This window comes from Apium graveolens, chromosome 5, assembly GCF_009905375.1.
Source record: "Apium graveolens cultivar Ventura chromosome 5, ASM990537v1, whole genome shotgun sequence".
NCBI classification, from domain to species: Eukaryota; Viridiplantae; Streptophyta; class Magnoliopsida; order Apiales; family Apiaceae; genus Apium; species Apium graveolens.
Window position 1 is genome coordinate 17,643,953 of NC_133651.1, and position 72,089 is coordinate 17,716,041.

General features: G+C 36.4%; 5 protein-coding genes, 2 non-coding genes and 1 pseudogene across 9 annotated transcripts; 7 read left to right on the forward strand and 1 right to left on the reverse strand.

Moving 5' to 3' along the window:
• Window positions 1–2,193: 2,193 nt before the first annotated feature.
• LOC141659867 (AAA-ATPase At5g17760-like) lies at window positions 2,194–9,971 on the forward strand (annotated as a pseudogene).
• Window positions 9,972–11,955: 1,984 nt separating this feature from the next.
• On the forward strand, window positions 11,956–12,027 carry TRNAH-GUG (transfer RNA histidin (anticodon GUG)). The gene has a single exon. It is a non-coding gene; the product is annotated as a tRNA-His (tRNA).
• Window positions 12,028–12,529: 502 nt separating this feature from the next.
• On the forward strand, window positions 12,530–14,519 carry LOC141723542 (uncharacterized). The gene is made up of 3 exons (XM_074525372.1): window positions 12,530–12,658; window positions 12,958–13,190; window positions 14,126–14,519. The coding sequence occupies exons 2-3, from the start codon at window positions 13,023–13,025 to the stop codon at window positions 14,318–14,320; spliced, it is 363 nt and encodes a 120-aa protein (XP_074381473.1). The 5' UTR covers window positions 12,530–12,658; window positions 12,958–13,022; the 3' UTR covers window positions 14,321–14,519.
• A 1,483-nt stretch (window positions 14,520–16,002) lies between these two features.
• Window positions 16,003–16,419, forward strand: LOC141659868 (protein FAR1-RELATED SEQUENCE 5-like). Its single transcript, XM_074466794.1, has 2 exons — window positions 16,003–16,097; window positions 16,179–16,419. Exons 1-2 carry the CDS (start codon window positions 16,003–16,005, stop codon window positions 16,417–16,419), a joined length of 336 nt encoding a protein of 111 aa, XP_074322895.1.
• A 57-nt stretch (window positions 16,420–16,476) lies between these two features.
• Window positions 16,477–17,754, forward strand: LOC141659869 (protein FAR1-RELATED SEQUENCE 5-like). Its single transcript, XM_074466795.1, has one exon. It carries the CDS (start codon window positions 16,477–16,479, stop codon window positions 17,752–17,754), a length of 1,278 nt encoding a protein of 425 aa, XP_074322896.1.
• Window positions 17,755–25,066: 7,312 nt separating this feature from the next.
• LOC141723539 (uncharacterized) lies at window positions 25,067–33,099 on the forward strand. 2 transcript variants are annotated; one of them, XM_074525368.1, is made up of 17 exons: window positions 25,067–25,209; window positions 25,318–25,409; window positions 25,507–25,545; window positions 26,219–26,272; window positions 26,900–26,974; window positions 27,306–27,371; window positions 27,509–27,551; window positions 28,270–28,315; window positions 29,054–29,147; window positions 29,238–29,290; window positions 30,073–30,157; window positions 30,237–30,339; window positions 30,449–30,541; window positions 31,216–31,282; window positions 31,877–31,943; window positions 32,029–32,082; window positions 32,588–33,099. In XM_074525368.1, the coding sequence occupies exons 1-17, from the start codon at window positions 25,176–25,178 to the stop codon at window positions 32,720–32,722; spliced, it is 1,200 nt and encodes a 399-aa protein (XP_074381469.1). In that variant the 5' UTR covers window positions 25,067–25,175; the 3' UTR covers window positions 32,723–33,099. The 2 variants fall into 2 exon arrangements, with proteins under 2 accessions (XP_074381469.1, XP_074381470.1); XM_074525369.1 differs by lacking the exon at window positions 25,067–25,209 and having other exon boundaries at window positions 26,878–26,974.
• A 74-nt stretch (window positions 33,100–33,173) lies between these two features.
• LOC141723540 (peroxidase 72-like) lies at window positions 33,174–35,323 on the forward strand. 2 transcript variants are annotated; one of them, XM_074525371.1, is made up of 5 exons: window positions 33,174–33,469; window positions 33,924–34,025; window positions 34,117–34,308; window positions 34,507–34,672; window positions 34,760–35,323. In XM_074525371.1, exons 1-5 carry the CDS (start codon window positions 33,458–33,460, stop codon window positions 35,170–35,172), a joined length of 885 nt encoding a protein of 294 aa, XP_074381472.1. In that variant the 5' UTR covers window positions 33,174–33,457; the 3' UTR covers window positions 35,173–35,323. The 2 variants fall into 2 exon arrangements, with proteins under 2 accessions (XP_074381472.1, XP_074381471.1); XM_074525370.1 differs by having other exon boundaries at window positions 33,234–34,025.
• Window positions 35,324–42,121: 6,798 nt separating this feature from the next.
• Window positions 42,122–42,228, reverse strand: LOC141662234 (small nucleolar RNA R71). The gene has a single exon (XR_012550357.1). It is a non-coding gene; the product is annotated as a small nucleolar RNA R71 (small nucleolar RNA).
• Window positions 42,229–72,089: the final 29,861 nt, after the last annotated feature.

Below are 72,089 nucleotides of genomic sequence, written 5' to 3' on the forward strand. Positions count from 1 at the left end.
GTATTTTGTTGGCATTAGTTGCACAATTTGATCTGGAATTAGCTCAACTAGATGTCAAAACAGCATTTCTTCATGGTACTTTAAACGAAGAGATCTACATGACTCAACCAGATGGTTTTAAAGTTCCGGTTTGTAAGAAATGGGCTTGTAAGCTGAGTAAGTCATTGTATGGTTTGAAACAGTCACCACGACAATGGTATAAGCATTTTGACAGCTTCATTCGAGAGCATAAGTATAATCGCAGCCAATATGATCATTGTGTATATTTCCGGAAACTCCAAGATGGTACTTTTATTTATTTGCTCTTATATGTTGATGATATGTTAATTGCATCTAAAGGTGTGGTGGAGATTGCCAAGCTGAAGATCTTGTTAAATTCTGAATTCGAAATAAAAGACCTTGGAGAAGCTAAGAAAATTCTGGGAATGGAGATCACAAGAGATAGGGGTGCAGGCTCTGTGTGTTTATCACAAACACAATATCTAAAGAAGATACTGGAAAGGTTTGGTATGAACGAAAAAACCCAATCAGTTAATACACCGCTTGCTCCTCATTTTTAGTTAAGTACGAAGATGTGTCCCACAACCAATGATGATAAAAAGAAAATGGAGTGCATTCCTTATGCAAATGCTATCGGCGCGCTGATGTATGTAATGGTATGTACCAGGCCTGATATTTCTCATACTGTTAGTATGGTCAGTCGTTATATGCATAATCCCGGAAAAGAACATTGGCAAGCGGTAAAGTGGATTTTACGGTACATTTATGGTACTATAGGTGCTGGTTTAAAATTTGAAAGAAACAAGGCTGATGTCAATCACTTAGTTGGATATGTGGATTCTGACTTCGCTGGAGATCTGGATAAACGTCGATCAACAACAGGTTATGTTTTTACTATGGCGGGAGGACCAATTTGCTGGAGATCGACATTACAATAAACTGTAGCTTTGTCTACTACGCAGGCATAATACATGACTGTAACTGAAGCATTTAAAGAAGCTATTTGGCTTCTCGGATTGACCAAAGATTTAGGAATTGTTCAGAAAAATGTGAAGGTTTTTTTTTGACAGCCAGAGTGCCATTTGTTTGGAAAAGAACCAGGTTCATCATGGTCGCACTAAGCACATCAATGTTCGTTATCATTTTGTTCGTAAAATTATTGAGGATGGAAGTGTACTACTTCAGAAGGTAAGCACTGCAAATAACCCTGCAGACATGCTAACAAAAGTAGTTTCAGGGTTCAAGTTTAAACACTGTTTAAACTTGATCAACATCTCTCGAAATTAGAGCGCCTAGGGCGTTTTGGAGGCCGCGTTGAGTGAAGTTTCGCCAAGGTGAAGATTGTTGTTTTCTGGCTCATCCTTCATCCTAAGTCAACAAGAGTTTTTTGTCTTGTTAGGAAATTGATTGTCTTGGTAATGATGGGACTGATATTTCAACCTAAAAGTATGAAATGAAGAAATTGCAGGCACAAGTTAGTTGGCTGTTGATTTATGGTTCTTGTTTGTAATGGAGACAAGTATTATAAATTCAGTACTCTTCCATCTTTATAGATATCAATTTAGAAATCAGAAGATAGAGCAAAACTTAGGATGTTAGTTTATGTATGTAAGTTTCTACAACTCTGGGAAACACCTGTGAAACACTTGGGATATTATTACTGAGGGAATTAGTTCTTCCCTGTAATTTCCTCACTCTGTTTAATAATATCAGTAGTCTCGGTGGATGTAGGCACTTTGCCGAACCACTTAAATTTGTGTGTTTTTAGTATACTGTGGTTTGATATATTTATTGCTGCTATTTGTTTCTCTGTGCACTACACAAACAACTACAACTACAAGAGCAATTAATCAAGGTTCAAATTTATTCAGAACATATATGCAAAGAAATAGTAAAATTTGAACATTTTGCCAAATCTTTTAGATATTAGCGATGAAAGTGAAAATAAAAAGTGTATAAAAAGAGATAATCCCAAGACTTGGTGTCCAAGCGGAAATTTGATTAACCAGAGTCATCATAAATCATCTTACCATTACTGTAATGATTTTTGCTTGCATGCTACGATCTTTTATCCTATATATACCCTAACTCCTACTAATTATTCTAAACATTCATCGAAAATTATTCTTAGCTAGCTTAGCCTGGTGAAATTTAATCTTACACTCAGAAAATTATTTCTGCAACATGTCGACGATGAGTATGAATGCTATGCCTTCACCAGCAGCAGTTTATGTTGCATAAGCATCACTTTCATCCTCAGTCATGCTTCTGAGGACCACTTTTCACCAAATAGTTCCTCGTCAGGTTCAAGAATATGTTATCTCTGTCGTATCTCGCTTCTTCAAGAGCCGCATCCCTAATAAAGAAAATTCGGTGCTCACTCTGATAGTCGAAAAGTCTGGAATATTCTTATAGTAACTATCTATTTCAATCATTTCAAACTTACATGTCCACCAAAGCCTCTCCCATAACTAATCGTCTCAAGATTAACAAGCTAAGCCAGAAAAGCGACAGAATTACTGCCAAACTAGCCAAGGAAGAAACTATAACTGAAGTCTACCGAGGTGTTGAGATTACATGGGCATACCTTAACCAACATCCAAATGAAAAATCCGAGAAGTACAAGCAAAATTGGTATGAGCTTCGTTTCGAGAAAATACACTAGGATCTTGTCATGAATTCGTACATACCGTTTGTCCTGGAAGAAGCAAAAAATATGCAACATGCAAGTACTGATATAAAACTTCACACTTACCGGATCAGGGTCTTGGTCATCTGTCACTTTCGTAAATGAAACTCCATTAATGGAGTTTAAGATGTAGAAATGAAACATACATTAATCATGAAGAAGAAGAAGATATTATTTAGTAATGAACAAGTTTACTTTTACAACGCTTATCTTTCTCTCTCTCTCTAACTGACTTATATATCTGACACAAGTCTCATTGTGAGCCACTAATCTGTAACTAACTTTTGCTGAGCTGTGTTGTGCTGGACCTGAGCTGTCATGTGCTGGACCTGAGCTGGCATATCAGACTTTAGCATATCAGACTTTACCATATCAGACTTTAGCATATCAGAATTTATTTCTTTTGCTGAGTCTGGCTGCAACTTTGGCTCTTGCTCTTTGTCTATATGATTAACATCCCCCCTCAAGTTAGGAGGAGAAAACAGATTACAAACTCCTAACTTAGAGTTAAAGAAAAGCAGCTAAGCAAAAGATAATGCCTTTGTAAAAATATTTGCAGGTTGTAAAGAAGTGCTGATGTAGGTTGGTTGGATCATGCCCAATTGTAACTTCTCTCTAACCAAATGACAATCTAACTCAATGTGTTTTATTCTTTCATGAAAAACTGAGTTGGAAGCAATATAAATGGTTGACTTATTGTCACAATAAAGAGTAACAGGAGTAAGAGACTGGATTTGGAAAGTTTTAAACAAATTCAACAACCAAGTCAGTTCACAGCAAGTATCAGCCATACTTCTGTACTCAGCTTCAGCTGATGACCTGGAAATAGTGTGTTATTTCTTGTACTTCCAGGAAATTAAAGAATTGCCGAACTTAACACAGTAGCCAGTAAGAGAATGTCTAGAAGTTTTATCACCTGCCCAATCTGAATCACGGTAAGCAGATAGAGACATTGGATTATGAGAAGACATTAAAATACCATGGCCAGGAGCATTTTTGAGATATCTAACAACCTTATGAGCAGCTCGTAAATGATCAGACCTAGGAGTTGCTATAAATTGTGATAACACTTGGACAGAGTAACAGATATCAAGCCTGGTGACTATAAGATATAGTAATCTTCCCACAATTCTTCTATAGGAAGAGGCACTGGAATCAGGTAAAAGAGGACTGACATTATCTTGGAGATTATAATTTTGCTCAATAGGAATCTTGGATGGTTTAGCAGCTAGTAAGCCTGTATCCTTGAGTATGTCAAGAGTATACTTACTTTGATGTAAGTAGATTCCAGCTGAAGTCCTGGAAACCTCAATGCCAAGGAAGTATTTAAGGGATCCCAAATCTTTAACTTTGAACTTTGTAGCCAAAAATTCAATAACTTGCTACATAAGAGACTTGGAAGAGCCTGTTATCAGGATGTCATCCACATAGACTAAGACTGCCACAAATTGATTGTTGGATGTCAATGTGAACAAGTTGTTGTCAGAATGTGACTGACTACAGCCATACTCTATTAAAGCCTTGGAGAATTTAGTGAACAAACATCTTGGAGCTTGTTTAAGACCATACAAAGACTTTTTGAGTTTGCAAACAACATTAGAAGGATTTGTGATGCTAGTAAGATCAACACAGGTGGACAATTGAAGATATCCAGGTGGAAGTCTCATATATACAGTTTCATTCAAATCACCTTGTAAGAAGGCATTTGTAATATCGAATTGAGAAATTGGTCAATCTTTAGTAGCTGCAACAGCAATAAGTAATCTGACAGTAGTCATTTTAGCAACTGGTGCATAAGTTTCAAAATAATCCAATCCATAAGTCTGAGTGAAGTCTTTGGCCACTAATCTTGCTTTGTACCTTTCAATACTCCCATCTGGCTTGTATTTGATTTTGAACAACCATTTGCAATCTACTATATGTTGATTCTGTGGTTTAGGAACAATTTCCTATGTGTTGTTACTCTTTAGTGCATTCAGCTCAATTTTCATAGTTTGCAACCAGTTGTGATCAGTAGAAGCTTGCTTATAGGTGTATGGTATAGATGACTGAACAGTAGCAGCTAAAAATTTGGAGTATGATGATGACACATTGTCATAAGATATGTAGTTTTGAATTGGATAAGAACAAGAAACATTGTTTACCTGATCAGTTATAGAAGTTGCAGAGTGGGGAATTAGATGCCTTGGCAGACCTGTAAAATCTCTTAGTTTGACAGGAAGAGTTTTGTTTCTTACTGGTCGAATGACAGAAGTAGTTGTACTGTTAGTATCATAATTAGTAGCATGATCAGGAAAATGAACAACAGAATTATCAGTGTCATGTTGTAAAGGAGATGCTGGAAACATCAAGTTATCAGGAGATGTATCAGGAATAGGAGGAGATTTGTCTTTAAATGGATAAATATCCTCTTTAAAGACTATATCTCTGGTAACATAGCATTTCTTAGTATCAAGATCAACCACCTTATATCCTTTTTTATTGAAAGGGTAACCAAAAAATAGGCATTTGAGTGCTTTGGGAGCAAACTTATCACCATCAGTATGGAAATTACTGATGTAACACAAACATCCAAAGTTATTGAGACTTGAATAGTCTGTTTTTTTTAAAATAGAATTTCATATGGGGATTTGTTATTCAAATGAATAGTAGGAAGAAGATTTATAAGATGAGCAGTTGTCAAGACACAATCCCCCCACATGGTAATAGGAACATTTGATTGAAATTTAAGAGATCTAGCAACATTGAGCAAGTGCTGATGTTTTCTCTCAGCAATACCATTTTGCTGAGGACTGTAAACACAAGTAGTTTGATGAATGATACCCAACTCTTGCATTTTTGTTGTAAGAATGGAATTAACAAATTCTGTACCATTTTCAGTTCTTATTGTCTTAATAGTCTTTTTGAACTGATTTGATACATAAGACATAAAAGACAGAAGCAAAGAAGTCACTTGAGATTTATCAGACAAAAGATATAGCCAAGTACACCTTGAGAATTCATCTACAATAGTGAGAAAAGAATTACATTTGCCATGAGTGTTATATCTGTATGGCCCCCAAACATCACAGTGAACAATATCAAAGCACTCACTAACAGAAGACTGTTTATCTGAAAAAGGAATTCTAGTTTGTTTTGAGAATTGACAAACATCACAACAATCAGCATTATCATGAACTCCTAATTCTGGGATTTTTTTAAGAACATACAATGAAGGATGCCCTAATCTTGTGTGCCACTGATTACTTGAGATACTACACACATTAGCATAAGAAATGAGATGATTTGTATGAAGTTTGTACAGGCATGCATCTAATTCACCAATCTCTGTCTTCTTCTGAACAGTAGGGTCCTGAAACAGATATTTTGAAGAAAAAAAAGAAATAATGCAAGCATTATCTGCCGTGAGTTTAGGTATAGATAACAAATTATATTGAAATCTGGAACATATAATACTTCTTTCAGAGTAATTTCTGAATTAAGAATTACATGTCCAGTTTGAGTAACACAAGATCTGTGACCATTTGGAAGAAGCAATTCAGACTCAACATGTTGTATATTGACTAATAGATTTTTATGAGGAGTTATATGGTGTGTAGCACCAGAGTCTAGAATCCAAGTATGTGCAAAAATATTAAACTGAACACTATTGGCTTGACAAACAGGAACAATGCATTGAAGTGTACCTGCACAGTTTGGTTCAGACTTAGCAGTAGTCATCCATGTAGCATTAGAGATAGCAGGTGTTTTGCCCTGAGTCTGTTGAAGTAGATTCAGAAGTTGCTGGTATTGACTTTCAGTGAACATTGAAATAGACTCCTTGTTTGTACCAGTAACAGCAGCAGTTTCAGATTGTTCAACATCAGCAGTTGTGACAGCATTAGCATTAAACTTTTTTGTGCTGATTTGACCTTTGGTTTTGGCTGACCATACAATCTATGCCAATCAGGATATCCATGAAGTGTAAAACACTTATCCTTCACATGACCTTGCATCTTACAGTAGTCACACATCACACTTGGATCTGTGAATTTCTTGAATTACTTTGGCTTAAAGCTAGTGTGCAGTTTTGCATTCATAGCAATGTTTTCAGGAACAACAATCACAATACTAGAGTAGTCTCTCTGATTTTCCTCTTGCAGCAACATTGAATAAGCTTGACTAATATCAGGTAGTGGATTCATGAGCAGAATCTGACCTCTAACAGATGTGAACTGCTCACTTAATCCCATCAGAAACTGACTAAACTTAGTTAATTTCTCATACTCAAACATTTTTTGAGCATTTCCACAAGCACAATTAGTAGCAGTACAAACACACTTAGGTATTGGTGATAGATTGTCAAGTTCATCAATCATGCTTCGAAATGTAGTAAAATAGGTAGTTATTGATTTCGTACCTTGACTTAGAGATGCTAGATCTTTTCGAAGTTGAAACAGACGAGTAACATTACTCTGAGAGTACCTTGCAGAGAGATCATCCCAGATCTGCTTTGCAGTGGTGAGATAAACAACACTTTTACGAATTTCTAATGAAATGGAATTGAGAAGCCAGGATATAACCAGATCATTGCTTCTCGTCCACAAACTCAACTGAGGAGAGTTATTTGCAGGTTTTGGTCGTGTTCCATCGATGAATCCAAGCTTTAATTTTGCAGATAGTGCGATCGTAACCGAACGGCTCCAGTGGTGATAGTTTTGGTTGTTTAACAACTCTGTAACTAGTGATAAGCCTGGATGATCAGATGAACTGAGATAATACGGATGATTTATATCAATGACTGTATTATTCGCCATTGTAGATGTTCGATTACTTTGATTTGATGAGTTTGATCGAAGAGCAGATGCGTATGAGTACATATATATGTATTTATCTAGCTGATGATATTATATAACTAGCTCTAATACCATGTCACTTTCGTAAATGAAACTCCATTAATGGAGTTTAAGATGTAGAAATGAAACATACAGCAATCATGAAGAAGAAGATATTATTTAATAGTGAACAAGTTTACTTTTACAACGCTTATCTTTCTCTCTCTCTTTGACTGACTTATATATCTGACACAAGACTCATTATAAGCCACTAATCTGTAACTAACTTTTACTGAGTTGTGTTGTGCTGGTCCTTCCTGAGCTGTCATGTGCTGGACCTGAGCCGGCATATCAGACTTTAGCATATCAGACTTTAGCATATCAGAATTTATTTCTTTTGCTGTGTCTGGCTGCAACTTTGGCTCTTGCTCTTAATCTATATGATTAACATCATCCTTTAATCTGGATCATTCATCGACATTCGAGACATTGGAAATGGAGCCTAGTGAGAAGAAAGCTCTCAAGGATGACCTGGATTTGTTTTTGAAGCGGAGAGAATATTTTAAGAGGGTAGGAAGGGCTTGGAAGAGAGGATACTTGTTGTACGGGCCACCAGGGACAGGCAAATCAAGTTTGGTAGCAGCTATGGCCAATTATCTAAAATTTGATATCTATGATTTGCAGCTTACAAATGTAGGCAGCGACGATGTGTTCAGGAAATTGTTGCAGGGGATTGTAAACAGATCCATTCTTGTGATTGAAGATATTGATTATAGCGTTGATTTGCCTGATCGAACGACTCAAAGCAAAAAAGCCTAAATCTAAGTCTCTAAAGGTGACTTTCTAATTTTAAATATGTGCTTGTTAATTAATTAAAAGAAGTTTTCTATTTGTTCATAATAATTTTGAGTATCTACACTTTTTATTTGTGGTATCCTCAGTTTTCATTATCAGGACTCTTGAATTTCATAGACGGGATATGGTCAAGCTGTGGAGATGAGAGGATTATAATCTTCAAAACCAATCACAAGGACAGACTTGATCCTGCATTGTTGTGTCCTGGACGAATGGACATGCACATTCACATGTCATATCTTACTATGAATGGCTTCAAGTGTTTAGCTTCCACCTATCTGATACCATGTCACTTTCGTAAATGAAACTCCATTAATGGAGTTTAAGATGTAGAAATGAAACATACAGCAATCATGAAGAAGAAGATTTTATTTAATAGTGAACAAGTTTATTTTTACAACGCTTATCTTTCTCTCTCTCTGGCTGACTTATATATCTGACACAAGACTCATTGTGTGCTGGAGCTGAGCTGTCATGTGCTGGACCTGAGCTGGCATATCAGACTTTAGCATATCAGCCTTTAGCATATCAGAATTTATTTCTTTTGCTGAGTCTGGCTGCAACTTTGGCTCTTGCTCTTAATCTATATGATTAACATCATCCTTTAATCTGGATCATTCATCGACATTCGAGACATTGGCAATGGAGCCTAGTGAGAAGAAAGCTCTCAGGATGACCTGGATTTGTTTTTGAAGCGGAGAGAATATTTTAAGAGGGTAGGAAGGGCTTGCAAGAGAGGATACTTGTTGTACGGGCCACCAGGGACAGGCAAATCAAGTTTGGTAGCAGCTATGGCCAATTATCTAAAATTTGATATCTATGATTTGCAGCTTACAAATGTAGGCAGCGACGATGTGTTCAGGAATTTGTTGCAGGGGATTGTAAACAGATCCATTCTTGTGATTGAAGATATTGATTGTAGCGTTGATTTGCCTGATCGAACGACTCAAAGCAAAAAAGCCTAAATCTAAGTCTCTAAAGGTGACTTTCTAATTTTAAATCTGTGCTTGTTAATTAATTAAAAGAAGTTTTCTATTTGTTCATAATAATTTTGAGTATCTACACTTTTTATTTGTGGTATCCTCAGTTTTCATTATCAGTTTTCATTATCAGGACTCTTGAATTTCATAGACGGGATATGGTCAAGCTGTGGAGATGAGAGGATTATAATCTTCACAACCAATCACAAGGACAGACTTGATCCTGCATTGTTGCGTCCTGGACGAATGGACATGCACATTCACATGTCTTATCTTGCCATCAATGGTTTCAAGACTTTAGCTTCCACCTATCTGGATGTCAAACATGAGCATTGGCGATTCAAGGAGATAGAAGAGCTATTAGGAATCGTGGAAGTCACCCCTGCTGAAGTTGCTGAAGAACTTATGAGGATATGTGATGCTGATGTTTGTCTTGAAGCACTTGTTAGTTTTCTTAAAGAAGAGAAGAAGAAAAGGACTGGTGATGAGCCACTGAAGTAGATAGCAATATTGACTAGTGTGAGTCTAGGACTATAAAAATTACATAGTAGTATTTTTCACACATTTCATTTAACTTAGCCCGGCAGTTCTCTTTTCTATTTATTCTATGTGCCAGTGATATTTTTGTACTGTATTTACTACTACATTGCGTTTGTTTTATCTTTGTTGTCGTTTACATGGTCTTTTAGGAATCTGTTTGGTCATCTACCAGCATTATTCTCTATTTTTTTGAATTTTATTAGCACGGCTCGCATTTTATTCCCTAACCATGATTAAGTGAGTCGTTGATCAACTATGAAAATATTCTCTGTACTAATTCTTCTAGCATATCTTTAGCGTGGAGCTGCTTGTAATGCGCCTGTCCTCCATATTAGTAAACATTATTCAGTCCCCTCTCTGTAAACTTAATCAAGAGGTTTTACTACATGCCTGTACAAAGCCATTGCATATTTTCCACGTGCCATGGCAGAGTGGTTTATGGGTTTGTGGTGAAAACGAAGGTTGATTTGCCTTAATGTTTGGTGGGATTTCAATTCTTGTTACTTTCTCAGAACTTGGCGTTACTAAAGAGGCGAAGAATCTCTCTATTTAAAATTCAGATGTGGAGCACTCCTGCGTTTTTATATCAGGTGTTACTATTAAATATTATCTAAACCGAATATAAAAGCAGCAAAATTGCATCCTTCACAAGTATACTCAACGAGAAGAAAGAAGACAATAACAATGTTAATGAAAAAAACAGACGCAAAACAGTGAGAACCTCCGCATATATCCTGATTCTGATTGAGATTTGGGCTACCTAAATGCCATAAAGTTCATCTCTGTTAAACTAATGTAGCAGTTCTTGAAATTTATTTTCTAATATGCTTCCTGCCATCTACCACAAGTTCCCTCTGACAACCAAAGTAAGAATGATATAGTAGAAATAGCGTGACAATGAACCATCTAGCATTTACTTGAAGTTTTATCAGCAGCTAATGCAGAATCTTAGGAAATAGCCACTGTTTCTAGTCAACATACTAGCTGTCTGCATTATTGAGGATGAACTTTTCAGATGTACTTATTGAATAGAAGTTTTTGTATCAATATTTGAAATTTTTTTATCTCTTGAATTTATCAGAACCAAGTTAATGCAGTTATATTCAAGGGGAGGGGCCGAGGGGGGAAAATATAAATTATGGTGTTGCAATTCGATTAAATTTATCATGCACAAGGCAATTTCATTGCCTGGAATGATGTTCTTAACTCAAGGGCTTAGAGCCAAAGATTGTGTGATTAACCTGCTGGTTGATTCAACTTCACGCTTAAATGAAATCTTGTGATGACTGTCCAAATCCAAGTTACAGCAGGGTGCAAGTGGCCAGTTCCTATTGAATGACAGTAATGCCATGTTGAGGGCACTTGCAAAAGACTAGTCTGTTAGGATCTTTCTACTGATCTTATCCGCAAGCCAAATGTCCCTAAAACACTAGTTACAAAATCTCTCAGAGTGAACTAGGGTCAACAATATGAGTTGAAAATATTTGCTTTAGTTAAGGTGTATCATTGACAATAAAGGACAGAGGGTTGACATACCAGTGCAACTTGGATGGCCGTTGTGCTATATAAAAGAATGATGATGCTGGAATATGTTCCTACTATCTACTAGGAACCATGCATGCACATGAAGGGGGAGGAAAAGGAAAGTTGACTTGAAATGGAATCACAAAAATTCTAGCTTTATTGTGCAAGTTCGCTATAAATTCAGTATCGGGGGAACCAGATGTATCGGAGCACAGGGATGCATAAAAATAAAATGAACATAGAAAGGAGGTCTTACATGAAGGAGAGAGTCTGTTTGGAAGCCAAGGATGATTGCCTGCTTAGCTACTTCCCATCCAAGGGGGTAACTTATCGGCTTTATATATTGCTTATTTGTTGCCACAGCCCTTTGGCCTTTGGCATGAGTTGTTTAGCAGGCAGTTGACTTGGCTACTTTGACAGCTTCCACCCTCTCATGCTAGGCCTTCTCTTCTACCCCTCGCTCATCAGCTAAGGGTAATGTTCCTGTCACAAATCTTCAAAAAAAACAGGAAAACGTTGATTATATGTTAACGTTGCGAAAAATTGTCATCATGTGGCTGTAGTTTAGTGGTTAGAATTCCACGTTGTGGCCGTGGAGACCTGGGCTCGAATCCCAGCAGCCACACCTTTTTTTAGAATTGGCTTCTCAACTGAACCTCCTCCTATCTTTGCTTGATACAAGCTGGTAGATGTAATCTTCATACCATTTGTTTTCACGATCTTTTTAACTCTTGCAACAACTTGTTATCTTCAACAATATGGCATGTTCCACCAGAAGCGTGTATGCTAGGATGCAAGAGAACAGAACTTATAATAGCAATAGGTAGGTTCAAAGCTCAATGAAGTTTGCATAAGCTAAATGACTCATTCCAAGCGTCCACCCCCATCATGAAGAGATCAAACAGTCCAGATTCTTTGGCAACTTTCCGATCCCAAATTGCATAGTCACGAGCAGCCTATTGTTCACATGCAACACTAACCCCGACTAATCCATCAAACAGCTGACAAATCACATTCCGAAAATAATAATCACAATAAATTTGGACACACGCATTAACTATGGTATTCTCATCAAGCAAATCACAATCAATGCCTATGTACAAGGAATTATTAAAAAAAGAAAGATTAGAAAATCATGCAAAAAGCAGTAATGCTGAGGGTAAAATAGTAATTTCATATAATCTTGAGGTCTGAAATAATAAAATCAACAAATTCAGTTGCTAGTAATATTTGGGGTTTTGAGTGTTGGTTTGAAGGTACTCGCTAAACCCTAATTCCTAATTTTTTTTCCATGCTTATCAAATTATACATACATGTACATATATGAATTTTATTTTATTGTTTGCACCACTCTAAAATTGTATGCACAACTCAATTATTCAAGTTGTATATGATTGAATTGGTTAACTCTATATTGAAATTCAAATATATTTGAACTGATTCGAGATGCTAGACTATGTAATTTTGATTTTTCAGATTATGCGTTGAACTTTTTGCTATTCATAATCGTATGTATAGAGAAATGAAACTGAAATTCTTTGTTCAATTATTGTAGAACTGTGAAATTTGAAAGCCTTATAAGTTGGACTGTAAGCGACTGATATAATATTGTGAGCTGTGATGTTTGCGACTATCGTTCGATATGTTGGGAAGAAACCGAAGCCAAAGATGAAGCCGATTGAGCTTAAAACGCCACCGGAGCAGACACAGACAATTACCAGGGTTATATTTGATATTGTTAAAGAGCATGGTCCGCTCACCATTGCAGATACTTGGGAGCGTGTCAAGGTAACTGCTTGCTGCTTTCTCATTATTTCTTCCTTTGTCGAGTATATGACTCTATGTGTAGTTTCAATAAGAAGTGGAATTAAAAAAATATCTTGTTTGAATTTTGCTTACGAATACATCTTAAATTGGCAGCATATAATTGATGTAGGCTTCAGTTTTTTCCTCGTTAGAATGTAGTTGCCACAAATTAAGAGATTTTTACATTTGAGAATTATCACTTTCCTGTAGTATATTAATATATATACACGCTAAATTATAAGGTGAAACAACTTTGATAGCAAGACATAGGAGTTTCTAATCTGATTTTTCTGTTGTTCTTTTATTTCATTTTTTTGTTTGTGTTAAGTACGAGCCTTATTTTGGGCTTTTTTTCCCCTCGAAAGGTGATTAGCATGCTGATTCTGGCAGTTCATGAACTTGAATGTTAAACCAACAGCGGTTTATAAACATTTTTTAGTCTCATTTTAAAAGCTTTGTTATATGCGGTGCTTCTTCAATTGATAATCCTTTTGTGGAGTAGTGTGTTAACATAATACGTAATTTCCTTACTGCCTTTTTGTTTAAACTGTAGTGACTTAAGTTGTCATGTCATCTTCACTTTTAAAGAATTATAGTATGATGTTATTCTTTCTATATCATGGTTCGAGCAATAGAAATGTCTCTTTTACACTATGATGTGCATCCTTGTAGCCTTTGCCTGAAAGAATGAAGTAAACATCTTTGGATCCCGAAATTCATGATCATGCTTTTCAGTCTGTCATGTGTGTTTCGCCTTTTTACCTAAGGATGAATACGAATAGAGTGCCAAAAATAGGATTACTTTGTTAGAAGTGTTAATTCTCACTCTCTTACACGTTATGAATAAATTATGTGATCTTTAGAACATGAATATCACATTCATCCTTTTTATCTCTCTTCTTCATGATTATCATCAGGAAGTTGGTGTGAGAGGACTGACAAGCAAGAGACACATGAAAATTGTTTTGAGGTGGATGAGGGAGAGGCAGAAGCTTAGGCAGATATGTAATCACGTGGGACCACAGAAACAGTTTCTTTACACAACCTGGTTCACAAAACCAAATATCATGCAGAAAAATGCTGGCAATGCTTCTCCACGACCAAAACCATAAATCTACATTAGTGTGTCGGTGAACATCTCCTGATATGTAAGCTTGTCAATGTCACCCTGGATTAGGGAGTGGCTCTTGTAATTATTCTTTTGCTGTTACATTGAAGTTTGTGCTAGGAACTAGGGAAGTTATTATATGTTAGTTTTTGTAATTTGTCTCTCAAACTTAAACGATAATAATAAATTCCATTGTTTTGATGTGTGAGATACTTTACAAACTACTATAATACCTTCCAGAAACATATAGTTACTTAGAAAATTATATTCCCTTTATCTTGGCCAATATTACAATTTAAGCCGGGTGATTTAGAAGATGAAGAAGATACAAGATTTCAAAGAGGAAAAAGGACTTATATGTGCATCCCTGGACATGTTCTCTATCCCAATTCAGCAGAGCCTTACTGATTGAAACGTAAAGTAATGATGTTAGCTTAACATATCTTTCTTCCGGTAAGCCAAATTGCTTAACATATCTTTCTTCCAGTAAGCCAAACTTGAATTCCACGAGCTCTTGAGATTTCTGTACTGTTTTGCCTTTTGCAAGACCTTTTAAACAGCTGCCATTCTCTGTGTTTTGTGTCCCTCTTGAGGTTTTTTCTTAGGGCACGGGTCTACAACAACTGTACAACAGTTGTTGTAGACCTGAATTTAACAAACACTTTTGCAGCCGTTGATCTGGGATTGGAGGGCTGGATCATTGGGGGGACCGCGGAAATTTTCAGCGGTCGGTCAGGACGGACCGCGAAAAAATTTCTGCGGTTGGTACTGCTCCCTTATCCCCAACTGCTCCCTTATCCCCAACATTCCAGCAGATCCTCATTTCACCACACAAAAACATCAAAATTTCAAAAAAAAATCTACTCTCCAAGTTTACATTTTAGGCGATTTTGGGACATTTTCATCAAGAAATTCAAGGTATATTTCTTGTCTTAAATTTCACATTTTCATGGCGGATAAATTATTTGCTCGTATGTTTCGTCATAAACGTCAAAATGAAAAAAAAGAGGCTATTGATTGTAGTTTACATCTTGATAGTTTAAATAGTAGTAAAGAACCTAAAACCCCTGTATATGTTGAAGATGTATATGTTGAAGATGATGATTTTGTAGATAAAAATGAAGAATTTATTAATTTAGATGACGATTTGGTTGATGTTGAAGATGAAAGTGATGGAAATGAGGTTGAAAATGATAGTGATAATGTTGAGGGTGAGGATGAAGATGATAATGTAGAGGATGCAAATTTGTATGAAAATGTTGATGGGGGGAGTTCTATATTTGAATCAAATTTTTCAATGTGTGGATGAGGCCGGTCATTTTTTTAGGGCTTATGCTTTACGAAATGGATTTGCTATTAAAATTCAAGCTAGCCATCGTAATAAAGACAACGAGATATATGGTCGTTTATATGTTTGTAGGCTTTATGGAAAAAGTGTCGTCGCCGAGAGTAATCAAAATAAACGGCGTAGAGAGGTTCTTCCTAAAAGCGAGTGCAAGGTGAGGATGTATGTCAATTATCAAAAGAAAAAACGTCACTGGGAGGTAACTAGCCTTGAATTGGTACACAACCACGGTTTTGTTTCCCCTAGTAAGATGAATGGTACAACGAGAAAGACATGTCAACACCGCGACCCGTAGTTTGATTAAAACGCTTTATGGTTCGGGGGTTCGTAATTATCAAGTGATGAATGTGATTGGTAACATTCATGGAGGTAATGACAAAGTTGGTTTCAATGTTCAACATGTTAGGAATGTGTTAAGAGACGAGAGGAAGAAAAGGTTTGAGATTAGTGACGCCCAAGCGGGGTAGGACTTGTTGCATAGGTTGAATGAAGAAAGTGGTTCTAAATATTTTATTAGGACCGAAGTCGATGAAGAGAATCGCTTGAAGTGTCTAGTATGGATTGATCCGAGATGTATAATGGCTTACCAAAATTTTGGCGATGTTATGACTTTTGATACCACTTATCGGACAAATAGGTATGCAATGCCATTTGTCCCATTTACCGGAGTCAATCATCATTATCAATCGGTAATTTTCGGGTTTGCATTGATGCGGGATGAACACGCGTCGACTTTTGAGTGGATTCTTTGTACTTGACTTGAAGGTGTGGGGAATAATCCTCCATTGACTATAATCACGGATCAAGATCAAGCCATGGCAAGCGCTATTGCGGTTGTACTCCCGAATACTACCCATTTATTGTGTTCTTGGCACATTAGTCAAAAATTCCCGGAGAAATTAGCTCATTATTATTCGGCTTTTCCGGAATTCAAGACGGACTTCAACAATTGCATTTATAAATCTCTCACCGAATGTGTTTTTGAAGCTAGATGGGCGTCGTTTGTGGAAAAGTATCACTTGCAAGATCATAAATGGTTAAAGGGGTTATATGAGTTGAAGCACAAGTGGATTCATGCATATACTAGAAACAAATTTTCGGCGTTTCAAAATAGTACATCGAGGAGTGAGGGGATGAATTCTTTCTTTGATAAGTATGTGAGTTCGGCAACGGGTTTGAAGGAATTCATTGAAAATGCCCAAAAAGCATTGGCAAGGCAATTCATGAGGGAGAAGGAAGAAGATTATGTCACCATTAATCTAAAACGTCCCATGAAATTGCATACCACATTAGAGTATCATGCTTCTTGTATCTACACTAAGGAAATGTTTAGAAGATTTCAAGATGAATTGGTTGAGTCTTCAAAATACTTTGTTAAAAAAGACCGACGAGCTAGTGAAGAAGGGGAGAGAATGGGGGATGTTTATACGTACTATAGTTGTTATAGGCCCATGTCCGAGCCTACGAGAAGAAATGTTTATTTTGTGGCATTCGAGAAAGCAAGCTCTTTGGGAATGTGTACATGTAGAATGCTTGAACATTCGGGGCTACCTTGTAGACACCTATTGGCGGTCTTCACTAAGAAACGGGTTTCGGAAATTCCCCCGTATTACATAAACCGGAGGTGGACAATGCATGCCAATAGAGTTGATGGTATGTTGCCTTACAATTTGGATGTTGGACAAAGTCATGAGATGACCTCAACCGATCGATTTAATAGCATGACAATGTTAACCATGAGTTTTTGTCAAAGTAGCATTGCATCCAAGGAACGGTATGATTATGCCGTTGGAGTGATGAATCGAGAAATACCAATTCTCGAAAAAATGAGCGTTGATGGAATTAAATCTTACGAAAGCAATTCGCAAGCTCCAAATGCAAGTGCTCATGAAGAAACAATTTTTGACCCTATTATGTCCCAAACTAAAGGGGGGAAGAAGGACGTTCGTTTCAAAAGTCCAATAGAATCGATTGGTAAAAAGGAGAAGCCGCCAAGAAGGTGCACTTATTGTCAAATGGAAGACCATGATAAAAGGAAGTGTGCTAGTAGACTAGAAGATCTTAAAAATGTTCAAGAATCGCAATATAATTAGTGGTGTACCATTTTGTAACCGAATGTTGTAATCTTTAAATGGATTTGAATTTTAAGTGTTTAACATTGCTTTCTTTTTTGTTATGTTTTATTGTCATATAATTGCCAATTATTATCATATAATTGTGTTTTATTGTGATAGGTAACATGACTAGCGAGTATAGTGGTGAGAACAACTCTGATCATAGTTGTGATTCAGTTTCCCACGTTAGCAACACATTCTCGGACTCCCTACCAAGCGACTCGTGGTATGAGGACAATGACGAGGAAGATGTGGTCTCACCAACCTTTAGTGAGATGGAAGATGCATGTGCCGAGTTGATGCCCCTTGTGGACAATGACGAGCCGCCCCATGTGGAGGAAGAGGAAACGGACTTGTACCCACCCGATGAGGAGGCTTATAGGGCCAAAAATTGGATCGAGGCATGCAATTGGATGGAGGGTACTGAACCGTGGAGATTGGTGAACTCTCATCCGGATCCGTACTTCCTTCCGATCTTGAATTTGGGCAACAACACGCCCGATGGAAAATGGAAAAAATCCGGATGGAATGGCGGTAAGCTTGTTAAATGTGATCGGATTGCCGATATTGTAAACTTGAGGCCTCGTGAGGGTTGTAATATGGACCAAATACGCATCGAATATGTGAAGGGTTGGGTTTCACACCTAACGGGAGGGACGGAGAGGGAACGCGGGACATGTTTTGCAAGATTTCGTCTCTACGATGGCTCGAATACGATTCCCGTTACCATTTGGAACGACTCCAACCCTTACCCTTGGAAACTTACGGAAGGCCATATCCGTGATGGTTGTGTACTTGTTCTCTACCATATTGCATGCTTAGTGGATACTACGCAAGGAGTTGCTCAACACCGGTTATCCGGTGGTCTTTCTAATATACTAGGTATTTTTTGTTAGGACCAATATATTTCATAAAATTTAGTGGATTGTATTGATCGTGTAATTTTCATTCGAATCTATGTATTTTCATTGAATTTTATATGAATTTAAATGAATCTTCTATGAATTAAAGTATGAAATTTGAGATTGAAAGTGTACCTAAAAATTTGAGATTGAAAAGTAAAATTTACAAGTCGAACTATACATTACAAATTGTTATGAAATGTATTGAAAAGTTTTTTTCAATATTTGGACAAGCGTTGACTTTCGTTGACTTTTTTAAGGAATTTTCAATTTAACGTAAAAAATAAAAAAAATAATTTTTTTTGAAAATCACTCATTACCATATTTTAAGACTTTTGAGAGTAGTTTGGATTAATGGAAGTTAGTTTAGGACTAACTTCCAAAAATTAAGCAATTTCAACAGAAGATTAATTTGCACATACTCTGTTTCCCCTGTCTTTTGCTCTGTTTTCAGGGGCAAAAAACAAAACTGATGGACCGCGGAAATTTTCCGCGGTGGGGCTGTAGACGGACCGCGGAAATTTTTCGCGGTTGGGGCCATTAAATTGTTTATTTGCAGATTGAAAACAGAGCAGTCAGGAAATTCACAACCAAATTCACAACCAAATCCACAACCAAATTCCACCAAAATCCCAACACCTACAACACCAAAATCCACCAAATTCCACCAAAATCTACCAAATTCCACCAAAATCCACAACAACCCAAAATGCTCAAAAATAACAAAAATCCAACAAAATTAAACAACGTCAAACCAAACAAACTAAATAAACCAAATAAAATCCGACAACATAAAATGAAATCCAACTACATAATTCAACAACCTAAAATCAAATGAAATCCAACTACATAATCCGACAACCTAAAATGAAATGCAATCCAACTACATAATCCGACAAACTAAAACACTATGAAATTCAACTACGAAGCCTCGTGACGCCTACGTATACGAATCCCGGGAATCCCCCTTACCTTCCCTAACTGAAGCTCCATGGCTATCCGATACCTAAAGGTATCCACCTCCTCCTACGACCAATTTGGTACCTGAGCTAAGTCATATCCTTGTGTGAAGTAGTCCATGTACTTCATCACATAAACACCACAATCATTAGAGTTTCGTTGCTTTGGCCTGGACGGTAGAGCTAGGACCTCGGCTGAAGTAGGGTCAAGCCCCTCGACTGGGTGTACCATATGCAATAGCCTCGGCAACAACCATGACTGCAATGAAATTATGATCCGAGAATGAATATAATATACAATTGGTAAGGACTATATAGAAGACAGTAATAGTAGAGGAACATACCACCACTCGTATATCCTCACGATAATCCGGCTCGTCATTCATTGAATCTATGATAAGACCTTCAAATCGTCTAGTACCGAACATGAACAAAACCCAATGCACATCTCCGACACAACATGGGATGAATATGTAGTCCGCCTCGAGAACGGAAGGACCAACAGTAGCATTGGAAAACCCGGTAAAGCTACGTAATGCTTTATTCCATGCCCTCTGCAATGTATCTCCACCGACCCTCGATGCTTTTCTGATTTTCTTCACATGTCCTTTCCCAAGAACCATGAAGTAGGGATCCATGAAATAATAGACGGGTTTCCTCTCCCATATACCTCCAGTGTGAATCTCCTCCTCCCGAGTCCTTAGCAATCCCTGCAAGTATATATGAATGCAACAAGTAAAATAAATGCAACAAGTAAAATAAATGCAAAAACTAAAATATATTAGACAACGAACAATACCATATAAGTGTATATGATCCTGTCATCAACCCATGTTCCTGGAGCCAGACTCTGCATAGCTGATGCATGGACGTGATAGTCCTGAACACTAAGACCACCGGGATTCCTCGGCGCCATCCCAAAGCCCCATCCCCAATCTGAATATATAGCATTCTTCTTTGTCATGCTGAGACTCTTAGTGATACTCCACTTCTCCTCTTTCATCCTGCGAGATGCAAGCTTCGCGGGCCTACTAGATGAGGCAATAGCCTGGGGTGGTTGAGACACATGCTGGGATGGCTGTGTCATGTCAACGACATCCTGGGCAGGAATGGCTGGAATGTCAAAGTCGTCAGCCAAAGGTGCAATGAAATCTGATTTTATGTTCTGAAATGTGGGAGGTCTGTAGGTGGGTCCTTTGATCTTCTTCATCAACCGAGAGAATGGTGTGAGGAAGGTAGCAGAAATCCTCCCAAACTCCTCTACAAACTCAGGAGGAACCCTAGCATCCAGCTACTTCAACATATTAAGCCCGGAAACCATCTACAAATAAAAACAAGCAAACATTTTTTCATTAATTCCACAAGGATATCATATCATCAAGATGAAATACGTGTGAATGCAAATTTTGTAGTGTGTGGGGGTGTAATGTGAAATATGCATATTTGTAAAATACTTACAACTTCATAGCCCTCGAGGCTATCATACAACTCCCTCGTCTTGTACTGCTGCTGAGGCTGTGGATCGGGCTTCCCTATGCGCATACGAGATATATCAGCATACCACGCCATGTAATCAGCCTCCGAAGCTATGTCTACCGAGTCATCAACAAGGCCATCCAAATCTGAACAGAACCTGGCCCATTTGCCAATATCAATAAACACCGCACCTGCCAATCCTCCCCTGCAAACGTGGCATCCTTAGCCCCCTGTAACCAACCATGTTCACCGGTGCCCGTGGAATCTGGGGACTAGAACCAAACTGTCTCGACACCCTGTCCGGATGCTGCCACTCGACCACGTCGTAACATACAAGGGGAACTCGACCGCACCCAACTAACTGTGCCTGTATCATCTCGCTGTCCATAACATCCTCGAACCTAGCATACGGCCTCCAGACCACCTCATCACCAGCAACACCATCAAACTCACCCCTATAGAACGGTAAGCTGTGGTGAGGGCCTGACATCCTGCGCTTCTTCGAAACCCCGACATGAGTATCACTAGCATAGGCCCATCCCTCAGCAACCAGATAATCCTCCTGACCGGGAGATCGTAAAGGCACGCCAATACGAGGAAATCTCTCGTAAGACCAAACCTGTAACACCCAGACACAACAAGCAATGCTCTTGCTGCCCTTCCTTGCAGCAATCTCCAAACCCCGGTATATATGAGCTAACACAGTTGCACCCCAAGCATAATAAGGAATCTCCCGCATATTAATCAATGGGTGCATATACCGAACATGAACAAAAGAGCGGTTGATGCTGGGGAAGAGGATACAACCCATAATGAATAGCAGATACGCCTTGGTATGTACAACCGTGGCCCTCATATTGTGCTTCTCAGGCTTCTGTGCACCATATCTCTCAAACAACCACCCCAACTTGATGTTATTCCGATACAAAGCCTCCTTCACCTCCTCCTCGGTCAAAGGCTCAAACCAATTATTAGCAAAATACGCCGCCTTGTTCTCTATCACCCCACAAGTCAGCGCATCCCCCTGAACTGGCACCCCTAAAATAAACCCTACATCCTCCAATGTAACAGTCATCTCCCCTACCTCGTGAAGAAAGTGTTGGTCTCAGGTCTCCAACGCTCCGCCAAAGCAGATATCAACCGAGTGTCAGTAGCCAAGACAACAGCAGGGTCTGCAAAAATCCCAAACCCAAGCATGTGTAGCAATTTCCGCTGTGGTCTCCTTAACTTCCACAAGTGCAATGACTTGTTCCCCGAATAGCTCTGCAACTCATCTCTCTCTGCACCATCCCAAACATCCTCACTGACGTGATACCGATTATCCCAAATAATATTATGCGCGTTTGGACCCGACAACATATTCCCGAAATCATCAAAATTATCCATACCTGAAAATATTGCCAACATAATTCATCAATCACCACAATAAAAACACCACAACGTACACAACAAAAACATCACCAAAATCATATGTTAATTACATCCATACATTTTACAGTAAAATAATTCGAATTTAACACAAATTTTATCATTAAATTTTCGAATTTCACACTAAATTTATCTATCACTACAAATTCGAATTTTATCATACAACTTTATCATTAAAACTTTGAATTTTACACTTACATGACTCGAATTTAACACTAAATTTATCATTACAAATCCCAATTTTGACAAAATATGACGAATTATCCTAAAATTGTAACACTAAAATTTGAATTATAAATAAATTAAGGGTTAATAATTCGAATTATCCTAAAATTATCCTAAATTTATCCTAAAAAATTCATCCATATTTTTAATTACATTATAATTCGAAATTTACAATAAAAAAAATCAAATTTAATACACAATTATTAAAAATTTGAATTAAAATTAAAAATATTATTACGTTAATTCGATTTTACATACAGTAAATTAATTCTAAATTAACACTAATTTATCCTAAAAATCCGAATTATCACTAAATTTAACAAAATTTATCCTTAAAAATGCATCCATATTTTTCATTACATTACAATTCGAAATTTACCATAAAAAATCTAATTTAATATTATTACCTTAATTCGAATTAAAAATTATTAAAAATTCGAATTAAAATTAAAAATATTATTGTCTTAATTCGATTTTACATTAACTAAATTAATTCTAAATTAACACTAATTTATCCTAGTAATCGAATTAAATTAACACTAATTATGAACCCTAAATCAATTCTAAAAATTCGAATTTAATCATACTAAGATTCATATGGTGAATTTATTACAAGGATTCATACATTAATTAACCCTAAAAATTTGAATTATATACACAAAATCAGATCTAGAACAATATAAATACATAAATTTATATCAATAAAACTATAAATAATAAAAAAGAATCGAATATATATACCTTAATGACGGAAAAGGAGAATGATTTAAGCTTTTGGATTGTTGGGCTCTTGCTTCTGCTCTGCTGCGGCTGCTGTGGTTTTGTGTGGCTTTTTGTGTTTGTGTTGTGTTTTTATGCGGCTGCTGTTTATGTTTTTCTTGTTATGAGTCTGTGTTTGACAGAGAATAGGTAAACAAAAAACGATACCAACCGCGAAAATTTTCCGCGGTCCATGGGCTAGGGGTATTTTTGTAATTACTCCGGACCACTGAAAATTTCCGCGGTCCACATGTGATCTCAGCCCTCCAATTCCCGATCTAACGGTTACAAATGTGTTTGTTATCAACCGATCTACAACAAACGTTTGTTGTAGACCGGCCCCCTTTTTCTTAACTCTTCTGTAACCGTTATCAACACATTGTAATTTTCCTTCTAACACCACTGGCAATATGACAATGTTGTTTGCAAGATGATGTAAGCCTTTTCCCTGGCAGGGATACAGCAAATGTGCTGAACTATTCACTACGATTCCAGTAGTGGGTGCTGTAGATATCTCCTGGTTATCATGCTGTGAAAAGACAACAATGCAAAATTGCAAATACAACATCAAGAACCCCAAAATTAACTGGGAGAATAGAATCCAATGAACACCGGTACATGTAGCTAGAGCCAGGAATGCCATAGCTTCAATTGTTATAGTTCCAGAGCATTTTTCTAGCCATGTGCTTGGCATGGAAAAAGATCAGCATCTTGAGATAATTCCCAATTAAAAGATTACAAAGAATCAATAGACTAGACTCTGGAGACACTATTAAGTTATCAAAGATTGTTGAAAATACATCGTTCAAGTGAAAACAAAAAAGGGGTAATTATCAGAGTCGATATCGCAAATGAATCAGGTGAGTATTGTAGAATGATTTAAAAGGGTGACTCCATTTGATTACTCATTTAAAATTTTGTATTATAGAATGATTAAACTGATAGTTCATTGAATTCTATACATTATTTTTGACACATTTTTTAATACTCTTTTAAAACATAATTTCATAATATTTTTTTAAATTTTTTTTCTGAATAAAAATTTTGAAAAAACATTATGAAACTGTACGTTATAGAAGACTCAAAATACGTGCAAACAGTGAATATATATAAATTAACGGGACGGAGGGAGTACAAAATTAATTTTTCAAATTACTATGTCAATACAATTTTTTTAAGATTTATTTTTGTCGGAGTACAATTTTTCTAAAATATGTCACTTTTTCCTTGAGTAATTTATATAATATATTTGGAATATTTTGATCGTAATGATGCTTTTGGTAATTATATAATATATATTTGGATCCCAATGTTTTTGGTAATTAACATAAAACATTCAAAAAAATTAACCTAAATTATGTTGGAAAATTTAGCAGAAATGATTTTTTTAAAATAACCAAAAACCACAAATGGACGGACTTCTCAAAAATGTAATTTTCAGCAATTTTAAAAATAAAAAAGTTGCTCGACAAAAAATAAATTAAAAAAAATAAATAAAGTTGGATTTAAACAAAAATTGTAATGTGCCCGTTTAGGGGTTCTTTGGTCATTAGCTTACCAATTGGGCAAAAAGGGTGCTCACCTCAGTTCCATGTTCTGAACACCTGAATCTCTCTTTCTCAAATCACTTGGGCTGCTGAATTGAATTGAGATGTGGGATATTTGGGCGTTCACTATCATCATTGGTACTTACTCTTATACCCTATTTCTTTCCATTTATAATTTTATTACTTTGCAAAACTATATTTATCCATACACAATTAAAATTTGTATGTGTAATTTACTTATTTCAGTTGCCATTTACCAACTCAAAGGAGCAGATTCAGTTGTTGTGCCCACTACCAGTTGTTATGTTCTTGACAACTCCAGTCACATTTTCGATTTCGTATCCGAGATTATTGATTTTCTTAATTAAATTAATTTGCAATTTTATGTACATTTTGTATTATGTTTATGTTGTTTTCGATTAAGTTGTTGACTAGAGTACCTGGATTGGGCATCCTTTCGAGCATGATGGCAAGGTAATAACTAATTAATTGCTGTTTGACTACCTTATCGTTTACGAGTACTGTAGGCTTGAGGCATTGTCAATTTTGTGACTGTTTTACATTAGAGAGTTATCCTCGTGGTTTTTAGGGTTACATTAGTGAGGCAGTGATAGATTATAAATACACATGTTTATACTTTTAATTCCTGTTGAGAATTGTGCATGTGTGTTTGTGGCCCTCTTGTAGCTGTAGCGGTCCTTATAGCTTCATATTTGATGATCCGTCCCCTGTCCGCACAACATAGGCTGACTTAGAAGAGCGAGGGTCATCTATGTATTAGAATTAAATAAGGGGGTAATTCACTTTTTTGAGAGATGAATATTTTTTAGTACATATTACCTATTTGCTTTATGTGGTACCAATATATGAGTCATTAACAATGGCGGTAAAAAGGCGTCATTAAGATATTTTCACATCTTCTCTTTTATCTCGACTGAGGGCTGGTGGTATTATGTAACACTCGTCGAGTAGGAGAATGGGCTTGCTAGATTGTGACCACTAATCCTTTTTACAATAAGGAAAAGGCTGTTAGGATCACTCATCCATGTGGCTCACTCATGATTGCATTTAATAGCAATGTTGTGATTACAGCGTATTTTTATATCAAATGTTCCAGACATGTAATGGTGTTTTACATACCGTGCAGGATACAGACACAGTGATTCGGTTTTGTAAAGATGTGGAGAGTAGATCACAGGCGGTAGTCATATCTAGCCTTACACGTGCCTTACTATGATTGGACATTTGTATCGTTCATAAGTATTTAATTTTTTTTCTGTTATCTCCTTTTACTAGAGTTAGAACTTCTTCTGTTACTTCCTTATATGTTTCTTAGGCTTCTTACAGAAATAACTAACCCCAGTACATGATCCTCCACCCCTCTCTGGTGGGATTTGATAATTCATGAATAAACACATAAATGTTTCTGACATGTTACAAACTCCTTTTATGTAATTATTTTCTTGTCGACCTTGAAAGGGACTGATTATCCATACACCTAAAATAATGAGAATAAAAACTTGCTAACTTTTTATATATATATCTAAGCTTATATTCTATCATAGCATCCGGTTTGATTGGACATGTTTTGAACACTGGTGAAGGTCACGGTCTTATGATTAACCATTGACTGAGATTCAAAGAGTTTCATGCGCAGCCAGTATTTAGTGAAAGATAACATATACTATACTTTAAAATCTCACATTGTCTTTATAAAGATGGACCATCTTGATGCTTTCAACTCTTTGAATAAAAAATACGTTTGAAGTATGTTTTACTGATTTTTTTGTGATTCCTATTGGCTAGATGTCTATGTATACATTTGCAGGGATATGTTGATTTTGGGAGATTTGATCAGTTCAACTATTTTACTGCTGGTTCAGGACGCTATAACTTTGTGCAAGTAAGCTGTAAACGGTGATGATTATTATCTGAAAGTAACATGTTAATACAAATAAACTCGTGTTTGCATTACATTACATTACATGTCCGGTAACAAATGACATTCGTTATGGGCCTTATGGCCTATTTATGGGAAACAATAGTGGCTACTAAGATATTTACTGTAACTCTCTTATAAAAAAAAGATATTTACTGTAACTAACTCTAAATGAACTCTATATAATCTTTCCGTGCCATTTCTGTTAATCCTGATTACAATTTCATCTGTACTTCTCCCGAATATCGCATTCTCGTAAAATATGTTCTAATATTTTGGTTCTATTAACATTCAGGAATTTTACGATGGTGATCTGACAAAATGTGAACAAAGTTTCGACAAAAGGGGGCGCACAGCTCAGGTTAGTTTTCAATCTTATCCTCTTGAGTTCAAGGTTTAGTTTGCAAGTACTTAGTGCTGCTTGTACAAATTCACATTTAAGTTGATGAAGGGATTGCAATATTATAAGCACATTTGAAGTTTCTATCCGTTCTTCAGGTAAATATCATTTGTGGAGATTGTCCTAATGGACAATGTAAAGGTATGTGTTCTTTTTTTATTGAAAAGCAGTTAACTCTTAAATGTACATTTTTTATTGATCTTTAAAAATGAGATAATACATACACATATTTCTAAATGTGAATATGACTTATATGAGACATGTCTTAACTGTGTTCAGCATACTTTTTTTTTTGACAAATGTTCAGCATACTTTTAATCATAAGATTTTCAAATAGTTTTCTCTCTTTCCAAAACAAGTCGAAGAGGCTTTTCATTAAATATTAATTAATCTAGTTTCAGGTATCGTTTAACCTCCATTAAGCGAATAATTGGAGCTATGTAGGTAAAGACATGTAATTGCTCTTAATTAAGTAAGTTACTAGTGGAACAGGGTGTCCATGCTTATAGCCCATTGTTTTCGTTTTCTTTTCCTAGGAAGGACAGAGTTGCATAAAATGTTATCTTTAGAGAGTTAATTAAAGTATAATCCAAGGATTAATTATTTTCTCTACTTTACAACCTAATTTATATCCTGGTAACTGCAGTTTCTATAACAAGTTGTTGGCTCCAGTTAAATGTTCCAGTGTTGTAAGAATTATTAGGGGTGTTTAGATGTTAGACATCTTAACTGCACCAATGGTGAGAGATATTTGATCATGTTTGAAGTGACTTATGCTATTAAGATGAGATAGAATGCACAATGGCAAGTTTAAGAGTATAATTTTTAATCCCTAGTTTTTGTTTTTATTCAATTTCAGGTGGACTTGGGTGTATATGTGATGTTGCCTATGCATCAACATGCAGGTTTCTAGCATGAAATTTTGACTCTGTTTATTGTTTGGACTCTAAATATCAGAGTGCTGCATAAAACTGTGTATAATTATATCATTTTTCTTGATTCCCTGTGAGGTGTCCCCGCATTAGATAAGATTGAGAGTGAGCGGGATTCACTTAGGTTTGGCCTGCCTGCCTTACTGTTGCTTTTCCGCCCTATTGTAAGGAGAATGAGAAACTTTCCCCCCACAAAGTCGCTTCCAAGGTTTATCAAAATTTGGACCTGACCTTCTACCCTATTCTTAAATAAGCTTTTGGGACCATTCCCTCTCCAACTGGTCTACACTTGCTGGGTTAAGCAATGTTGAATTTTAAAAAAGATGAATAATATACCACTAGGTTTGCTTATAGAGATACCTGATTACCCAACTATATCAAATCAATAGATTATTGATGTTTAGAAAGTTACCCCATGCTTTTTCTCTCTTATAACTCTTGAACTCCATGTGGATCTGTGTAAACCATGTTAACTGTTTAAAGAAGTATCTAGTGGCTTGCAATTAGTTACTGTTCAAAGTTTGAGTATTTAGGGGCTTTGATTAGAAGAAACATTGCTTTTTTGATGCACATTAACGTATGGGTTATTTATCTGATTACTAGAAGATTTAATTTAGTTACGTCAACAGGTTTTCCCCCAATATTTTCTTTTATCTATTATGATCTTATGTTTTCACTTTAATAATATGTTTTTTCCTACTGTTGATGTAGTCTTGTCATTGAACTTGCCATTCCATGCGAGAAACAGGGATTGCGGGTGTTTGAGGGCTTCACAGTTGGTTTGCATCCACGGTCTTGGGAAATTGTATACATACATCTTACCAACTATTAGTTGCAAACTGTAAATTTGAATTTTTTTTATGAAAATTACAGTTGTTACTTTTGATCTATATAGGTTTACAATGGGATGACTCAACTAGGATTTGAAAAAGCGCATGATGAGTTCAGGTTAGAAACTCAGCATCGGTATTGTTATTTTGTCACTTTTTTTGTTGTTATATTAAAGGGTGTATTTCTTCCATCTTAATAGTTTGTTGAAAGGCTTTATTACTGCTTCTGCTTCTAGTTTCATAACCCCCCTCCCCAAAACCCCCCAAAAGACACATGACTGCAGACGATAATGGATATTCTGTGAATGGTTTGAGAGATTGATCCAGAACACTGGTTGTCAGCAGTTAGGAATTAAATAATAATTCATATATTTTACTAAAATTTCTTCATCCCCTATACCTATAGTTAACTATTTTGCTCTTTATAGCTTTTGATTTATCTATAAAAGCATGGTTTACAATGTTTAATGAATTGAAACATTGCTTGAGGGTATTATAACCATAAGAATTGCAGCGAATAGTTGTCCTTGGTATCTAGCTCTTGCATTTATTTTGAAGGGGATATAAAATATTTCTATCCTTGCTTGCCGCTTTATAGGGAGTAGTACAGGACTAGCCACCAATCTTATTAGTATATCTACTAGGTATGTCAACTCCCCTCCCGGAGCAACCTCTCCCCCTCTCCCGGAACAACCAGAGAAGTTGAGGGTGGCGTGCAGGCCACCACCGCAAACTCCAGATTTATTTTTGAATTAGTAATCAATTTTTAAATTTTGTAGTTTCACAATCTTTGTAATTCTAAAAAATTATAAGAATAAGATCCTTCCGAAATTTGGTTCTAATATATTGCATTATAACGGAACATGACATGAAATCTATCTGTTCCATTCCATAATGCAGCTTCAAAACAGAACAGACTCATGTAGCTATGTATATGACAGCAGTTTCTTCCCTTTCCAGTTTAGTGCAAGTACCAGTGACCAAGGTATGTAATCTGCTAGAGCCTAGAACTATATGTTTTGAATTATTTTTATTGAGATTTGAACCTTTTCTCTATTTGCTAGATTTCCCCAGAGAAAGGATTAGAGCTTAGGTTGTCGGGCTCAGCAATGACTGGGAATTTAGCTACAACTTTGTCACCCTCAGTGTTGCTTTTGGATTGGAGATGTATGGACTTCTATGTATCTTTTGTAAAATAAGATCTGCATGCATGCTTTCATTATATATATATTATGACTTCCAGGAAAATGTTTTGAGCTGTCACCTGCAATTTCAGGTGAGAAGGCCCACGATAAGCCATTTGAAGTTGAGATTACAATACCAATAGATAATTATGAACCCATACAGTTCACTCTTACGAAAATGTGTGGTAAGTATCATTCATATTTAGACTTTCTCCCACATACACTTGTGTGAATTTTGCACCAAAACAACTAGAGGCATACACACATCATTGCATGAAAAAAGAGCGAGCATATTCACAGACACACTATTGTCAAATTATGCAATATGCTCTTGAACAGGGTTAGTAAATAAGAAGCATAAAAGTAACTGCTGATGTGGGAACATTGTAACCTGTCCTTCAAAACAAAACTTGTAGATGATATTGGATGGCAAAATCAGTTACTGGATTAAGTCATAGAAACTCTGTGGGAGATGAATTCCATAACTGTTCAATTATCACCAATCTGTTGAACTGATGAACATAAGACACTGGGCTGATAAAAATGTTAATTGAATGCCAAAGAATAAAGTTCAGTAGACTAGAAACTTGAAAGTTCAATTTTTTTAAGGTTTCTTGGAGCTTATATATTCACTGATTAACACGAGACACCTGGCTGATAGAAATGTTAATTTCATAATGTCAATACATAGAGAACTTTTTTAGGAAAAATCTTGGTACTGGAGTAGTAGTGTTGAATAGGCATATTTCCTTAACTAAATTGGTGACTAATGCTGATTATATGTATGCATGTCTTTTTCTTTTTGATTTCTAATGCTTACTCTCTTACATTAATTTATTCGGTACCTACAATTTCCCAGACTACCGGCAGGCTGAAGGGGGAAATTCCGCCAAGGGATGGACTGTATTTGGAGTGCTAGCTTGCATGTATGACTTCGTCAAATTTATTCCTCCTTTTATATGCACATATCTGTGGGCCTCTCTGATCATTAATTGTACATATCATATACTATTGGTGTCAGGGACGGAACCAGGAATTTAGAATGGGGTGGGCTTGAAAAGTCTTCAGCGAAACTTCACGCGCCGATCACCCATATTATCAAATTTAAAATTGATGTACTGAAGTTTTATTGACTATTGAGTTTAGAGTTTAAGTTGAACAGGATAGATAAAACAATTTTAGACTGGGCTATATACATAAATGGGCTGTAGTAAGTCATTATACATATAACTTCTAATTTTTATAAAAAAAATCCTCCTGGGCTTAAGGCCAGGTAAGCCCAAATGCAGTTCCGTCCCTGATTGGAGTCATTTGCTACCTTGCTTCCGAAATCGTGTACCTTTATGTATAAGGGTACTGAGTACTAACTTTAAATTCATAACGATTGATGTTAATGGTTTAATAGTTCAATATGATATATGATGACTGTGATGTTACCTGGTTTCATCAGTCTCTTATTCAGCCTACTTTTTTATACTTTGTTTTGACCTTATTAATTACAATTGGCTTACTCGAAACAGATTCATTGTCATTTCAACGCTGTTCTGTTGTGGAGGATTTGTCTACAAGACTCGCGTACAAAATCAGGTATATGTTGCATCATTTTTGTACTGTCAATTAATAGTTGTCATAGTTCTTTCGACAGAGTCTAATTATATTACGCCACATGCAGCGAGGAATTGATGCATTACCAGGCATGACACTTCTATCTGCTTGTTTGGAAACAGTAAGTTAATCTCTGGCTAGTTGAATTTTTTATGTCATTGTGGCAGAAATGTGAACTTGTGTTTATTCTACTAATGTTATTATGCGATACATGCCTGATATGCCACCAATTGTGAGTTGTGACTGTGTATGATTATTCATTACATGTTAGGTTTATGTAACATCTTATCATCAATTTCATGTCCACTGTTGTCTGTGCCGTTCTGAATTTTGTTAGAATTTATAATGCACTTCTCCTTGTTGATGACTTGGTGTAAAAAGAGCTCAATTGGTTAATGTTGTTCTTTTAGTAAAAACTTATGTGAAGAAGCCGTCATCAACAACCATAGTAACTCTGTTTTTGTAAAATAATTATTTTAAAAAATAATAGAGATGCACAATTTTTTATATCAATTATCAACTACTAACTAAATGGACCCGCTTTAAATGCTTATTCCTTTCTACAATTTCATATCTGCAAATGTGCTTTCTTATATTGGTTTTATTTGAATTTTATTTGGCTGCAGATCAGTGGAGCACATCATGGCTACACACGGCCAGAAGAACCTAACAATCCTTTTCCCAGTCAAGCCTCCTGGGAACGCCCCCCTGCCTCCACACAAGCAACATCACGTACAAGTGGAAAGTATGGATCAATTTAATTCTATGGCCTTCTGAAGATTAGTGTGCTACTCCTAGAAATGTCAGATAGCGGGGGTACTCTTTCTCCTTGAGGCAGAAATTATCCGTTGAACGTCTATGCTCCATCCTCCGCCAGAATTTGTCAGACTGTGCCGTTGCAGACCGAGCCTCTTTACATTACACTGATGATTTTCAAACTACGCGAGCTATACTGAGATTACCTCTGTATGTTAGCCTATAAAAGAATTTGGATCCAGATGTAATTAAAAAATTGTAACATAATTGGGCAATAGATATGTACAACTTGCCAAATGCTTGGCCAGCACTTGAGCATTCTAAAGTTTCTATGTATTTTATGATTCGTAATACAAAAGAAACAAGATTTTGTTTGTGATCATTTTTTCATGTCCTGTATTTCTGTACTTTTAATTGTTATGTTACCATGTTGCAGTGCAAGCATGCAATCGACTTGGTCTTAATGGAATATGAGGCACATTGAATGGGCAGAAGTGGTCTGGTTGAGCCTACTGAAATTCACTTGCCAACCATATTTGCTAAAACTAGAAAGAAGTTTTAACTTTGTCAATTCTGAGAAGGTACCCAAGTTGTACAGCTAACAACTCCAGCCCAGGAAAGTTTCAACCTCACAATTAGCTTGGTTTCTGAAGATATGGAAACTCATAATCGATAGGAGATTGCTCAGGAAACAAAGCGGAGAACAATCACACTTGATATGCATACGAGGGGTGTCGAAGATGCGGTCTGATGTATGCTGTTCACAACATTGTTTCATGTTAACCTTATAGCCGACTATCAGCTAGAACAGTTTAAAATATTAATGTTGTCTAGTTTGGTGCTAAATTACAATGCAGGACTGTAGTTTTTGGTCAATGAGCAGGTGCTCCTGCTCCATAAAAACCTAAACTCAAATCAATGAATGTACAAAACACGAATATGCTAACAGAACTGCTACCAACTCCATTGTTCTGCCACCTTACCATATTCCTGCTCCTCATAACCCATGTTATATAAACCAGCAATTTGTTATCAACATTCATCAAATCATAAGCCTCAATTTATACAAGAGAGTAAACAGAAATGGCTAATTCCATTAGCATTCTCATGCTTGTAACTCTTCTAACATTTGCACCACTCTGCTTCTCTCGCAAAACTAATACAGGTTATCTATACCCTCAGTTTTATTATCGTTCTTGCCCACAGGCGGTCCAGATAGTCAAGTCTATTGTTTCCAATGCTGTTGCAAAAGAGACTCGTATGGCTGCTTCCCTGCTCCGCCTCCATTTCCATGACTGCTTTGTCAAGGTTTAAATCAACTGATGTTAAAGTAACTGGCTGATCTTCTATTATGAGTGCATGTCTAAAGTCTAATCAATTCATTGTTTTCACCATGCAGGGATGTGATGCATCAATACTCTTAGACAGCAGCAGTAGTATAATCAGTGAAAAAGGTTCTAACCCTAACCGAATGTCAGTACGTGGTTTTGATGTTATCGACCAGATAAAATCAGCACTCGAGAGAGAGTGCCCTCAGACAGTCTCTTGTGCTGATATCATGGCTCTGGCTGCTAGGGACTCTACTGTTTTGGTAAATTTAAACATTTTGCATGCAATTTCTTTTGCTACAAATGAAATAGTTCGTGTCATTATCACCATAAATTGTACGATTTGTACATCATATATATACATGCACCAGACTTACCTCTCTACTATGACAAGTGAACTGAATAGTAGTATAGCCTTACATGAAAAACATAAAACTGATCATTTCCTATTTTGTATGTAGACTGGGGGACCTAGCTGGGAGGTTCCATTAGGAAGAAGGGACTCGAGAGGTGCGAGTTTGAGTGGCTCTAACTACAATATTCCTGCTCCAAACAACACTTTCCAGACAATACTGACCAAATTTAAGCTACAAGGACTTGATATAGTCGACCTTGTGGCACTCTCTGGTAAGTTTTGCTGATTTTTGTTGAAGCATTTGGGACTATTGACTATACTATTGTTATGTTAAAAATAAATCGGTAATAAATTTACAGGAAGTCATACAATTGGGAAATCAAGATGTGTCAGCTTCAGGCAAAGGCTGTACAATCAGTCAGGCAATGGGCAGCCAGATTATGCATTGGATCAATATTACTCCGCAAAACTGAAAAATCGATGCCCAAGGTCTGGTGGTGATCAAAACCTTTTCTCTCTAGACTTCGTTTCTCCGACAAAATTCGACAACAGCTACTTTAAGAACTTGCTAGCTTCAAAAGGCCTGTTAAACTCTGATCAAGTTCTTGTGACCAAGAATGAAGCTTCCCTGGAGCTAGTTCGAAAATACGCAGAAAACAATGAGGAATTCTTTGAACAATTTGCCAAGTCCATGGTTAAGATGGGAAACATTTTTCCTTTGACTGGTAAGAGGGGAGAGATTAGGAAGAGTTGCAGGAAGATCAATACTTGAGATATACAGCATCATTTGGCAGATAACTTTCCCCTGTCTATGCATTGTTTTCTTCAATTTTACCCTTCTTATTTTGCCTTGTGATCTACACTTTAGTTCATGCTTGTTTCTATATTAAGTTTCAATATATAAGAGCATCTTTCTTAAATCATTTCATATACTTCTTGTTCTATGAATCCCATCTGATTATACCTAAATATTGTTCTAATGTTTGTAACTATTGCTCGGCCGATAAGGCCATTGCCTAGGACTTCCAATTTGGGTTAAATATCAAGTAACACGCGTCCAAAAAAACTCAAATAGAATCATTGCAAATTTGGCTCGAAGTAATTATCAATTAACTTAATTTGATCATTACGTTAAGGTCAAAAATAGAAATTAGCCAAAATCGAAAAATATTAACACGGGAGGGTAGAGCTCGTTCTTGGTTTCAATCTCATTATTAAAACTTGTTATCTGACTTACGGAATCACGACCAAATCTTATTTTTAATCTTCAAAATTTTAAAAATAACTCAAGTAGGGAGAATCAAAGCCAAATTGTATCATGATTCCGTGAGCTAAATAAAAAATGTTTGTAACGATATTGAAACACAAAACGAACTCTACCATCCTATATTACCATTTTTCAATTTTGGATAATTTCAATTTTCGACTTTTATCGGAATGATCAAATTAAGTTAATTTATGATCACTACGAGTCAAATTTTCAATAAGTGACCTACTTCAATTTTTTGGACGCGGTTAGTCACCTACTTGATATTTAACCCCTTCCAATTTTGAAGTCCTTAAAATATACTCGCTCTGTCCAATTCATTTTTATACGTTTTTTTTGTGTTTCATTCAATTCTATACATTTGAAAAATTATCAAAAATAATAAAGTTTTATAATATAAAAATACCTAAAACCACTACTTTTTTCCACAACACCAACTTTATTAATTAAATATTAATCGGTTCTATCACTTTACCCATTTTTCTTATTTTCACACTAAATTACATTTTTTCTTAACCTCCGTGCTCATTTCATTCGTATAGAAGTCAGTGAGATGGAGAGAGTAATATTAATATAATTAATTAATTATCTTTAAATATTATTTTTTATATTAAATTTTTTAAATATAATTAAACCAAAAATATATTTTTTGCTAAAGTTTACATGATATTTTTTTTTGAAAACAATGAGGAATTCTTTGAACATTTTGCTAAGTTCATGGTTAAGATGGCAGATCCGCAGATGGGAAAGTGGACATTTTTCCAATGGGGAATTGTTGGAGGAAAATCAACAGCTAAGATAGGGCATCATTTGCCAAATTTGAAAGTTTAGCATAAAAAATTTGATAGGCTCGAATTCGGTTTTAAAATTCAAATTAATTTCATTAAATATTATAAAAAAATTGAGATATAATTAATTTGGCTTGATTTTGATTTGATTAAATATATAAAGTAGAAAGTAAAATATTATATATATATAATATAATTACAATAAAAAAATAAAATATGAAAGAATATCGATAAGGCTTGCAAAACTTATGAGCCAAGTAATATGAAATTTGAGCTCGGTTTGGTAAAGAATTCCAATATTTTACCAGTCAACCTCCACTAACTCATAAACTTTTTGACTCATTCACACTCTAATTTGACTTGATTCATATCTCCTCACCCATTCAGATCATTATTAACGGATTATATCTAAGACCAGATTAGATATTAGACCCATTGCCTGGTCTAGTTCCAGCAAATCGTTATCATAGAAAATAGATATAGTAAAAGTTCGATAATTAGATACTCTTAAAAAAAATGAATTAACTCATATTTTACAGGATTCGTAAGGAAAACGAGAATACTTTCTATTTATCGGATTTGTATTTATTAGGAGGGTTCGAGTTCAACCCATCTATTAGAGTAAGTCCAATGGGAGCCCAAGTGAGTGACGTGGCAGAGAGAGAAAAAAAGTTGGGCTTCTTTTATGCGTTGGAGAGAAGAAGAAAAGTTGGTCAGGTACTCGGGCCGGCCAACTCTCTGCTGCTTGGTTTGTTTTTTCATTTTTAACTATATTTTATCTTTTTTACTTGATAAACTTGGCTGTGTATAAACGAGATGTGTGTGAATAAGCATGGCCCACACAAAACCAGGACCTCGGCTTTGCATTGAAAATGTCTGTCCAACTTATTTGATAAAATCGCTATTAAATAGGTGGCACAAAAGTTTCAGATTTTGACAGGGGACTTGGGCTTGTGCACTGCACTTGCTCTTAAGTCTTAACCAACGCGGCAACTCCTGTAGGCCCCCGGGTGAGCACTTAAACAACTCGTTGTGGGACGGTATTAATTTTACAATAAATAGTAAATAAATTGCAAAATGCTTCAATTAAAAATTTAACCAAGAAAGTAAGAAATATTTACATGTAATTATTAAGGTACTCCTCTAGCCTGATTATATCATTTTCCTTTCCTTAAATCTGTCTTCTTTCCCGACATCTTATCATTCTCCATAATCTGATTATGAAGTTGTCTAAAGAATTCGGCTTCATTTTCATTGTTGATATCCAGCATCTCATGTATTTCTTTGAGTATATCATTGTTTGATATTTGCAGCTGGTCTTCAAGTCTGAAAAATCTCCTGACAAACTTTTCATCTCTAAACTCCATCATCCAGTAGGGTCTCAAATGCACTTTATCACCAGTATATGGGATATACAAAACTCTAGGTAGTGCATTTGGATCTCTCCAGCTTTGTCTGATTTGGCTGATCTTGCTGAAGACTTCTGATTTGGCCACCTTAGTGAATCCAAAATCTTTCTTCATAGCAAAAATACCTTCACTAAGACATTGTAGTCTTCATTGAGAATTATGTAAAGAAGACATGTAATCTCCTTGCCACCCTTGTATCGAAACATCAATCTCTCTGGTAGCTTGTATGAAGCACCAATCCCTCTTATCTCTTCTAGCTCATCCAGATAAAGATTGATGTCTGAAAATTCTTTGATGTCACACATGAATAGTTGATCCTTCTTATTGGTTGTGGGCTTTGGCTTTGGAGATGGTTTTGAATTAAGGTGGGTTTGTTTTGATTCCTTTATATTTCTTTCTTAGAGTCTTTTTGAATGGTAGTGGAAGGTTTAGATCATGCATAGGTAAGTTGTCCCAATCTATGGGTTCATCCTTAGGTATAATTGGTTCACCATGGAAATTGACACTTGGATGAACCTTGAATTCAACTAGCTCCACGGTGGGCACAGTTGGTTGACTTGAGGTTGTAGATTGTGTGGCCCAGCTTCTATTTCTTCATCTTCAATAATCTTCCCTTTGGCTCTAACCTTCCAATACCCTTCACCTGATTTCTTTGGAGTTTGCTTTTCTTCAGATAAAGATTTCTCAGTTCCAGTTGAAGTTGCAGGCATCTCTAATTTTATTTCAACTCCTTTAATGTCCTGAATCTTCCTCATTTTTCTGAGCTCCTAGTCTTCTCCTTTCTTCATCTTTAGCTTCTCCAAACTGAGGGTGTCCAGTCATTACACATATCATCTTTCCATATCTATAAATCCTGGCTATTTTTGATCTTAAGATGACATATTTAGTAGTTTTGAAGCTTGCAATAGATGCACACATCAGTTTTTTTCATCAGGTCTAGGAGGAGAGTAATCAACCAACATTAGGTGCTTTGTTGACATTGTGGCACTTGCTTGTTTAGGCTTTAGCACCACAAAGTTGTTGAACTCATTCTTCATTGAGGGTTCACCCTTATCTCCTTTTCCTAGATGCATCTCATCCATGGTGATTGGATTCAACTATGCGGAATGCCTCACAGATTTTGCTTGATTAGCAGTTTAACCAAAGACTTGTGCAATTATGTCATCAATCTGTTTTTGTTTTTCTTTCATCTTGAGTCCAGCTGCTGCAAGATTGATTAGATCAATGTTGTCCAAGGCTGGTGGTTTTGAGATAGTAATAGCTAGCATTATCACTTTGCTAAATTGAATGTGCACATCATTATCCCCCTTTTTGTTAACATCAAGTAAAACAGGGTTTGAAGTTTTAGCAACCACCAACTGTTGAAGGAGTTGAGTCTGTGTTGCTTGACCTTCCAGTATCTTGGCCACAGAATGTTCAACTTTTGAAAGTCTGTCTATGAGGGCCTCAACTTTCCTTTCCAAGTCACTTTCTTTCCCGAGTTTGAGCTGCACTTCTCTCATAGTTGACTCAGGAAGCTTCTGTTCATTCTTTTCATTCAACTTTTTCTTAATAGCCTCAACTGCATTCTTCATGTCATCCACATCTTGAGTCTGTTTGAGATTTTAAATTTTGTGCAGTTTGACAGACTCAAGATGGGCTTCTAGTTGAACTCTGGTGCTGGCATCTGTAGTGACTTGAATGGCTGACTGAGTCTGGTTGATTAGCTTGAACATTGTTGATGTGAAATGATGGTAGTTGCAATCCTTACTAAGAATCCATTCTGGATTTTGTGTAGAAGAACTAGGGCCTTCATATCCCCCTAAGTTGGTGCCAACTTCATCATCAAAATCATATTCAAACTCAGAATCACCATGAACTCCAAAGTTTGAGTCCACATCATCAGCTGTATGAGGTAGAGATGACAAAGCATCCTTATCCCTTTGCATAGATGTTATTGTGTGCACTAGATTGAGTGTCCTTTCAGCCTCCTCATTGCCCTGAATAACCAATGTTTGGTAGGTTATGACAGGGTGAGTAAATGTCTCAGTATCTAGAGAAATAGAATCTATAAAAGCTCTGTATTCTTGCTGATATAGTCTTTTCCTTTCAACCTCATTGACATTCATTGACTCACTTGCAATGGCTTCCAACCTTATCTCTCCTGTACCTGCCTTTCTCTCATTTTATCTCTGTTCTTACATTAAGGGCTCCTGATAAGTGGATTTTATATCTACTTGGAATGCTTAATTATAGGCTTAAGTTGGTGTTTTGGACTCAAGTTATTGGTATTTTTTATTGGTATTTTTGCATTAGAGGCATTAGTTGGATGCATAAATGAGTTTTTCAAGGAAATATGCTGAAAGAGGGTCAAATTCTGAATTCAAGACCATTCTCATGTTGAAGAGCATCTCGATAGCTTCGAGTGGACTATTGATTCGCTAAAATCTGACGAACAGATTTCAATCTACAACAAAAAAAGAAGAACATAAAATCCAAGTACAGGAAGGCGGCGCGCCCGCGTGGGAGACCGGGGCGGACGCACCAGGTTTACAGATGTGCGCGCGCTCGCGCAGAGACTGGTGCGGCCGTACGGGGTCCCTGTGCCATAATCCTGATTTGAGTTGAATTCGAAGAATTTGAGAGCCCAGGTCATCCAGAAGCCTATATATATCAATAATAATTTGTTTTTAATAAGAAGGAGCGAAGGGAGAGTAATACGAAGACCTAGAGAGCACAAGACGGCTACAGAGAAGAAGACTTTTGTATTCTTCAATATAGTTGATACTTCGAATGCTTGTTTTTTATTTGTCTTTGAACCCTAGTACTCTTATATTGTTTATTATCATGTTTTTATTGGAACTCATGGTGAGAATGAGTTCGATTATGAACTAATCATTGTCATGGGATTCTAACGGATTTATCTATGGATTTCAATAGTTAATTGTTTTATAATCCTTTATGTGTGGTGATTTATGATTTCCTAGTTTGGTTGTGCTTATTCGTCTTTGATGCGTAGCTAACATCCAAGATTGTTTGTTAATCTCTATTGAAGTGACAGTGAAGATAGAGGTTTAGAACTTGCCATGCTAGCATAAGTTTATGTATGAATTGACATGCATAATTCGTGGGTAATTTTAACCATATTATTCACCCTATGTAATAACGATTGATAACTTGCTCTTAAACCACTATATTTTTAATCTTTATAGACATATAGGGACTAAGCATAATTGGTGTCTAATCAACTTATATCTTAATTATGGATGATTGATAGTAGGGTATACGTATAACGAAAGTTAGCGTATACTAGTTTCGTGTTATCTGATTAGTTGTCATCACCATCACATGCTAATGTCAAAGAACATAACTTTGAATGAAGTATATAATGAAGTTAGAATCCCATGTTTATTCTCATATAAGTAATTCAATCTTAATTCTCTTAGTTAATGTTATTTAGTATAATATCTTAGTTAAATCAAAACTCAATTTTTTACTTGCCTTAACATTGAACGATAACCATACATTATTGCATAAGTGCATAATCTGAACTTAACCTAAACCAGTCCCTGTGGGAACGAACTTAACTTATATCTTATATTACTTGTGATCGCGTACACTTGCGTGTATTTTCGTGTTTGAATTACAGCGAACAAGTTTTTGGCGCAGCTGCCAGGGACTATCGGTGTTAAATTTAGTTTATGTGCTTGATATAAGTGGTCGTTAAAGTTCACTGACTCGGATATTACTTACTTGTTTACTTTGTTTGTGTTTCAGGTACTCTAGAGAGCGTGTATGCGAACGCGTTCTCAATCTCGTAAGGAAACACTGGACGAAGTTGAAGTAATTGAAGAAGTTGAGAAAGTTGAAGAAAAAGTTTTTATTGCAATGGGAGAACCAACAGTAAATCTGAAAGCTTTGATGGATTATTCTCAACCGAAAATCAATGACATTCAGTCTAGCATTGTCAGACCAGCCATTGCGGCTAATACCTTTGAAATCAAGTCTAGCACGATTCAAATGGTGCATAATTTAGTCTAGTTTGGGGGTTCTCCAACGGAAGATCCCAACATGCACATTAGAGATTTCATTGAGATCTGCGACACTTTCAAGTTCAACAATATTTCTGAAGATGCTGTGAAGCTGAGGCTTTTCCCATTTTCTCTAAGGGATAAAGCTAAGTGCTGGTTGCATTCTCTACCACAAGGTTCTATCACTACTTAGGAAGATCTTGCTCAAAAGTTTCTTACTAAATTATTCCCTATGGCGAAGACAACTGCAATCAGGAACGCTCTTACTCAATTTGCGCAGCAATCGGGAAATTTTTTATGTGAAGGTTGGGAGCGTTACAAGGAGATGCTTAGGAAGTGCCCTCATCATGAAATTCCTGATTGGATGATCATTAATTGCTTTTATAATGGTTTGGGAACACAGTCCAAACCCATGCTCAATACAGCATCAGGTGGAGCCTTATGGGCTAAGAGCTATGATGAAGCTTATGAGCTAATTGAATTGATGACTACTAATGAATATCAAAACCCAACTCAGAGACTACCTCAAGGCAAGATAGCAGGAATTCTGGAGGTGGATGCAACTACGACTATAGCTGCTCAACTAAAGGCGTTAACGATGAAAGTGGATTCTTTGGCTAACTATGGAGTTAATCAGATCACAAGTGTCTGTGAGCTTTGTGCAGGTGCGCATGAGACGGAGCAATGTGCTATATTGTAAGGCATATATCATAGCCTATTTGTATATTCGAGGATTCAACTCAACTCAAATAAGAATGTAATAAGTAAATAGTGGATCTACCGTCAAAGAGATCTCGCAAAGTAATATCTGTCAAAGGATTCAGAAACAAGGTGCATCTACAGACTTGAGGAATTAATTCACTGGAAGAAGTTCAAGAAATTGATCAAGCCTCAGTGATATAAATCAAGGTTGTGGATTTAATCAAGTGACAGAGATCTCGTCAGAGTATCAATTAATTACAAGGATTTAATCTGAAGAAAATCAAGTTGTCAAAGTCAAGATATGAAGAAACGTCACGAAAGTTAGTCACTCATGAACCAGACAGTACATCGAGTGTCAATATTGAAGTGGTGGAATTGATTCATAATTTTCAGTGATTTTCAGAAGATATTCAGAAGAATGGTTGCTGCTCAAGGTTAGTATTAATTCTCTATTAATTAATTAAGTCATATAATTTAATTAAGAAAATAAATTATATCTGCAAAGATTAATTTATTGATTAATTGAATTAATTGATTAATTAATTCAGAATTAATATTAAGGATTTTCAGAATTTAAATTGGATTAAAATTCATTTAAATTCAGCAAGACAAATCTGATTGTACTAATATGACAAACGGTATGACAATCAATAGTCATACCGAAAGTCATGCTAGTATAAATAATTGTCTTGCCGAAAGTTACACTGGGAGGAGATAGTCTTGCTAGTTCATTTTGATAGTCATACCGAAAGTCTCTCCAGTTCAAAGGATAGTCTTGCTAGCTATTGGGATTGTCTTGCTAGTTCAAAAGGATAGTCTCACCGAATGTCCTACTAGCTAAAAGGATTGTCATGCCAGCTCTATTCAAGTCTGTTGATTTGTTAAAAAGGAAAGCAGCAGAACAGAAGTAACAGAATCAATACAGAACACAAGTCAAAAACAAGAACACAGCAACCGCATCAAATATATCATCTCTTCTCTGCTAAATTCAAGATCACATTTCTAGTTTGTAAAATTAAATCCAATCAACTAGAAATCATTCTCTTGTTTTTGTGTAACTATCTAGCGGATCAAAATCCCTAGAACTTAATCTCAAATTGTGTTTAGCATTTGAATCTTTTTATTGCAAAAATAGAAAAAGTTCATGTCGAATTTATTCTAGATTTGTGATAATTAATTTGAGATTAATTCCTTGTAATCGATACAGTTTTTGTAACACCTTTCAAGTTTAATAATATTCTTATTTAACTTGAATTTTGTTTCACATTTTATTCCGCATTTAATTCGATTATTCGGTATTGTTTGTATTCAACCCCCCTTTTACAAACACATTGGGACCTAACAATTGGTATCAGAGTCTTCTGATTAACGAACAAATCAAGATCCTAGACTTTTGTGATTTTTCAACTCCTTGAATTTTTATTTATTCAAAAATTCATAATGACTTCACAAAAAGTTGAAACCATTAAAATTCCACTATTTGATAAAGAAAACTATATCATGTGGAAGAAGAAGATGCTCTTGTTTTTACAAGTTGCAAATCCCAAATATCTGAACTTGTTAAAGAAGGGTCCAAAAACTCCGATGGTTATTGAACCAGAGGTGATAGAAAATGATGTTGTGATTACCAAAGCTAGAACCTATGCAAAAGAGCCTAAAGATTTTACTCCTGCTGAAAAGGAAGAAGCCTCCTTGGATGCCAGCCTTCAATTAATTTTAATTGATTCCCTTGATCCCTTGATGAACAGACATGTGATGAACTGTAAAAATTCCAAACACGTGTGGGAAACTATTGAGGTGATTAATGAAGGCACAGAGGAAGTTAGGGAGAACAAGTTAGAGATCCTAACCTCTGAGTATGAACATTTTAAATCCAATCTAGGAGAAGGAATTATTGAAGTGTTTGAGAGGTACAATGCGTTGATCAACAAGCTGAACATAAATGGAAAATATTATTCAATCAGGGAGGTCAACAAAAAGTTCCTTTTAACACTGCCAACTCATCTTGAACATAGAATCACTGCCATAAGAGAAGCTAGAGATCTGAGTGAGATTTCTTTGGATAGACTCTATGGTGTGTTAAAAACCTATGAGTTGGAGCAGATTCAGCAGAAGGAAGTCTACGGGAAAGATAGAGTGGTCAGCACATCTACTGCTCTTGTAGCTGAAGGTCAACAACAACAACAATCTCAACAGTCGGAAAGAATGGTACAGTATTCCAAGGCTGAGGAAAATGTATTAGTAGCAGAATATGATCCTCCTACTACAAATCAATACAGTGATGATTTTTATTCCTTGGAAGAGCTGGAGCAATTGGAAGATGAGTCAATGGCCCAAATTGTCAAGAGATTCTCCAATGTCAGATTCAAGAGAAATCCCAAGTTCAAGTACAAGTCCAACTACAACAAATTCCAGAAAGGTGGATCTTCATCCTCTAACACCAGCAGTGGTGGATACAAAACAGGGATGGTTGATCAGAGCACCATTAGATGCTACAACTGTAATAAGTTGGGACACTTTGCCACAGAATGTAGGAAGCCAAAGCAAGTAAAGAAGAACTCTTATGATTCAAATCAGAAGAGTAACTCTGAAAGGGCTTATCTGGCAAAGGGAAGAAGCTGGGATGATACTAATAGTGAAGATGAAGAAGAAGGGAATCTTGCTCTTATGGTTATTGATGGAAAAACTTCATCGTCAAGAAAAGAGGTAAAATATACTGATGTTGAGTTAGTTTATCATCTAGGAGGTAACTTAGATTGTGCTCGTCGTGATAATGAACTGTTAAGTTTACAGATCAAAGACCTTGAGAAAGAGGTCAATGAATTAAGACTTGTGCACATTAATCAAGACAAGTTAAAAGAATAAGTATCTTTTCTAGAGAATAGAGTTGACTGTTATAGAAAACTCGAAACTTTTCTCAAAGACAAGATCACCGGTCTTGAGACTAAGGTTAGAGCCTACTTCAATTCTTGTTCGAAGGCTAAAGAGTTCTACAGTAAGCAAGCTGTTAATCAAACATCTGGAATAGGTTATGATTACAATGTTGCTATTGGAGAATTAGGCATAAACTCCCCTCTTCATGTCTGTGCTAAAGGGAGGGAAGTACCACATGTGCTTAAGGGTGTTGATGAACCCCTCTATAAAGCATCAATTGCTGAACCATTTGATGTGACCTCTTCTGTTATTCAAGAAGAAATACGTGCTGAAGATCATGATAATGAGAAGATTGTTTCCAAGTCAAGTGAGTCGAAAGTTCTAGTGAAAGCAAATGAGACTAACTCAGACACACATGAGTTGGATAACAAAAATGTCATATCTACCATGCATAAATTGCCTGCTGTTAATCACTCTCATAAAGCATGTGGTGTTGCTAATTGTATGTCTTGTGCTTTTAATTTGATGTATGCTTATTTTAATGGTAAGCATGTTTCTAGTGATAAGACTACTCCTCGTCAGTATATGAATAATAGAAAGCATGATAGGTCTAAGACTGCTAGTCCTTCTAAGGCTAGAAAGGAGACATTTGTGCCTAAGCCTAAACAGGAATTTGTTAAGGCTGTTTATAAGGTCAAATGTTCAGTCATTGAGGATGTTGAGACCATTAAAATTAAAAATATTGTTTTGCCTGACAAAGGACAATTCTACAAGTATGCCGGGCCCAACCAAGTTTGGGTTCCGAAGAAGGTCTAATCCATTTGTAGTGGAGGGCATTAAACAGGTGTAACCGGTAGTGTGGATTCTTGACAGTGGATCATCAAGACATATGACCGGAGATAGAGCCCTGATATCAAATGTGGATTCAGAAAGCTGGCCCCCTGGTTACCTTTGGAGATAACAGCAAAGGTTTATCTGAGGGATATGGCTGTTTGCAAGCTGGATATGTTATCAGTGAAATTTTGTATATTGTGCTAGGTTATTATCAGGAAGCAGTATCTAACAAATATCACCAGTGACGAGACTTGAGAATATTACAACATATCAGGCACCTGATGCACATTACACTTGGAATTGGACTCTAGTAAGATGTGTACAAGTGTACTCCTGGTTGGTGAGTCAAAAGAGGAAGTCAATGCACCTCAGTTCATGGACTTTGCAGTTGCAGATCTATTGGACTATGCAATCTCTTCTTCACAATCTCACTTCAGGTTGGTATGAACTAATGTACTACTCAAGAAATCGTCAAGGACATGGTATGGCACTCTAACTGAAATTATAATTTAATATGAACTAGTAGAGTCGTCATATTTATAACCCTCTTATCACTAGGCACAATCATATTATTTTATATGTGCAGTGATATATTGATAATGCTATCATTGAACTCAAACTTCTTTCTACATTAGTGATTTCTTATATCATGTAAAATCTTTTGAAATCACTATTGTAAATCACTTTCTCTCTATTACTATATGTTCTGTGATACAGGTTCAGTCTCCAATGACTTTCTTTTATTGACAGTCATGAGGTTGAAAACCCACAACATCTATCCCAGACTGTAAAGACAAACAGAGAAACATAACCAACCAACACTCTCTTACCACTAAATATAGTATGAATGAGCGTGAGGGAGATAGTGCCTTAGTGCACCACATAAGGAAGGTTCTGTAGTCAACCCAGTAGCTCTGTCTACTACATAGATGAGTAGTATTTAAACCGAGACAACTACTAGCCCCCATACATCTTCTCAAAAAGATGTAATGGCTGAAAAGGCACAAAAACAGTTACTAGATTCATTCTCTCAATAGGGTGCATCTATTGAAATTTGCCTGTCGACCAAGGTATCCGATGTAGTATCACCACTTCAAATATAAACAATTCTTAATGCACAAGGAAAGGTTACACACACAAAGGATGATTTGACGGAAACAAGAGTTTCGACCATTTTAAGGTCAGATTCGATTGTTCAAGGTTCGTTAATGGACCAATTGCCTTTACAGGTGTTAGGAGAGGATACTGATCCAAAAGCCATATGTCAGTGGTCAGTGTCTACCTCCCCAGGCTTAAATCCCCTGGATGCATCTGCGGATAGTGGATCTGACATAGGCGCAGATCGGCAACTTGTTGACAATGATTCAGATATTACCTGATGAGTCACAAGGAAATGTCTTCACAGGCATTAGAAGGGAACTTTGATCTTTATGCTAAATTCGTTGGATCATTGTTTACCTTCCCAGAATTCAAATCTGGAACCCTAAAAGAGAAACTAGCAACTTGTAAATTATGACTCAGATTCATCTGACAAGTTTAACAAGGATGGGGATTTGTGAACTCCCATTGCACCACCTGTGACCTCCTTAAGGATGGCTAAGGTGATTTTCCTTGCAGGTACAACTGAAGTATGGAGCTATGAGAGGAGTGATACACTTGTGAGAATGAGTGTAAACACGAGTGGAGAGAAGAGTGAAACACATATGAGGTATACTAAACAGAATCACACATTCACAGTGTGGAAGAAAGAGAAACTACTTGTTATTTCTTTTCCAACCAAGTGAAATATGAGAATTCCTTCAGATGACAGCATACATTCCTTCTCTAAGGGGGAGATAAAAGCTTAAGTAATAGTTTGGAGGATTCCTCAACTAAGGGGGAGAAATAGCAGGGAGAAAGAAAAAGATCAAACATGTACACTACACCACACCATTGTTGTTTGTAACTACGGATCCTATTGTACAGGAGAGGTGGTAAACACAAGGTGATATCTGATAAGGGAAGAAGCTGTTAGGGGAGTACCATTGGTTTTTATCTGCGGATCCTATTGTACGGGAGAGGTGGTAAACGAAGGTGATCTTCTTTAATCAGTTGATTCTCATAGGGGGAGAAGCAAGAGAGATATGGGCTTCTCAACAGGAAATGTGGTTGTACAAAAGAAGATGGAACTACTTGAAGATATATTCAGTCTAGAGGAACATCTATTTGGAATATGGAAAATGTTAAATCTAGTCCAGAACTTTTCTGCTATTTACTTTGCATTTCTTTTTATATCTTTTTCTTATTTGTTAGTTGAGTTATCCTCTAGGTATTTGTGTGTTATTGTCTAACAAACAAATAGGGGGAGATTGTAAGGCATATGTCATAGCCTATTTGTATATTCGAGGATTCAACTCAACTCAAATAAGAATGTAATAAGTATATAGTGGATCTACCGTCAAAGAGATCTCGCAAAGTAATATCTGTCAAAGGATTCAGAAACAAGGTGCATCTACAGACTTGAGGAATTAATTCACTGGAAGAAGTTCAAGAAATTGATCAAGCCTCAGTGATATAAATCAAGGTTGTGGATTTAATCAAGTGACAGAGATCTCGTCAGAGTATCAATTAATTACAAGGATTTAATATGAAGAAAATCAAGTTGTCAAAGTCAAGATATGAAGAAACGTCATGAAAGTTAGTCACTCATGAACCACACAGTACATCGAGTGTCAACATTGAAGTGGTGGAATTGATTCATAATTTTCAGTGATTTTCAGAAGATATTCAGAAGAATGGTTGCTGCTCAAGGTTAGTATTAATTCTCTATTAATTAATTAAGTCATATAATTTAATTAAGAAAATAAATTATATCTGCAAAGATTAATTTATTGATTAATTGAATTAATTGATTAATTAATTCAGAATTAATATTAAGGATTTTCAGAATTTAAATTGGATTAAAATTCATTTAAATTCAGCAAGATAAATCTGATTGTACTAATATGACAATCGGTATGACAATCAATAGTCATACCGAAAGTCATGCTAGTACAAATAGTTGTCTTACCGAAAGTTACACTGGAAGGAGATAGTCTTGCTAGTTCATTTTGATAGTCATACCGAAAGTCTCTCCAGTTCAAAGGATAGTCTTGCTAGCTATTGGGATTGTCTTGCTAGTTCAAAAGGATAGTCTCACCGAATGTCCTACCAGCTAAAAGGATTGTCATGCCAGCTCTATTCAAGTCTGTTGATTTGTTAAAAAGGAAAGCAGCAGAACAGAAGTAACAGAATCAATACAGAACACAAGTCAAAAACAAGAACACGGCAGCCGCATCAAATATATCATCTCTTCTCTGCTAAATTCAAGATCACATTTCTAGTTTGTAAAGTTAAATCCAATCAACTAGAAATCATTCTCTTGTTCTTGTGTAACTATCTAGCGGATCAAAATCCCTAGAACTTAATCTCAAATTGTGTTTAGCATTTGAATCTTTTTCTTGCAAAAATAGAAAAAGTTCATGTCGAATTTATTCTAGATTTGTGATAATTAATTTGAGATTAATTCCTTGTAATCGATACAATTGTTGTAACACCTTTCAAGTTTAATAATATTCTTATTTAACTTGAATTTTGTTTCACATTTTATTCCGCATTTAATTCGATTATTCGGTATTGTTTGTATTCAACCCCCCTTCTACAAACACATTGGGACCTAACATATATCTAATGAGTCAGCTCAGTTCGTGAAAAACTTTCAGAGGTCGCAGCAACCATTTCCTGCCACTTATCATCCTAACAACCGAAACCATCCTAACTTCAGCTGGAGCAACAACCAGAATGCGGTACAACAGCTTTATCAGCAATTTGGAGCAAAGCAATTCAACCCTCCTGGTTTTCAACAATAGTATGCACCAAGACAACAATTCCAACTTCAACAACAACCGCATGGAAGTGCCGTTCAAACTACTAATGAAAAATCAGAATTGGAGGAGTTGAGGCTTATGTGCAAAAGCCAAGCGGTTTCTATCAAGATTCTAGAGAATCAAATAGGGCAAATTGCCAATGCTTTGTTGAACCGTCAACCAGAAACTCTTCCTAGTGATACTGAAGCTAATCCAAGAAAGAGGGAAGTCAAGGAGCAGTTGAAGGCAATCACATTAAGGTCTGGAAAGGTTGCGAGCCCCCAAATTCAGTAAGACAAAGATTCTGAAGATTCTGTTTAGAATGCAGGTGCATCTGCACCTTTGCCAATTCCAGAAAATGAGATTGTAGCTGAAAAAGTTGTGCAGAAGGATGCCGAGGTGGAACCAAAGAAGAAAGCCGTTGAAAGTAATCCTCCTGAGGGTAATACAGGGGATAAACAGGTCTACCCACCTCCGCCAAATCCTAAAAGACTTTAGAAGCAGAAGTTTGATAAGCAATTTGCTAATTTTTTGGAGGTTTTCAAGAAGTTGCACATCAACATACCTTTTGCTGAAGCTCTAGAACAGATGCCGAGCTATGCTAAATTCATGAAGGGTGTTATATCTCGGAAGCTAAAACTCGAGGAGTTGGAGACCGTTGCTCTAATAGAAGAATGCAGTGTTGTGCTGCAACAGAAACTACCTCCAAAGCTTGAAGATCCAGGAAGCTTCACAATACCTTGCACCATTGGCAATCTGTCGTTCGACAAGTATTTGTGTGACTTGGAAGCTAGCATCAATCTGATGCCCTCATCTATTTTCAAGAAACTTGGACTACCTGGTCCAAAACCGGTGAACATGTCTTTGCAACTGGCTTATCGTTCCATCACTTATCCGCGAGGAGTAGTGGAGGATATCTTGGTTAAGGTGGATAAGCTCATCTTCCCTGCTGATTTCGTCATTCTAGACTTTGAGGAGGATAAGAAGATTCCCATTATCTTAGGAAGATCATTCTTAGCTACGGGACGAACTCTTATCGATGTGCAAAAAGGTGAACTTACCATGAGAGTTCAAGGTCAGGATGTCACGTTCAATATCTTCGATGCAATGAAATTCCCTACTGATGAAGAGGAGTGCTGTAAAGTGGAGTTGGTCGAATCCGTAGTGACTTTGGAGCTTGATCACTTGCTAAGGACTGACGCCTTCGAAAGAGCCTTAACAGGGGGAGTCTAATAGTGAAGATGAAGAAGGGGAAGAGCAGATGCAATATTTGAATGCATTCTCATGGAAGAGGAAGTTGGACTTGCCGTTCGAGTCTCTTGGATCAGAAGAGCTGAAAAATTCTCCAAAGCGTCTAAAGTCATATATTGAAGAACCTCCTACACTTGAGCTCAAACCACTGCCTGACCACTTTAAGTATGCATTTTTAGGTGATGCATCTACTTTTCCTGTTATTATTGCATCTGACCTTTCAGGAAGTGATGAAGATAAGCTCTTGAGAATTCTGAGAGAGTTTAAATCAGCAATTGGATGGACTATAGCAGATATCAAGAGAATCAACCCTTCTTATTGCATACATAAAATTCCGCTTGAGGAAGGAAGCAAGCCAATTGTTGAGCAACAAAGGGGGCTAAATCCTATCATGACGGAAGTTGTGAAGAAGGAAATTCTTACATGGATAGATGCAGGAATCATTTATCCTATATCTGACAGTTTATGGGTGAGCCTGGTATAGTGTGTGCCTAAGAAAGGAGGCATTACCGTTGTAGCTAATGAAAAGAATGAGCTCATCCCTACTCGGACAGTCACAGGATGGAGAGTTTGTATGAATTATCGAAAGCTGAATAAAGCCACAAGGAAAGATCATTTCCCGCTTCCATTCATTGATCAGATGCTTGACAGGTTGACTGGTCATGAGTACTATTGTCTTCTGGATAGTTATTCGGGATATAATCAGATTTGCATTGCTCCAGAAGATCAAGAGAAGACCACGTTTACTTGTCCATTTGGCACTTTTACTTTTCGTCGAGTCTCTTTCGGACTTTGTGGTGCACCTGCTACTTTTCATAGATGCATGATGGCCATATTCTCTGATATGATTGGCACTAATGTGGAGGTGTTCATGGATGATTTTTCCGTGTTCGGACTTCTTATGATGAATGCTTGCATAATCTTGGGTTGGTACTGAAAAGATGTGTTGAGACCAATCTGGTGCTCAATTGGGAAAAATGTCACTTCATAGTGCAACGGGGTATCATTCTTGGGCACAAGATATTTAGCAAGGGTCTTGAAGTGGATAGAGCCAAGGTGGGGGTCATTGAAAATCTTCATCCGCCAATCTCAGTTAAAGGAGTCTGCAGTTTTCTTGGTCATGCGGGTTTTTATTGGCGATTCATCAAAGATTTCTCCAAAATCTCTAAACCTTTGTGCAATTTGCTGAAAAAGGATGTTCCCTTCAAATTCGATGAAGAATGTCTAGCTGCTTTTGAAAGCTTGAAAAAGAGTTTGTCTACAGTACCTGTGATTACTGCACCTGATTGGAATGAGCCCTTCGAAATGATGTATAATGCTAGTGACTATGTCGTTGGAGCAGTTCTTGGCCAGAGGAAGCAGAATATTTTCCATGTGGTTTACTATGCTAGTAAGACCCTTAATGGTGCTCAGCTGAATTACACTATTAATAGAGAAAGAGTTACTAGCAATTGTCTATTTTTTTAAAAATTTTGATCTTATTTGCTTGGGATAAACGTGACAGTTTACACTGATCATGCTGTAATTCGATATCTGGTCTTAAAGAAAGATTCAAAACCTCGGTTGATTCGATGGATTTTCTTACTTCAGGAATTCAAACTGGAAATCAAGGACATAAAAGGTACAGAGAATCAGGTAGCATATCATCTATCACGCTTGGAAGATCAAGGCAAGGCTTCACAGGACAAGACATTGATCAATGAATCTTTTCCCGATGAGCAAATTTTTGGGGTGCAAGAAGAAGAACCATGGTTTGCAGATATTGTGAACTATTTGGTGAGTAGTATTATTCCCCCAAAACTCTTTTATGCTCAAAGGAAGAAGTTTTTACATGAGGCGAAGTGGTATCGATAGGATGAACCTTTTTTGTTTAGACAGGGAGTTGACCATATTATCAAACTATACATTCCGTATAGTGATACTGAGGGAATCTTGTACGACTGTCATTCTACTGTGTATGGTGGTCATTATGGTGGAGAGAAGACTGCAGGATTTTATCTATCACGGAAGCATGGTAAAACAATTTTCATGATATAAAATCCATATAATATGCATACAGATCGTAAATTAAACCGAGGGATCGTTTCTAACCTTTAAAAGCGATCCAAGAACCATGAGCGGAGATCCCTAGCAGCTGCTCCTCAAGTGTGAAGCACTCCACCGGAATCCACCAACAAAATCGATATAATGAAGGAGGAGGAGGTGGAGAGAATAAGGGTTTTTGTAAATTTTTAGGTTGAGGCAAAAATAGGGTTTATAATAGTATATTTATAGGCAAAATTTTTAACTGAAAATTTTCTCATAAAATATTATTATTATTAACCCTTTATTATTCTCACTAATAATTAAAACATCTTTTAATTATTAATCCTTTTTCTAAACACTTTAGAAATAATTCTCTCTCTTGATTTAATTTCTAAAAATTAAATTCTTAATTAATAATATTAAAAACTTTTCTTAATTAATTTATAATCAATTAAATCTCATTTAATCAATTATTAAATTTGCCAATCAATTATTTATTTCATAAATAAATAATTATCAGTCATTATTAATTAATTCCTCGACCATTAAATCATTCTCTTTTATGGTGTGACCCTGTAGGTTCAATATTAAGCCGGTAGTAGAAATAAATAATAATAAAACTATTTTATCATTATTTATATAAATTCTCTAATTCATTAAATATGATTAATTAATTAATCATTTTTATTCTACATCGTGAGGGATACTTCTCAGCATATCGCGACTATCCGGATAATACGAATTCACTGCTTAAAATACCAAGAACCTATTCAGTGAATAGTTACCGTACAATTAATTCCTTTGACCCTACAATGTCACGATTAAATACAAGGCATGGAACTTGTGTCAAGCCTATCTTATTTAATTACTTGCTTTCCCATTCATTATGCTTAGTTCTATTTAACGTAAGTTAGAAACTCCTTTCTAATTTCATTCACTCTGGCCAGAGATTCCTGAACTAGCATAAGTGGATCAGCATTAAACATTATCTTCCTTCACTGGAAGGGGTAGATCCTTTATTGATCATACACTATCTTCGTGTATAAATTCCTATACCCAGTAGAGCCCTTATAATTGTCCCTGGAGACTAAAAACTAAACCAAAGCATAATTCAGTGTACGCAAGATGACTATGATGACCTCAAGTCTAAGGATACTTGTACAACTATCACTATGTGAACAACTACTGACACGCGAGTGAACTCCATCAGTTGTTCAGCTGTGTCAGTCATGTTCAGTGAACTTATTCTATAATAAGCACCTACATACTAGCTATAGTGTCACCACACAAATGTCTATGAGAACAGACATCCTTCATAATGAAGCAAGCATAGTATGTACCGATCTTTGCGGATTATTAATTACCAGTTAGTAATCCTACGACCAGGAACTATTTAAGTTTAGAGTTATCATCTTTTAGGTCTCATTATTATGATCTCATCACAATCCATAAAAAGCTTTACTCTAAACTGTGGTATATCTTATTTAAACACTTAAAATAGATAGAGCCCGCAATAAAAACAAAACAAGTCTTTTATTAATATCAATGAAATCAAAACAGATTACATAAAAGTTATTCCTAAATCCTCATACATGATTGGACTTAGGACATATCTCTTTCAATATCCCACTTGTACTAAAGCCAATCACTCTGGTATCTAATACCCATCTTGTCTTTATGACGATCAAAGTGACTTTGAGAAAGTGGCTTTGTTAAAGGGTCTGCTATGTTGTTATGTGTGTCAACTCTCTTGACATTGACATCTCCTCTTTCAACAATCTCCCTAATCAGATGAAAGCGCCGCATGACATGTTTGGAATTTTTATGAGACCTAGGTTCCTTGGCTTGTGCTATTGCTGCGTTGTTATCACAATACAACACAATAGGCTCTTCAACGTTAGGAACAACTCCCAACTCAGAAAAAAATTTCCTCATCCAAACGGCTTCTTTTGCAACCTCACTTGTAGCTATATATTCTGCTTTCGCTGTGGATTCAGCCGTTGTAGACTGTTTGGAACTCTTCCAACTAATCGCACCATCATTCAGAGTAAACACGTACCCTGACATGGATTTGCTATCACTTTCTGATTGAAAACTAGAGTCAGTATAACCCTCTATTTTCAACTCAGATTCACCACCAAAAACAAGAAAAATGTCCTGAGTCCTTCGCAAGTACTTAAGGATGTTTTTCACTGCTTTCCAGTGGTCTTCACCTGGATTGGACTGATATCTGCTCGTCACACTATTTGAATAAGCAACATCAGGCCTTGTACATAACATCGCGTACATGATAGATCCTATTGCTGAAGCATAAGGAATCTTACTCATACGCTCTCTTTCCTCAGGTGTCTTAGGAGACATTTCTTCGGAAATGGACACTCCATGGCTCATCGGTATGAGACCCCTTTTGGAGTTTTCCATGCTAAACCTTTTAAGCACTTTCTAGATGTATGTACCCTGGGTAAGACCTATCATTCTTCTAGATCTATCTCTATAGATCTTCATACCGAGAATGTAGGATGCTTCTCCCAAGTCCTTCATGTTGAAGTTCTTTGATAGCCATACTTTGACTGATTGCAACATCGGTATATCATTTCCTATAAGAAGTATGTCATCTACATACAATACAAGAAATGTTACCGCGCTCCCACTAACCTTCTTTTAGACACATGGTTTATCTATGTTTTTGATAAAACCAAACTCTTTGATTATCTCATCAAAACGGATGTTCCATCCATCTACGAGAAGCTTGCCTTAAACTATATATGGTTCGCAGCAGCTTACACACTAGGTGTTCATTTCCCTTGGAAAGAAAACCCTCTGGCTGTGCCATATACACTTCCTCCTCAAGTTCCCCATTGAGGAGGTCCGTTTTCACGTCCATTTGCCAGATCTCATAGTCGTAGTAAGCAGCAATCGCAAGCAAAATCCGAATTGATTTTAACAGGGCTATAGGCGAAAAAGTTTCATCAAAGTCAATCCCTTGCCTTTGTTTGAATCCTTTTGCCACGAGCCTGGCCTTATAGGTCTCCACCTGGCCATCTACTCCAATCTTTCTTTTGTATACCCACTTGCACCCAATAGGCTTAACACCTTCAGGTGCCTCAACCAGAGTCCATACTTGGTTGGTATACATAGATTCCATTTCGGATTTTATGGCACTATGCCATTTCTTTGAGTCAACACTACTCATAGCCTCATTATAGGTCACAGGGTTGTCATCATCAATGATTGACAACTCATTGTCATTCTTAATGACAAGGCCATAATACCTCTCAGGTTGGTGAGACACTCTCCCTGTTCTACAAATGGGCTGTTCCACAGAAGGTTGTTTAGTCTGAACAGGTGTTTCCACTTGATCCGTAGTAGTTTGTGCTTCTTGAACTTCATCAAGTTCAATTTTGCTCCCACTATTTCCTTCAAGGATAAACTACTTTTCCAAGAAGGTAGCATGTCTGGAGACAAACACCCGATGATCGGTGTAAAAGTAATACCCCAAAGTCTCTTTAGGATATCCCATAAAATTACATTTTACGGATTGAGATTCCAGCTTATCTGGGTCAACTTTCTTGACATAAGCTGGACATCCCCAAATCTTAACGTGTTTAAGACTCGGTTTCCTTTCTTTCCATATCTCATATGGAGTTTGAGGAACAGATTTGGAAGGCACCTATTCAGTAAATATGCTGAGGTTTCCAATGCATAACCCCATAGGAATACTGGAAGATTCGCATAGCTCATCATGGACCGAACCATGTCTAACAAAGTTTGATTTCTCCTTTCAGATACCCCATTTAACTGTGGAGTATATGGAGGAGTCCACAGGGAGACTATACCATTTTCTTTGAGATAATCTAGAAACTCTCCATTCAAGTATTCACCACCCCGATCTGATCGAAGAGTTATAATACTATGTTTGGTTTGTTTCTCCACTTCATGTTTATATTCTTTGAACTTTTCAAAGGCTTCAGACTTGTGTTTCATCAAATACACATATCCGAATCTAGATCTATCATCTATGAAAGTAATGAAGTATGAAAATCCACCCATGGCTTGCGTAGATATTGGTCCACATACATCTGTGTGTACCAATCCTAGCAAATTTGCAGCCCTCTCTCCATGTCCACTAAATGGAGATTTGGTCATTTTACCCAATAGACAAGACTCGCATGTAGGATATGATTCAAAATCAAAGGGGTCAAGTAACCCTTCCTTATGCAATGTCCGCGGTCTATTTTCACTAATATGACCTAGCCTACAGTGCCATAAATAGGTCAGAATTTCATCATCACGTTTTCTTTTGTTAGTTTGTTCAATCTGAAGTAAATCATGCTCTACGTCACAAACATACAGACCATTATTTAAAATACCACGTCCATAAAGAACATTATCTCTAAGAATAGAACATTCATTATTCTTAATAATAAATAAAAAACCATCCAAATCCAACATAGGAATAGAAACAATATTCCTCACAATAGAGGGAATGTAATAACAATTATTCAGAATAATAGTCTTGCCCGTAGGCATATGTAAACTAAATGATCCTACAGATATGGCCGCAACCCTTGCTCCATTGCCCATACATAGAATCACTTCATCTTTTTCAAGAGTCCTACTTCCCTTTAGTCCTTGCAACGAATTGCAAATATGAGAACCACAGGCGGTATCTAATACCCAAGTAGAAATTTGACCTAGTGACATATTAACTTCGATCATGAACATGCCTGAATCAGAAGCGGTAGTCTCACTACCCTTCTTCTTCAATTCTGCAAGGTAAACCTTGCCGTTCCTCTTCCAGTGCCCTAACTTGTTACAGTGAAAGCAAACAGCTAAATTAGGACCAGTCAACTTGTGAGCATCTAGTATGCTCCGGAGTGATAGTGCAGAAGACATGATGAATATAGTAAATCTGTAAATGATAAACACATAACAACACTTAGCAAATATTTAATTTCATTTCAAAACACTATATGAATCGGGTCTTTATTCATAAGTGTCTCCCACTAGTTTATCTAATTTATTCAACCCCTAAGTGAAAATTAAGCATTCATAATGCTAGTGGGAATAGGGATCCTACATTCCATCACACAACCTCGGCTGTAGCACGAAACGTCATGTGATGTTCAATAGGCAGACAACTCTTGTCAATTATATTTTTATGTTATTCCCTAATATAACTTTAGCCTCTTGAATAATTGAGTCACGGATGTGGCACGACAAACTCAATATTCTAAGTCAAGTCTAACCCAATATTTCGTACAATAGAATCAATCTCCAACGCCCCACGGCTGTAGCACGTAACGACCTTTAGATTCTAATTCAATGTACACATCTCTATATAATAGACAAGTAGTTCTTATTTCGAAATCAAAGCCCTCGGATTTAGCACGAAACGACAATGATTTAAAAATAAGAACCACTTTCTATCATGTTGGAAGGCTATGACCGACACAAGCCCGTTGTGTCATTGGCCAATTACTACTTGATATTATTTAATTTTAGAGGGATTATATTACGTTACAATCATAATCATATTATAAAGAGATTCTTCCTTTTAAATTAAATATTTCAAATCAATAATCGATAATCAGATGACTCCCAGATCGGGTGGAGCATTGTCAAGAGGCGTCACTTAATAACCCTTTCTTACAGATATAAATCTGTTGTTGACAAAATCATCCTTTCTCTCAATATTGAAAATTCATATTCAATTACGTGTTTCATAAACATAAGAATATCATGATCGTATTCATAATATTTATATTAAGGTCATGAAACAATTTCACTATACTAGACTGTCTAACAAACGCCTTATGTTAATTAAGTTCTCCTAAACCTATCATCGCATGATAAACTAAGCATATATCATATATATAAGCATGAATAAACATAAAGGTAGGCATGTTACATCATGTAGCATATTGGTCTAAGCATTATACATCTCTATGTATCACATGAGACATTTAAAAGCAATTAAAACAGTCAAAAACAGCTTTAAAACACTACTGTTAGCTATAAACAGTTCGAAACAATTTCAGAAAATATCATATAATATACCATTAGATGCGTCTCGAAAAGACGAATCCAACGGCACCAAGCACGCCTCATTCTGACCAAGCACGCGCCCACACACGCCCCGAGAAGAAAACCCATGCGCCGCCACGCGCACACGCGCTGTCAGGCGCGTGTCAGACTATCCCCCACGCGCACACGCGCCTCACGCGCCCAAAACCCTAAGCTGACGTCAGCATGACGTCATCACGACGCTGACCTTTGACCCGCGCGTGTCTGACACGCGCCGCGCGTGACACACGAGCGCGTGTGCCCCACGCGCGCACGTCAGACGCGCGGTCTCCCCTCTGTTTCTGACAGTCGCCGCCGTACCTGCCGTTTTCTCTTCCATTGGAGGCCGTGCCTCACCAATCACATCAGCACAAACAAAACACTGCAGATAACAACTTTACAAATATATATATATATACTAACATATTATATATATATATATCCATTCATCATAAAATTATGAAAAAAATACCTAGACGATCTACAATACTTGTAGAACACAGATTTATAGTCAAAATAATTCTGAGAAACAATTTCTAATCAGTCATAATTAATTCATGATATAACTTATAAAAATCATAATTAATTCATACAAGCACATAAAATTCTGAAATTTTTATCACAGATCTATATGCATACAACCTATGCTCTGATACCATTGCAGGATTTTATCTATCACGGAAGCATGGTAAAATAATTTTCATGATATAAAATCCATATAATATGCATACAGATCGTAAATTAAAGCGAGGGATCGTTTCTAACCTTTAAAAGAGATCCAAGAACCACGAGCGGAGATCCCTAGCAGCTGCTCCTCAAGTGTGAAGCACTCCACCGGTATCCACCAAGAAATCGATATAATGAAGGAGGACGAGGTGGAGAGAATTAGGGTTTTTGTAAATTTTTAGGTTGAGGCAAAAATAGGGTTTATAATAGTATATTTATAGGCAAAATTTTCAGCTGAAATTTTTTCCATAAAATATTATTATTATTAACCCTTTATTGTTCTCACTAATAATTAAAACACCTTTTAATTATTAATCCTTTTTCTAAATACTTTAGAAATAATTCTCTCTCTTGATTTAATTTCCAAAAATTAAATTCTTAATTAATAATATTAAGAACTTTTCTTAATTAATTTATAATCAATTAAATCTCATTTAATCAATTATTAAATTTGCCAATTAATTATTTATTTCATAAATAAATAATTATAAGCCATTATTAATTAATTCCTCCACCATTAAATTATTCTCTTTTATGGTGTGACCCTGTAGGTTCAATATTAAGCCGGTAGTAGAAATAAATAATAATAAAATTATTTTATCATTATTTATATAAATTCTCTAATTCATTAAATATGATTAATTAATTAATCATATTTATTCTACATCGTGAGGGATACTTCTTAGCATATCGCGACTATCCGCATAATACGAATTCACTGCTTAGAATACCAAGAACCTATTCAGTGAATAGTTACCATACAATTAATTCCTTCTACCCTGCAATGTCACGATTAAATACAAGGCATGTAACTTGTGTCAAGCCTATCTTATTTAATCACTTGCTTTCCCATTCACTATGCTTAGTTCTATTTAACGTAAATTAGAAACTCCTTTCTAATTTCATTCACTCTGGCCAGAGATTCCTGAACTAGCATAAGTGGATCAGCATTGAACATTCTCTTCCTTCACTGGAAGGGGTAGATCCTTTATTGATCATACACTATCTTCGTGTATAAATTCCTATACCCAGTAGAGCCCTTATAATTGTCCCTGGAGACTAAGAACTAAACCAAAGCATAGTTTGGTGTACACAAGATGACTATGATGACCTCAAGTCTAAGGATAGTTGTACAACTATCACTATGTGAACAACTGCTGACACGTGAGTGAACTTCATCAGTTGTTCAGCTGTGTGAGTCATGTTCAATGAACTTATTCTATAATAAGCACCTATATACTAGCTATAGTGTCACCACACAAATGTCTATGAGAACAGACATCCTTCATAATGAAGCAATCATAGTATGTATCGATCTTTGCGGATTATTAATTATCAGTTAGTAATCCTACGACCAGGAACTATTTAAGTTTAGAGTTATCATCTTTTAGGTCTCATTATTATGATCTCATCATAATCCATAAAAAACTTTACTCTAAACTGTGGTATATCTTATTTAAACACTTAAAATAGATAGAGCCCGCAATAAAACAAAACAAGTCTTTTATTAATATCAATGAAATCAAAACAGATTACATAAAAGTTATTCTCAAATACTCATACATGATTGGACTTAGGACATATCTCTTTCAAAGACAACTGCTCGTATCCTTCAAGCATGATTTTTCTGGCCTACTTTGTTTAAGGATGCTCATCAGTTTATTTCGAGATATGATCACTGCCAACGAGTTGGTAATATATCCAAGAGAGATGAGATGCATCTTAATGTGATGCTTGAAGTTGAGATTTTTTATGTTTGGGGAATCGACTTCATGGGGCTATTTGTCTCGTCATGCAATAATCAGTATATTCTGTTGGCGGTTGATTATGTGTCCAAATGGGTCGAGGTGAAAGCGTTACCAACCAATGATGCTAAGGTGGTGATTAACTTCCTTCATAAGCAGATATTCACGCATTTCCGTATGACAAGAATTATAATCAGTGATGAGGGATCGCATTTCTGCAATCGTAAGTTCACTGCATTAATGGAGAAGTATCACGTGAATCATCGTATTGCCACAACCTACCATCCTCAAACTAATGGGCAAGCTGAAGTGTCTAATCGGGAGATTAAACGTATCTTGGAGAAGGTGGAGAGTCCATCAAGAAAAGATTGGTCTTTGAAGCTAGATGAAGCTATTTGGGAATATAGAACAACATTCAAAACTCCTCTTGGTATGTCTCCTTTCCAGTTGGTGTATGGGAAGGCGTGTCATTTGCCTGCGGAGTTGGAGAATAAAGCATATTGGGATTTGAAGAAGCTAAATCTTGACATGGAAGCTGCTTGAGATAAAAAAATGCTTCAACTCAATGAACTCGGGGAGTTTCGACTACAGGCTTATGAGAATAATAAAGTGTACAAGGAGAAAGTCAAGAGATGGCATGATAGGAGATCAGTGTGCAAGACTTTTTTGCCCGGTCAGAAGGTTCTATTGTACAACTCTCATCTCTGACTTTTTCCGGGAAAACTGAAGTCGAGGTGGTTATGGCCATTCACGGTCAAGACTGTGTTTCCACATGAAGTAGTGGAGATTTTTTATACGCATCCGGATCAAGCGTTTAAGGTGAATGGGCAGAGATTGAAGCATTACTATGGAGAGACAGCGAACCGCGAGGTGGTGAGCGCCGTTCTTTTAATAACTTGATTCGAAGATTCACGTCAAGCTAGTGACGTAAACCAAGCGCTTCGTGGGAGGCAACCCATGTTTGTTGTATAGTAGCCTCGACAAAAAAAATGAAAAAATGAAAAAGCAAAAAAAAATATGATTTTCCAGGAGCACGGTGCGGTCGCGCCAGAAGCGGGGCGGCCGCGCGCGGTTGACAGAAACATGGTGCGCCCGCGCGGAGATGCGGGGCGGCCGTGCGGCAGTTCCGGGAGAAAAAAATCAGAAAAATTCAGAAAAAAAAAACAAAACAAAAACAACCCAGCCCGAATTTAACCCTTTTTCTACCCTATTCCTACCCTAATTCTTATTCCTAAACACTCCTAACCCAATCCTATCTCTATTCTATATATATACATCCTACATACATCTCTATCACATCTATTTTAATTCCAAAACCCTAGCTTCTCATATACACTATATACACACACAATCTCTATTACTCTTGCAATAGCACCCAAAAGATCAAGAGTCGTGGTGAGTAGCAGCTCTAGTGATTCGAGTGTTAGTGGAGGGGAAGACAAATTTTCTTCTCCGGATGCCCAGGTTGAGTTTATGAGATTGTTGTCCAAATCAATTGCGAAGGAGAGGGGTTTCTTATCCACGACGATGGATGGAAAGCTCTTAGAGATGATTACTGAGATGGGTTTGCAGACTTTCTACGAGGTTCCTGCCGCAGTCTCGATGAGCATTATTCAGGAGTTTTATGTGAATGCAAGGGTGAACATGAATGGGTTTTCTGTGGTTTGTGGATTGACGGTGGATTACTCACCGGAGGCTATTCGTCGGGTCATTAATCAACCCGTGAGAAAGCCGACGCAAGAGGATTGGGTGAGCAATTTGAGGGAGGATTTTGATCTTGATTATATTGTGGCTGAGTTGTGTGTTCCGGGAACACAGTGGAAGTGCAAGAAGGGCACGAATGAGCCGCTCATTTTCCGGCTGCATGCATGAATAGGTATGCTCGTGCTTGGAATGCTTTTGTGTGTGCCAATATTATGCCTTATTCGCATAAACATGATGTTACTATTGATCATGCTATTTTACTTTGGGGGATCTTGAATGAGGAGTGTGTGGATCTCGGCCAGGTGATATATCAGAATATGCTGCGATTTTTGCAAAATAGGACATCGGGGGTGATTCCTCATGCCTCTATTGTGACGAATCTTTGTATTTCGGTTGGTGTCCGTTGGCCCGAGTTGGAGTAGATGTCGAGTGCTCCTATTGATAGTTCGACGATCTCAGTCATGCAAGAATGGTATGGCGAAAAAGCTGATGAGAAGGGTCTGGGTTACACTTATGACCATCTGCCAGAAGGCCAGCCAGCCGATTAGACTTATGCTGGTGGTTCTTCTCCGGCTAGGTGTGCAGCTTGGAGAGCCGCTTGTAGAGAGGCTTGTTCTTCACGTGCTCCGCATGATGCAGGGGATGGTTCTTGGCTTGGTGATGCGCAGTTTCAGAGATTGGCCAGATGCATGGATGCGATGCACTACATGCACAGTCGTTTTGCGGCCGACTTGACACAGGTTTTGGAACTGCTTTCCGAGCCACTGGTGTTGAGGTTGATTGTCCAGTGTTTGGTGCTGATTCTGTGTATCCGCCACCTGATACTCCACCCGAGGAGGGTGATTTTTCTGATAACTAGGTATGCCTGAAATCCTTATTATTACCTTCAATGAGGACATTGAAAATATTAAGTTTGGGGGTGATAATGTAAGGATTAGTTTGTGTGTGTCCATATAGATTCATATACATCCATGTTGCATGCTTAGTTATATTTCATTCGTATTTTTGCATGATTGTTCATGTAGAACATATTTGTTTGTATTTTTTTATGTGAGTTCATATAGTTGCATTTGCATGCATATAACATGATCCCTTAGGTTGAGCTATTTCTGATTGATTGGTTGATATTAATTTGAGTGTGGTGATGACGAATACAGGGATATTTAAGTCCTAATAAATTGATTTGCATGCCCAGAAAAAAAATCACAAAATCTTATAGGATTGCTTTTGATCTAGATCATGATCATATTTGTTTATTTGTTGAGATTTAATCACTTGTTTATATCTCTAGAATTTTTGGTATTCTCTTAATGATAAAAAGAACACTAAATTTTAATAACTGGAGAAACTTGGAATTCATTGCTAGTTGTGAATAAGGCTAGGCCTCAAATGGCTAGTAGTCGGCTCATAGTTTATGAGTAGTCTAGGATTGAATGAGATGGAGCGAAACACACTCATTCATAAATTGTTGAAAAAAAAGAAAAAAGAAAAAAAAATGTGTTTATGCATAATTGATCAAGAGTGAGCTCTTTAATACCCGAGTTATTAAGTTCTAAGGGACTTTGTTCCTAGTGACCTAAGGCTTTATTAGTCTGGGATCCGCTAACCTGACGCTCGCTACATGGGTACTATTGCATAAGTCTTTTGGAATCTCACTCATTGCATGGTCAAATAAGCATTTTTGTTATGTGTTCAATAATAACATGAATCCTTGTATAACTCTAGTAGGAAGGAGGTGTTGTGAATCACTATGTGTTTAACATCTATTCTATTTATAAACCTGTGATTGTTTTGATGATAGATAAGTTATAGTTATTGATCTAGTATCGAGAGTATATATGTTAAGCATCCACACACGTACGTTTCTGGTTTGTGAGTTAGTTTGTGGGGTTTTATTCGAACTCTATTTAGAGTCATTGCATTATTAGAGGCATTATCTTGTTGGTTGGTTATGATTATTCTGAGAGGATCGATTGTATTATCATTTAGTTGCATTCACGTAGTTGCATTCATGCATTAGGTTGTTTTGTAGTTTTTGAGTCTGTTTATGCTTGAGGACAAGCATCGATTCAAGTTTGTGGGTGTGATAAGTGGATTTTATATCTACTTAGAACGCTTCATTACATGTTTAAGTTGGTGTTTTGGACTCAAGTTATTGGTATCTTTATGTGTTTTTGTGTTTTTACATTATAGGCATTAGTTGGATGAATAAGTGAGCTTTTCAAGGAAATATACTGAAAGAGGGTCAGATTCTGAAGTCAAGACCATTTTCATATTAAAGAGCATCTCGATAGTTTCGCGTGGACTATTGATTCACTGAAATATGATGAACGGAACTCAATCTACAGCAAAAAAAAGAAGAAAATGAAGTCCAAGTACAGGAAGGCGGCGTGCCCGCGCGGGAAAACCGGGTGGCCATGCTAGGTTTGCAGATGTACGCACGCCCGCGCGGACACTGGGGCGGCCGCACATGGTTCCTGTGCCAGAATCCTGATTTAAGTTAAATTCGAAGAATTTGAGAGCCCAGGTCGTCTAGAAGCCTATATATATCAATAATAATTCATTTTTAATAAGAACGAGCGAAGGGAGAGAAATACGAAGACCTAGAGAGCACAAGACGACTACGGAGAAGAAGAATTTTGTATTCTTTAATATAGTTGATACTTCAGATGCTTGTTTTCGATTTGTCTTTGAACCCTAGTACTCTTATATTGTTTATTATCATGTTTTCATTGGAACCCATGGTGACAATGAGTTCGATTATGAACTAATCATTGTCATGGGTTTCTAATGGATTTATCTATGGATTTCAATAGTTAATTATTTTATAATCCTTTGTGTGTGGTGATTTATGATTTCCTAGTTTGGTTGTGCTTATTTGCCTTTGATGCGTAGCTAGCATCTAAGATTGTTTGTTAATCTCTATTTAAGCGACAGTAAATATAGAGGTTTATAACTTGTCATGCTAGCATAGGTTTATATATGAATTGACATGCATAATTCATGGGTAATTTTAACCATCTTATTCACCCGATGTAATCTCGATAGATAACTTGCTCTTAAACCACTATATTTTCAATCTTTATTGACAAATAGGGACTAAGCATAATTGGTGTCTAATCAACTTCTATCTTAATTATATATTTTTGATAGTAGGGTATACGTATAACGAAAGTTAGAGTATACTAGTTTCGTGTTATCTGATTAGTTGTCATTACCATCACATGTTAAGGTTAAAGAACATAACTTTGAATGAAGTATTTAATGAAGTTAGATTCCCATGTTTATTCTCATATAATTAATTCAATCTTAATTCTCTTAGTTAATGTTATTTAGTATAATCTCTTAGTTAAATCAAAACTCAATTTGTTACTTGTCTTAGCATTGAACGATAACCATACATTGTTGCATAAGTGCATAATTTGAACTTAACCTAAACCAGTCCATGTGGGAACGAACTTGACTTATATCTTATACTACTTGTGATCGCGTACGCGTACATGTATTTTCACATTTGAATTGCAGCGAACAGCTCCCCTTGGCTCACCACCCTCACACCCTCACCTTCACCATCTATGGTGGGACTCATCTCACTCTATTTTTCCATGCTGGAAGAAATAGACTGCATAGATTCACTATTTTTCTCTCCTGTTTCCTGAGAGCAACCCAACCTTTGACTCGAATCACTCATTTCCCTCAAACCTAAGAGTGATTGGACAACTACTAAATCATCTGCACTTGTGATAGATTTATAAATGTCAAATTATGCAGTGACATTCAACGGATGTGAAATATCCGTTGAAAGTGTAGTTGGAATTATCAACGGATGACAATTGTGATGCATATCCATTGAAAGACAATCACTGATCAACGGATGATGGATATCCATTGAAAGAATAGAAGAAAAAGGAATATAAGTTGAAACTATTATTGAGTCTGTGGAGATTGATTTGAGATTTTGTTGCACAAAATCTCCAATAGTTTGTGAAAGAATTGGCAAGTGATCCAACAAATCATCAATAAGATGATGATCACTTGCTTGAGATTTTGGCTCCTCCATGAATTTGAGAGATGGAGAATCAAAAATTAATGTGTTTATCATATCCACATTTAGAGAATTTTTTGGAGAAGTTTGTGTGTGTTGTGTTTCGATTATGAGAGAATTTGGCTGTAATTCCACATTTATTGGAGCCACATCAATCTGACTTTGAGATGGTGTCGTAACTGAGTCTTTGACTACAGTTGGCACTGTGTGTGCACCCTGTGACTCCCCCATAGGTTTAGCCTTCTTCTTTCTTATATAAGTTTATGTTTGGTTAGTGTCCCTACCTCTTTTGTTCTGTGCTCTTGGAGGAGAGCTTGTTTCAATAGTTACACCCTTTTGGGAGGATGCGTCTAGAAATGAGGTTATTTCCTTTTGAACAACTATAGTCTTTTGGGAGACTATAGTGTGGCTGGTTTGGGTAACACTTACCTCACACACCTTATCCTTGGGGTTTCTTTGATTTTCACCCCCTCTCTCACCATACTCACTACCTTGTACACTCCCCTCAAGGATTGTGGTATTTTTTACAACTTGTCTCTTTTGAGAGACACTAGAGGTTGGTTTCTTAGACATTGGTTTTGAAGATTTAGTTTAGTGGCTTGGGTAGACATATGTTTGGTCACTGTCACATATGCCATTGCCACAATTGAAGTCAAAAAAACTGTAGGTTGGGAAGAGAAACATTTACCTTACTTACCTGAGGTGCCTCAATAATTGGAAGATAGTTAAGGGGCACTTCACTGTTGAGATTGTTCATGTTTAAGTCTGCAGGAACCCTCTTCTCTTGCACCCGACAAGCAAGATTGTTGTTTGGATTCTCAGTTATAAGATCCTCAGAAACATGGTTAGCTATCATCATTAAAAAACTAGAATAATACACATTCCTAGGTCTTTTATGAATATCTCCTAACTTGTACCCTATTTCTAGCATTACATAATTGCTAAAACTAAAATATTTGTCAGATAAAAGCATATAAAGCAAGTTAACTAAGGAAGAAGTTATGGCATCAAAATTACTAATTTTTCCAGAAAATACCTTAATGAAAGCATCACACATAAAACTCCACTCTTTTATAAGGCCCCTCCTCTTAATATTACTTAGGGTAGCAGTATCAAGAGAATAACCCATAGAATTAAGCTAGTTAATTATATCAGTGTCAGTGTGTGGAACAGTTGTGTTATTTTCTGATAATTTAAAATAAGACTGAATAGCATCACAATTAAAACAGTAGTTTGTACCTTTGAGAGTAAAGGTAATAGTCAAGTTTTTGGAATCAAATACAGCAGGTGTCCATACCTCTTCCACAACTTCACAGGAATTTATTGGAGACTCGAGCATGGAATACTTCAAATTTGCATTTGCCAATGAAGTCCGTCATTTTGTGATAGTCTTCCTGAGCAACGTTTTTGTCCACCAAAGTCACGAAGTTGTTCTTCTCATAGACAAACCCAGATTGAGACATAATTTTAACAACAGGTGCCATTTTTGCTAGTTCTTAAAGTTACAGAGAGAAAAGGGGTTTTGGAGATGAAGAGAGTAAATTGCCTTGTGAATTTAGAGAAATGTAAAAGTGAGATCTGTAATTGGAATAGGCTTTTATACTTTCTCAGAAAAAGACAAATAAATGATTAAAAATAAAATTAAATACCCAATGATAATTTCCAAAAATACCTGTTTAAAAATAAAGTAAACTGTAGAAATTCCAAAATTAATCTATCAACGTATACTTACAGACCTGTAAGTATATTTCAACGGATAAAGATTTGGATTCAACGGTTACGATTGTTCAACAGATATTCAATATATCATCATCTGTTGAAGGATAATGTGTTTAGAAATATATTTGACTTTCAACGGATAAATTTTATCCGTTGAATATCATCAGTATTTACCTTTAGCAAATCCTGAATTTGGTGTCAGGATTTGTCAACTTGCACATCCTGATTTTGATGTCAGGATTTGACAACTTGCAAATCCTGATTTATAACTTTAATAAAGTCAAACTTATTACTGGCTGCATTATAAATTACAAAGACATCACCAGTATTGAATTAAGAGTAATTAAGCATACCTAACTCACTTACCAACCTAGTAAAAGTTGATTCATCAAGTGGCTTGGTAAAGATATTTGCAAGTTATTGCTCACTTGGAATAAAATGAAGTTCCACAGTATCATTCATAACATGCTTTCTTATTAAGTGGTATTTGATGTCAATGTGCTTTGTCCTTGAATGCTGCACATGATTTTCAGTATTGGCAATGACACTTGTGTTATCACAGAAAATTGGAAACTTGTCCACATGTAGACCATAATCCGATGGTTGATTTTTTATCCATAAAATATGTGCACAACATCTACCAGCATTAATATATTCAGCCTCAGTTATGGAAGTAGAAACTGAATTCTGTTTCTTACTAAACCAGGACACAAGCTTGTTTCCTAAAAATTGACATGTGTCGGTTGTGCTTATCCTGTCTATTTTGCATCCTGTATAATCTGCATCTGAATAACCAATTAGATCAAATCCAGAATCTCTAGGGTACCAAATGCCAAGTTTTAGTGTACCCTTCAGATATCTGAAAATTCTCTTAATAGCTACTAAATGAGATTCTCTAGGATCAACCTTAAATCTAGTACAAAGACAAATAGCAAATATTATATATGGCCTACTAGCTGTCAAATATAAAAGTGAGCCAACCATGCCTCTATAGTTTGAAATATCCACAGACTTTTCATTAATGTTCAATTCAAGTTTAGTGATAGTGGCCATGGGAGTTTTTGCAGATGTGCAATCCATTAAGTCAAACTTCCTTAAAAGATCATGAATATATTTAGTTTGACTATTGAATATTCCATCACTAACTTGCTTAACTTGTAAACTAAGAAAGTAAGTTAGTTCTCCCATCATGCTCATTTCATATTTACTTTGCATCAATTTGGTAAACTTTTTACAAAGTTTCTCATCTGTAGAGCCAAATATAATATCATCTACATAAATCTGAACAAGTATACTAGAGCCATTAATATTTCTAAAGAAAAGAGTTTTGTCAACAATACCTCTTGTGAAATGATTTTCTAAAAGGGACTTTGACAAAGTATCATACCAGGCTCTAGGTGTTTGCTTCAATCCATAAAGTGCTTTCAAAAGATAGTAAACATAATCTGGAAAGTTGGGGTCTTCAAAACCTGGAGGCAGACTGACATACACTTTCTCCTCCAAATCTTTATTCAAGAATGCACTTTTGACATCCATTTGATAGACTTTGAAATTGGCATGGGCTGCATAGGCTAGAGAGATTCTGATTGCTTCAAGTCTTGCAACTGGAGAAAATGTTTCATCAAAATTTATTCCTTCTTATTGGCAGTAGCCCTTAGCAACCAATCTAGCTTTATTTGCTTATGAGTATGCCATTCTCATCCATCTTATTTCTGAATACCCATTTGGTGTCAATAGAATTTTTGCATTTAGGTTTGGGTACCAGCTTCCATACTTTATTTCTTTCAAATTGTTTTAGATCTTCTTGCATAGCTAAAACCCAATCAGGATCCAACAAAACTTCTTCTGCCTTCTTTTGCTCTTCTTGTGACAGAAAGTTGTTATACAGGCATTCATCTTGAGTTGGTTTTCTTGTTTGCACTCTTGAAGATGCATCACCAACAATTAATTCAAATGGGTGATCACTAGTCCATTTCCTTTGTTGTGATAGATTAGCTCTAGATTAAGAGGCCTCATAGTTGTCTTGATGTGTGACTGAGTTTTAATTTGAAGAAACTCTCCCTGAGTTTGTGAATCTTTGATTAGAGGATGGGGTTCTTTCAGTCTGTGATCTAGAGTGACTTTCAACTCCTATTAAGGGTTCAACAGATGCTGAATTTTACCTTTCAATGGATGATACGATTTATCTATCAATGAATGATGCACCATATCTTTCAACAGATGTCATACTTGATCTTTCGACGGATGTAGAATTTTGTGCTTCATTTGTTGTTAATTTTTCTGCATATTCCTTAGTAATTATTTCTTAATCACTTTCATCATCACGGTCATCACATTCATCTCAACATTGTCAAATTTGAGGCTTTTGTGTAAAAACCTTCATCTTGCAGTCCTTAAATCTTCTTATCATCAAACACAACATGTACATATCAATAACAATGTTGGTTCTTAGATTGTAGACTTTATAAGCTTTTCTAACTGCATATCCAAAACAGATACCTTCATCTGCTTTGGCATTAGACTTTCTGTGTTGCTTAGTTTGATTCCTTAGAATGTAGCATTTGCATCCAAAAACATGAAGAAAGTTTAGTGTTGGCTTCCTATTCTTGAATAATTGATAAGGAGTCATGCATTTTGCTT

Coding starts and splice junctions, on each gene's coding strand:
- LOC141723542 (XM_074525372.1), top strand. CDS start 13,023: ATGTTTGCGACTATCGTTCGATATGTTGGGAAGAAACCGAAGCCAAAG. Junction 13,191..14,125: donor ATACTTGGGAGCGTGTCAAG/GTAACTGCTTGC, acceptor GATTATCATCAG/GAAGTTGGTGTGAGAGGACT.
- LOC141659868 (XM_074466794.1), top strand. CDS start 16,003: ATGAATGTGATTGGTAACATTCATGGAGGTAATGACAAAGTTGGTTTC. Junction 16,098..16,178: donor AGAGACGAGAGGAAGAAAAG/GTTTGAGATTAG, acceptor ATATTTTATTAG/GACCGAAGTCGATGAAGAGA.
- LOC141659869 (XM_074466795.1), top strand. CDS start 16,477: ATGGCAAGCGCTATTGCGGTTGTACTCCCGAATACTACCCATTTATTG.
- LOC141723539 (XM_074525368.1), top strand. CDS start 25,176: ATGTGGGATATTTGGGCGTTCACTATCATCATTG. Junction 25,210..25,317: donor GGCGTTCACTATCATCATTG/GTACTTACTCTT, acceptor TACTTATTTCAG/TTGCCATTTACCAACTCAAA. Junction 30,158..30,236: donor TGCAAGTACCAGTGACCAAG/GTATGTAATCTG, acceptor TCTATTTGCTAG/ATTTCCCCAGAGAAAGGATT.
- LOC141723540 (XM_074525370.1), top strand. CDS start 33,801: ATGGCTAATTCCATTAGCATTCTCATGCTTGTAACTCTTCTAACATTT. Junction 34,309..34,506: donor CTAGGGACTCTACTGTTTTG/GTAAATTTAAAC, acceptor TTTTGTATGTAG/ACTGGGGGACCTAGCTGGGA. Junction 34,673..34,759: donor CGACCTTGTGGCACTCTCTG/GTAAGTTTTGCT, acceptor ATAAATTTACAG/GAAGTCATACAATTGGGAAA.